At 40.9% G+C, this 70,171-nt stretch overlaps 5 protein-coding genes across 7 annotated transcripts; 3 read left to right on the forward strand and 2 right to left on the reverse strand.

Annotated features, from left to right (window-relative positions):
- Nucleotides 1–906: 906 nt before the first annotated feature.
- LOC145456863 (uncharacterized) lies at nt 907–9,645 on the forward strand. Of its 3 annotated transcripts, none has more exons than XM_080334999.1 (3): nt 907–1,802; nt 3,393–4,079; nt 6,750–9,645. In XM_080334999.1, the coding sequence occupies exons 2-3, from the start codon at nt 3,404–3,406 to the stop codon at nt 7,343–7,345; spliced, it is 1,272 nt and encodes a 423-aa protein (XP_080191125.1). In that variant the 5' UTR covers nt 907–1,802; nt 3,393–3,403; the 3' UTR covers nt 7,346–9,645. The 3 variants fall into 3 exon arrangements, with proteins under 3 accessions (XP_080191125.1, XP_080191126.1, XP_080191124.1); XM_080335000.1 differs by lacking the exon at nt 907–1,802 and adding an exon at nt 1,822–2,590; XM_080334998.1 differs by lacking the exon at nt 907–1,802 and adding an exon at nt 1,823–2,613.
- Nucleotides 9,365–25,847, reverse strand: LOC145456859 (kinesin-like protein KIF28). The gene is made up of 29 exons (XM_080334995.1): nt 25,691–25,847; nt 25,584–25,622; nt 25,425–25,504; nt 24,808–24,824; nt 23,631–23,653; nt 22,952–23,070; nt 22,802–22,880; nt 22,194–22,257; nt 21,944–22,130; nt 20,845–20,997; nt 19,990–20,087; nt 19,758–19,924; nt 18,478–18,632; nt 18,099–18,202; nt 17,539–17,735; nt 16,998–17,140; nt 16,414–16,557; nt 15,992–16,127; nt 15,820–15,907; nt 15,576–15,749; nt 14,426–14,551; nt 14,252–14,359; nt 13,343–13,504; nt 13,121–13,279; nt 12,327–12,455; nt 11,608–11,643; nt 10,398–10,535; nt 9,681–9,737; nt 9,365–9,621 (listed from the first exon to the last, which is right to left on the reverse strand). The coding sequence occupies exons 1-29, from the start codon at nt 25,708–25,710 to the stop codon at nt 9,544–9,546; spliced, it is 3,180 nt and encodes a 1,059-aa protein (XP_080191121.1). The 5' UTR covers nt 25,711–25,847; the 3' UTR covers nt 9,365–9,543.
- Nucleotides 25,848–34,621: 8,774 nt separating this feature from the next.
- LOC145456864 (uncharacterized) lies at nt 34,622–38,885 on the reverse strand. The gene is made up of 7 exons (XM_080335001.1): nt 38,421–38,885; nt 37,722–37,766; nt 37,272–37,323; nt 36,947–37,021; nt 36,520–36,641; nt 36,319–36,422; nt 34,622–36,262 (listed from the first exon to the last, which is right to left on the reverse strand). Exons 1-7 carry the CDS (start codon nt 38,544–38,546, stop codon nt 36,079–36,081), a joined length of 708 nt encoding a protein of 235 aa, XP_080191127.1. The 5' UTR covers nt 38,547–38,885; the 3' UTR covers nt 34,622–36,078.
- A 659-nt stretch (nt 38,886–39,544) lies between these two features.
- On the forward strand, nt 39,545–45,539 carry LOC145457157 (uncharacterized). The gene is made up of 4 exons (XM_080335325.1): nt 39,545–39,843; nt 40,128–40,279; nt 45,059–45,219; nt 45,294–45,539. The coding sequence occupies exons 1-4, from the start codon at nt 39,590–39,592 to the stop codon at nt 45,438–45,440; spliced, it is 714 nt and encodes a 237-aa protein (XP_080191451.1). The 5' UTR covers nt 39,545–39,589; the 3' UTR covers nt 45,441–45,539.
- LOC145457156 (cilia- and flagella-associated protein 221-like) lies at nt 40,757–43,636 on the forward strand. The gene has a single exon (XM_080335324.1). The coding sequence runs from the start codon at nt 40,896–40,898 to the stop codon at nt 43,542–43,544; it is 2,649 nt and encodes an 882-aa protein (XP_080191450.1). The 5' UTR covers nt 40,757–40,895; the 3' UTR covers nt 43,545–43,636.
- Nucleotides 45,540–70,171: the final 24,632 nt, after the last annotated feature.

Raw genomic sequence — 70,171 nt, forward strand, 5'->3', positions numbered from 1 at the left:
TATTCCAGTCCAACAGTGATAGCTGATTGCCATGTTAGAAAAACGGTGGTATGTTCTAAAAAAATAATATGTCACTCCTATACCTAGCGCCACGTGACCACGGCATCACTGTATCCAGTTGAATATCATGATCATATCGCCATAATTATGTCTGTGTTACAAAACTTACAATGTCGTGTATACTTTTGTGTATATACTGGTCGAAGTTTCACAAACTTATTTTTCACACCACGCAGCGCCGTTACAGTATACGGTATGTACTCGATACATTTATGCATGACACACGGTTGTCAAAATGTTCCTAAAAGCATGTACGATATGCTATAGGCTAATTGTGGTACAGCGTAACTCAGATGTCGCCGAATGAATCTTCGTAGGGATCTCTATCTGAGCAGCTTATAATCAGAGTTTCCTTATGATAGCGATAACCCTGTGCGAGCCGTGAGAAACTCGATGCGACAAAGGTAGATCATTGAGCGTTCCATGAAGTGAAATCTACCCCAGCCTAATGGGAATAGTTCGGATAGACTTCCCTCGCCAAAACTTCCTCACATGAAAGACAGCCGCTTGGTTTCTGTGCCATTTATATTGTCGCTGCTTTGTCATTGACCAAGGTAGAGCTTTGATGTCGCGATGTAGTCAAATGCACAATGGCACATTTAAATTTTCACGCTGCCAGACTCCGGTTCGTGTAGGAAATGGCCTAATGCACACCGAAGCCGTTTGACGACTGTCTCCGAGAGAAAGGGGGACGGCGTTTTAAAGCGAAAAGCATCAAGGTCGTAACACGCACTCCATAAATATCTGTAAATTGATGCAAGGCGCATAGTAGGAATTTTTGCCGCAGTGCAGTAACGACCCGTTTGTTTGTACTTGGAGTTTAGCGGCAGTGCAATATGCAAGATGATTGGCCATAAACAACGATCTGCGTTATGTTAATTCATGTGAGTTGACACTGGAAGTTATTTGCGAATGACTGAGAATTCACAGTACTGTCAAAAGACACCGACTGATAAATCATGGGCAGAAGTCGGGCGAGTGTCTAACGTGCAAACAGCGCGCTGTTTCAACTGATGCTCTAGATGCGTAGAAACAAATAGTGCTACAATCGGGGACTTTTTATTCGTTATTGGTGCAAATACTTCGTTAATGAGATATAAAGGTGGAATTGTATCGTGCCGCATGCCGTCATTACTTTTGTCATAACTGCAAACTAACCAACCCCGCCGCGGTGACGAAAGATTAGATATGAGGACATTAGAAGACATTTGACACCAAGATGAAAAAAGTATCCATCCAGTACCCGCCTTGCTACCTCTTTTATCATAAGCATACAAATATTTGTCCTGACGAAGTGATTAGGGATGATTTAAAGAATTCAAACAGGTAAACGAAAATACAGTAGTTGGTTGTGAAACGGTGACGCGCGGGAAGTTTGATCATCGAGACAGTAGTGGGAGAAGAATCAGGCTACCGCGTGACAGTTCCTGTTCAGCTATATCTGCGATTTCTGATAGAAAGGGCCCGCTGGAAAGAAAGAAAACGATTAGCTTCACTAAAACAAAACTCAGACCAGTGAGTTCGCAGTGATGTCACAGACGACCACAGTAACTGCTATTGCTGGAGATGAAAGAATGCAAGAAGGGTACCCAGTAATTAGCATACACGCAAGACCTGGACGCGTAGGGGAAAGTTTGGCATAACAAATTACAACATTTATTACTTCAAAGAGAGTCAACAATGGTATAAACAATATCTGGGCATCGACGATTATCTGCAAATCGAAGATTGCATCTCGCAATGTGCGTTTGTAAGGGATGGTGAGTAGTTGCAAGGGATGGTTTAGATAGGGCGAAGCATAGCTTATATGCAGCTGAACTTAACGAAATAAATTATGATGTTACAGATGTCATGGTCAGTACCAGGGGAACTTCCATATATCATGTATCGGCCTATAATTATAATTACGTCTGTTGTCGCTGGCTTTTGTATATCATTCGCGGTACAAATGACATTCTGCGAACAATAATACTTTCTTTGGTGCAATATGATGGCCATCGCGCTTTCGAAACGTCGTTTATTTGGACTGCAGGCTAATATCTTTGATGTGCCGACATGCCAAGTGAATTCTAGAAATGTGTTTGTATATCTGACATCTATAGATTGGCGCTGATTAGTGCGCAAACAGGCATATATCTATCATGAATATTTATCATTATATATACCGGCTAGTTACTCAAATGTTCGTTACACTTTCCTAAATTTGCGAGCTTCGCAGGTAAACATTTGGTAACCCCGCCATTTGTGGGCTGGCTTACGAATCCAGTAATTCGATATCGCTATTTCTATGGTATAAAATATTATGTTTATCTCTAATTTCTATGGTTAAAGACATGTCATTAGGACCGAGGTGTAGATTTTATGTGAGTGATATATATGTCTTATTTAATAGCAATGATATACATCACGAAGATTTACGAATATTATTTTTGTTACTGTCTTGTCTAATTTCGGAGACTACAATTTGAAAACGGCTGATCGTTTTTGCACGATTCGTGAAGAGCACATGCAGAAGCAAGATTCAAAAAAGGTTCAAGCCCTTTTTTGCCATAGGTACTACTAAGGAATATTATAGTTTTGATAAAAAATGGGCCTGATGAATCAGCGAATTTTATACGCGATTGGTTATTTTATTTGATTCATTCGTAAGTTTTTCGAATACGCGCGACTAGTTATTAGATTTACTAGTGACAGAACGCAATCACTTTCAATAACGCTATCGTGCAGCTGAACAGATACCCCACAACCTATTCTGAAACGGGCAAGATATCCGTCTTCGTAGTATCTTATCTGTCGTATTCAGGCGGGCATATTCTCCTAATGATGTAGATCTAATGAATCATTGTTACAGTAGTAACTATGTGTTTGCTTGACAACTTATCATGAAATGTCCGTCAGAATGAAGCAGGCTACACATTTAGTGGTATCGCTATAGTCCAAGTGTAACTATTTTCTCGTCGCATAGACCGAGCTCCGTTGCAGGCGCATCCGTTGGTATGCGCTAAAGCCCCGTACACGGTGTACGTACGTGTTGTACACCTTTGGCATTTTCAATTTTTAATATGCTGTGGATCATCCGAACTGTAACTGCCAGTGCAATTGAGAGGCCATCTTTATAGTTTTTGATTGTGATGCGTTCCTGTGTCGTATCCGTCGACGCAGCCTAGAATACTGAAGCGCTCTCCCACCTCTTGGACATTTTGAGACTTTGAAATGATTGGGACTGTATTTTCATGTCTCAGCTAATCTGAGATATCGATTCATTTCTGTTTACTACACACTTCCGCCAAGCTGCTTCTAACTAACTATTCTTAAAATATTTTTGATCATAGATTCTGCACACATGCGAAGAATGATTTGCTACTCTTATGACAAGTCGGATTCAGTGTCAAGCAGCATCGACAAGCACCCTCAGCACATTCCGGTCACTGCAAACCTATCGGATCTCGACGAGCACAGCCCAGATTCCACTGCTTCGACGAGCTACTCAACAAATTACGAAATGGTGAACGGTCCGACATCGCAACGATTGAATTATCACGTCACAGACGCGTCTACCTCGGTACCGAACGACCACGGTCGTCAGTTATATTTCCCTCAGTCCAATCAAGTTAGTCACGAAGTTACCAGAAATCACAACAATGAATGGAAAGACAGTTCAATGTATACTTATCCTGGGGTTTACAATCGAATTCACAACGACGGGGCAATTATGCCAGGCAGAGGTCGGGGCTGGGATGTCCACGCGGAACTTTTTCAGTACGGCAACCCGAAACAGTTTTACTCTTCGTATCCACCCGAAATGTACGCCCCGTCGCGCCAACAGCATTACGAGACCTCGCGGCGTAATCACGCAAGTGCAACCAATGCAAATGGACAATATTTACAAAGACATCCACTTGGACCTTCAGCGGATCGGAGTTATCCATTGGAATCGTCCACAACAAATTCTGTTACTTCGCAACGTTACCCGTACGACTGGATAAACAAAAACTCTTACGCACCTTGTCCACCACCTGGTAGGTGTTTTTTGACATATCTCCAAATCTCCTTCGCCTGTCTTATTGAAATATAATAGAAAGTTAGTTCGGTTGTAATGATATCGTAATGACTTTTATGTGCTGGAATCAGCCACTCGTGGTCATACTCAAGAGAGGATTGCAAACGGTGGTTCTGTTTACAATGTAATAACACTGATAGCACCGCGAAAGCAATTCATTATGACGACTTGATTCTCGTCAATTCGCAATGAATAACATATCAGCGGTGACAGCTATGCCCTTCCTTTTTGTAATTCCCGATGAGGTTTCGGTTGGTAAAGTTATTGATTCACTTCACAAATATACCAATAAATGTTTAATAAGAAAAACCTATTTGAAAATCATTATAATTTGGCACGATTCATTTGACTGCATAAAAGATGATAGGTACTCCAATGACGCATTTGTAACGTCTCTCACGAACATCTGGCTGGTGCGGGTGGCTAAAAAGTTTGTACCAAAACGAAAATTGATTCGCAAATGAGTAAAAAGACTAAAATGTGCCTAAATTTTGTTGTCACGTACCTATGCGGGGTTGGGTACTAGTATAATTGATGTCTTTTGATTAGGGCGATTTTTTACTCAAAAGACGGAATATTTTGACCTAAAAATGAGAATTTTGACATGTTCTGACGTTCAAAAACTTGATTTTGCCCTCATGTATGTAACTTCGGCGTTTTCGCACGTAATGTTACAATTGTACTATACTTATCTTCATTTCTGGTTGGAACTGTCTGTCCTTACGAAGTAGTTTGGCCTGAAAAAACTTATATACTTGAAAACTGACAAGTTTTTACATGAAAAAACTTTATTTTAACGAAACGTGGACCTATGAAGAATTTTAGTAGTTGCATCACGCTTTATGGCAGAAATAGTTCGTTGTAGTACAATGAAAGATAATTTCGTAGATTCTCGGGTAAAAAGAGTCTGTCCTAAGAATGGAGAAAGAACGTTCAATAGCAGCAGTTGTTCGCTGGAAACACTGAAGTTATGCGTGCGTTCCTGGTGACACACCGTGTTCCTTCATCCTGACAATGTTGTCTACATCACAATTTTTCATCATGTGCTTCTTGATATAAGAACTAATGTCTTGCTTCAGTTAGGATATTGCGGTACGTTGAACATACCACCATGTCAACCTTTTTGTTTAATTTGACCGTTTATGATTCACAATAAGACAATGGGCCGTCTTCAACGGTGCGCCTATAAAGTAGGCTACAAGATGTAACATGTAAAATGATAAGTTCGCCGACAGAGCAAACATCTACGATACGAACGAAACACAGGTTGCAACAAAATTTTTATTTTGTAAACAATTTTGACAATTTTTTGAACAAACTACAGTTTTTACAACATTTCAACTTGTTTTGCAATGTCAAAAAAAATCGCTCTAGCTATGATGCATAATAGCTCGTACAATGTGCATGTAGTTCAATTTCCCTTATCCCTAGAAAAAACTAATATACTTAATACACTGTTTATACGCCATTTTACTCAACGATGGCAGTGTTGGTACAACATCAAGTAGATGAGAACGTATCTAGTGGGAAAATCACAACCGGGCTGCGGTTATTAACCCTTGCTATATATATATCGTTATTGTTTCCATTGAAAGCCACAATTACAGTATTTTACTGAATTTGCTGAGAGCTAGAATGCCTAAAGGGTCATAGTCCTGGTATAAGTTGAGTATAAGTGAAATCTGAATTACATAAAACCAGCCAGTTCGGCATAACGCAGACCAGTTTTTAAGTGCGAGTCATACGACACGGGGTACATGGTACACGCGTGTTGTAGTGTTACTTACTATTACAATATTTCAACCGCAACATTTGTTTACATCAAAATTAAGATCATCCAATCCCTTCCTGTTCTATCGACATACAATGATTAAGCCGCTTGATACATCTGTGAATACTACTGCTATGATAGGAATATATTTCAGGCAGCATGTATAATTTGTTTCCTCAAAATGTAAACAATAATCATCGACACTAGCAATTTCGTTGGCCGTTGACAGTTGTTCTTAAATGAATTGTGTTGGGCATGATAATTTGATTATTGCGGTGAGATGGTTCTTTGACACGGTTCTTACTTTCGGACTATATCGAGCAAAATATAGAGACCGCAATCGAACGATTTCATAGTCGCGTTTTTGTGTGACGATTCCGACCCGGAATAGACCACGCCAGCTCGTGATTCAGCATAAATCAAATGAGTTTATAATTATTCGCTGAACTTACGATGAACGGCATCCGCCATTTTGATACACACGTCGAAATCGATGGGAATTCATAAAGCTAATGGTCAAGGTTTTATGACAGCTCTGGCGACTCGCAACGCCTCGTAAAAGACCCGCATCTTGCGTGTGACGACCTAAAACTATTTTCGCACACGTGACATTTATGGCCGTCGCCTATCACCAGTTAATGATGCGTGCGTTCGAATGTATTAGTTGTACCGAGCAATTATCGGGTTTATGACCTCATACTTTTATGACCTCGGGTTTTGCGACACGAAATTGATTGTGTGAATTCAATCAAGTGAGCCGGCTCTCCGCTGTCAAACGGACAGCGGGGTGCGTCGATTGAGCTTCAAGAAATATCGCAACGCAATTACATATTCATTGTTGCAATTTTACGCTTGCAGCGGGAAAAACGCGCACGAAAGACAAATATCGAGTGGTCTACTCTGATCACCAGCGGCTCGAATTGGAGAAAGAATTCCGTTACAGTAAATACATCACCATCCGCCGGAAATCGGAATTAGCCATGCAGCTGAGTTTGAGCGAGCGGCAAATCAAAATATGGTTTCAAAATCGGCGGGCGAAAGAGAGGAAGATCACGAAAAAAAGAGGGGACGGCACTAGCTCGGACGAGATCAGACTAAATTCCACTCCGGAGCTGACAGAGTGCGTGAAGTCGCCCCTCGACTCAAACCACAGTCGTGTTAGCAAAGACACGAAAGATAATGCCATATCTCTCGCGAAATATGAGCATAATCACTATTCCATGGGTGCTGTGGAACGACATCCCACAGCCACAGAAGTTTTTTCGTCCCTTTCCCAAATCAGTGAACTATCCCTCGATAGAGATTTCAGTAAGACTACGGACGTCGAAATGTGTGGTGTTACATCGCGACCTGTGGCGGTGCCGGTATGCGCGTCCTTTACTGAACATTCTAATGACGGCGTGTCTTTTGAAAATGCGTCTTCGGAAGACCTTTCCTTATCGGGTGAATCATGATCTTTGTGACAATTTGGCGTTACCTAATGACGCAATAAGTCGGAGATATACAGGTGTCAACCGCTAGCGAATTGGTCAAGTTTGGTGCGTGCTTGTCCCAGTGAAGAGACTGGCGGGCTGGTGGCGTTGTGAAGGCAGTATAACGTAGATGCCACGTACATTGTTTGTGAACGCAAGCTTGGTTAAAACCAATTTGCGATTCGATTATGATCGAAAAATGGCGAATCTCGCGCGACAAACGAATCCTAGCAACCACCTGATTGACATCCCCATTCTCTACCTCTAGAAAAATAATGACAACCTCCAAGCCCTAATGCGATATATTTACATTTAATACATATTTGTGCAAATAATATTCGGCACGTTATATAAATCCCACGCCTTCAATACACATTGGCTTTTTCGAATTTTGGTGGCGTGTAATGTAATCGAATCGGGCAAACAGAGCTTGTGCTTGTGCAGTAAGCTTACTCTTCAGCAGCATGATTACGATTTTTATTTGTTTTACCTAACTTCAAACTGTCTCGTGCGCTCGTCTAAGTATGTGTTTTTATATATTTATGTGTGTCGTTTTGTACATATATATATTATTTTGCAGAAACGGCCAAGTTGTTACTTTTATACGGTAATTCTCAAGTCGCAACGCTATACAAAATAATGCTGTCGTAATCGAGCATTCCTCTATTAACCGCACATTCATCCTGGAGGGCTGGGAGTAAGTACCAGCGTCAAGGCACATAGTAAAGTCATGGCGTCCTGTATAGGACACTATGGTATAATGCACTCAATCTACCCCAAACTCCAAGTCCTTTCTACTAAGTACATCGTACCTGCGCAATGGGTATCGTGGTGTTGAAAAATTGTGACTCAAAAGTGTTATAACTGGTCCATCGACAATGTACTTGTACAATGTGCATTGTACAATTGTAAATGTTAACATGCTACGACGCTAGAGCATGTGGGCTAAAGTCACGGTTAGTTTTAGGATTACAGATTGCCTCGTGCTCACTGTCGTTTTTCATTGTCTCTCATGCTCTACTCTCTGGTAACCGTTGTTACTATTCCTTATGTAATAAAATATAGGTCTCGCATCATATCTATCGTAGCTCCCTGCAGCACAATTACCATCGCCAGAAGCATTCTGGATACATCTGGAGGCTACAAACATACCTATTATACCCCCCTGTACTTTTAAATAGATTTGGTCAGCTGGTGCAGTGTCATGCTGTTCATATTAAAATATTTGGATCGTGTTCTATGATGTTTGTAATGATTACTATTTCACGGCTGAATATTTCGAATATTGCAGTATTCAGAAATCGACTGTCACTTGTCGACTCCATTCATTACGGTGATACTCGGATTCGAGAACTGGAATCGTCGTGGCCATGAGTAACTCCGCGCTGAGCATGCTGGCATCAACAGGGACAACGACGTAACAAATGTTGCAACCGTTCATTATAAAAGTGTCACTAGTTATTAAATGTGTTACTGTGGTACAAATAAGAAACCCAGCTGCATTTCGAAAAGTGTGAATTCATTCGAGAAATTGCGTGTTACTGGTGTAGCAGAAGGCAATGAAAAGAATCATATTCCTACAAAGAAACTTACGATCTATATATATATATATGTCGACTACTTCGCACTGCAATTACGATTCCGATCTTTATCACTGCCGACATGACGATATAGTTTGATACAAGGCTTTTCGCCGTGAACGCAAGTGCGATAAATCAACGACATACGGCTCTGCGAGATACGGGACTTGTGATTGCGAGGGTTCACAGTCATTACTGACCATAAACTTTGCCTCGCTTGATGCATTAGGTGCTTGAACTCCACGTTTGTACCGTCAGAGAGGATTAACTGCAGAATAAATGAGTGGCTGCTTTCAGCAACAGCGATTCATTTCGTCCTGATATTGTATGTATGGTTCTAACTGAACGACTTGACCATCAATGTTGCTGAATAGCAACCCGACTATCACTGCATCTGCCTTGCCCTAGAATGTACCTCACATCGTGCAAAGCTATGTATTCAACGTGAGAAAGCTCCACAAAGGATAAATATAGAGAAATTATAACGTTTTGCATTTGTTTGAATGAGATAATTGCTAATGGTTCAACGTCGTAACGTAAGTGCATACTGTGCCAAATGAATAGAAATGAATCTAGCAAGTGAAAACGTGAACGCAAAATTCACATAACGATGCACGTCTTCGAACTTTTCTGTGAGCCCGCGCTTCCCTTCGACGGCGACGAAAGCGATTTGGATACCTGAAATACAGGAATTGAAATTACTGTTTGGTGTAATCGACTGCGTTACGTTGATTTACCCCGTTATTGGTAGCTGACGGCGCCGCGTGAGATGAAGTGAGTGCTCTTTGAGCCGCCTGTGGTTTGTGACAATGAAATGGATGGTTAATGAACATGAACAATGATATGACAATGCAATGGAAATTATCAGTAAGTATCATGAGTGAAGCAATTGGCATGGTATGTGTCTAAAGATTAGAATCACAAACATCGCTATCGAATTATCGAACTGAACTGGGCACATCCATGCGATATATTGGGGCTGTTTGTCGTGAACGGAATGCGTGCATTTCCTATTGCGTTCTGTGATAGATTGAGTGACTGAGTGTGTGGGTAGAGTTGAATATCATCGCTAACGTAGATGATAAGTACCCACCAATTCAATGTCGTTCAGCACAGACACACGGTGCAGGCATGTGAATCTACGTTAGCCACGCTTGTTAATCGCGATGTTGCGACCACAATCACGTCACAAACGTTATCAACAAAAAAATTGAAGACAAGCCCATTTTGTCAAATTAACAAAGGAATTAATCACCAATAAAGACTTGCACAAGCCTTCACATCTCTACGATGGAGCTCTAGTTATCTATTGTGTTATTTTATTGTGACAGAATTATAACTATCGTTGTTCCGTGAAACTGGTCTCGTTTTAGGTTTGATACTAGGAAGGACTTAGTTGCTTTCGAGTTTGTAAATATAACAGTTCGTCCGCTGCTAACTGCAACACGCTCTACCTTCTTGGATTGTTCATAGGGCGTTTCATCTTCTTCGCGTATCGTAGTTGTAATCCGCTTAGTCGGAGATCCCATTGAGCTCCTATGGTCGGGCTGAACTTCGAAACTGTACACGCTAAAACCGTCTCCGTCTTCGGGCTGTGAGAGTATTCCGTTACATCCACTCTTGCCATATCAATTTAGCGATATAATTCAATTAATCACCCAGGCACTAGCTGCTAACGCCTTACTACAGGAGCTTTTCAACAATTACGTCACCCAGCCGTCGATTGAAACCTATATTTCAAGGTTTCCTTGGCCGACTTCTAAAATCTAAACTACACAGGAATATAAACTATATGAAGTAATTTCGGAAATGCATTTTCACGCTTTCAAATGAGTATCCGCACGAGAAATTACTTGCGGATTATGTTAAATAAAACGCGACGAATCATTGCAAAAGAGATGATGTGATTCCTTCATTCGTCAACTGGATGCATCAATTCTGCAACTAAACCTCGTCAATTTGATCGCAATACGTTTCATCAAGAAATGCGAATGGAATGTCAAAGGTTTATCAACTAAACTGATGTATTTCTATCTCATGCTAGTATCCTCCTTCGTCTTATATAAGGCTATAACGTGTTTTTGCCTTGACTAACTCCGTTCCATAAACCGATCAATGCTGCCTATATAAGGTGCGTACCGACCGGATATAGAATTCCGTGCTATAATTCACGAAAGCCTTCATCCGGTTAGGTCAGGTTAGATTTTCCTTGTGGAAAGGGTCACGAAATCCATTATCGAGAGAAATTGAAATTAGGTACGCGGAATTGTCTGCGAATGCAACGATACACAAATTTCATAATTTGGCCTAATTTATGCTATTCATTACTCTACAATATCCTCTAATCAAATTACATTCGTGCAATTATGGACCACCGTAAGTTATGGGTGACTAAATTACACAGACGACGATTGTAAAAAGGGAAATTTGCTTTTGTCCCTACGCTATCTCAACACTCCAGGTGTTAGTTCTTTGCTTTTTTTATGCTTAAAGACTAAGCACTAAGCAGTCGTTTGTTATTTCGGCGGAGCACAAAGATCAACACACTGAATTATTTCCAAATAATCGCCGTAGCAAGCACACGAGCAACAAGGATCTATCTACAACATCCGCTATCAAGTCCATGCATCATCGACCCAAAAATTAAAGGAAATCTAATCTCACGTTTCTCTCTCGAATGAATTTCTGAGCTTGGAGCATCTGTTCAATTTCAATCACCACAATTAGAAAAGCACTCTCGTGAAGTGTGCGCGGCACGCTTGTGCTCGTTCAACGCGTTGGGAAATCCAGAATAAACCGCGTTGAGCGACAAATTACAGTTCGCAAGCGCCGTTCAGCTTTGTACGGGGAAGAGGTACGCGATATGATCATTACAGTTCCGAAATCGACAGACAATGCGCGAACAATTGCGTCCCTGCTGCAGATCTGGACAACTAGATAATTCTAGTAATTTAATTAGACTATAATTAGAGCGAAATGCCGGTAATCTAATTATAATATAATTTGTGAAATAGATTCTGATTCGATATGAATGCATTTCTTTCTGATGTAATGTGAATTTAGGAATTATACATCTATTCAAGTTTGGATGTATAAAGTGTGTAATTCTTACTCTAATCTAATTTTCGAAAGCCGAAAATTTTCTAGTTGTCCAAGTCTGCCCTACTGAAGCAACCAACATTCAATAATTTTATTGATGAACGCGCGATAATATTCAAATCTAAATAATCAACACCGCGATGCGTTTCACGCTCGTGTAAAATCGGACGGATGTTCGTATCCCAATCCAACGCCCGAACCTCGAGATACGCAGCAGCGCGACGCTGCCAATTCTCTTTGACGACGTCTGTCAGCTCCCGTCAAATAAAGGCGTAACAACCTACCTGGGTGACGAGTCTAACCTTACTCTTCAGCTTCGTACCGCTGCTGAACGCCACAGCGTGGACCGCGCGCATGAAAGGTTCAAACTGCTGCTCGGAAGATGGCTTCTTGGCCCATTCGTCGCAGATCTCCTGTAGATTGAGAGCAATGAAATGATATTAACAGTTTTTAAATGTATGTTCACCTGTATGAACTAAGATGGCCAGTAATCAAGTACTTCTACGATTCCGAAATACTAGAAATAGGTTTTTCCTTCTTTCACAATTTTTTCAAGTTCCTATGTTTTGCACTATTTCCACTTTTACTTTACATTTTTTTAGATAAAACTATATACTTTTCAGACTTCCTATTTTGTAGCAAGTATTGCATCCTTTTATCACTGAAATCGTCGTAACAACTTGGCAAAATAACCCTTTTATCTAGGGTTGCATCTAAAACTAATGGTGCTTTAAAATACTTTTAATAAATGCCTTTAATTTTTTTAATGCTGTATATTATGCCAAAACTGTGTAAATACTTTCGAAAAACATGTAGTATGAGCCTGCAGTCGATTTGCACCCGATATGGTCGACATATACTAAATTTCAACCCTCGAAATTGTCGCCTGTTCAACAGTAATAGCCTGTTGTATAATTGTAGATCATTGGTGTACGGAAAGGATGGTCTGATGATGATGATGAGAGCCGGCGGTAAAAATGCTGCATAACGATGTAGACCTGGTCAATGATATTTTTGGGCCCGTTTAAGCATCAACTCTTTGACAAAAATGACCAGCCAGTGAATCAAGCCGTTTCACCTGTATCCTCTTTTCCTTCCGCTCCAGACGCAGAAACTTGGTCTGCAATGTATGCAGTTCCGCACGCTGCTGCGTATCGGCGAGGGATATGATGGTCCCTCTCCGCCCTCCGGGCGGCATGCTGGTGGCGTGCATCTGCGTGTCCATCTCTTTGAGTTGCTGTGTACATTGACGTTATGAAGGTATATTTGCGAATCCACGACTTTGAACTGTATGCAATACCTTCGTATTCAGTTTCTTAAGGCTGGGATCAGGTGCCACGTCGACTTGAACGCCGTACGCTTTGAACGTGATGCTTTGCGTCTCGAAGAAATCCAAGTATTCCTCGGTCATTTTCGGGATTGATATGATTCGACTGTGCTTGAACTCTGGCCTCAACGTCCCCTGGAAATAGTCATCAACAGAGGTGGTCACTGGTCAGTAACGAAGTACTTCTACTTTTACGGCGCATTCAAGAAGATTTCACCTATCATTTCACTGTACTTACTCAGTGCGATTATGGTTAAAAACTGATTCCGATTATTCTTAAACGTTTTTAGTTTTATAGGAAAAACTAGGCATAAAATACGACCTTGAGCACCTCTGTTCATCAGTCACGAGACGGGCCGGCGATGAATTCTCTTGCCTATAGTTCACATTTTACAATATGCAGATTGATGATTTTAGAAATAACATGTCTTCGTTTATATGGCGTCACAATGTAAGGCTTAAATGCGTATTTTTGTCTGTGATCCTCTCAGGTTCTCGACTAACACGCATTTCTGCTACCACCTTTTTCATAAGTGATAGCAAATTCGTACGCAGGCCATACAGTTGTTGGAATGCATGTTGATAATTCCCATCTATATTGTGTAATTCTATTGTCACGCGGTTTCTTCGTTATGACTACGCATAGTTACCGGTACAGCCGACTTCATCTGTCATTGTTTTAAAAATCCCATTGTTACGTCATAAGTTGCCAAATTTGTTGTCACTTCAATCTCTGTATATACTTTATATACTTATTATTGTGCCGTTAACTCTTTGATAAAGGGCACGCGAAAAATGTTCGGGTTAAATAAACCATACTGCTGCAAGGAATGGAGTCTTGAAAGTAATATTCAACATCAATATTGCATTTCGCCAAATTACCTTTATGACTTCTGTCGTTGTGGGTTCCTGATCATTCAGGAACTTGTACTTCACGTATATTCCGTTTGTAAATCTGGAGTTGTCAATAGATGTGGAACGAACAGACACCTGCGTGCGGATAAAATGATCGGATCAGATATCTCATCAATTGTATTGTCGAATCGCTATACAGACCTTGAAATAATACGGCGATCCAAGTAACTCATGGGGGTCTTCAACAAAGTTTTCCTCCTCGAGAAGGGGTTTTCCTTTGGGGTTGCATGGCGATATTACTATATTCATTTTCCCTTCCTCTTCACCCTAAATAGGAAATCAATGGAAATGAATATTAGAAAATGGAAGGTTAGAATGAGTTGTGTAATTTCGCTATATAGCTTAAGCGGCAATGGCGGCTTACTGGAAAGAGGTTCGGTTCGTGACTAATCTGCATTTGTAACGCATAGGTAAAGCTAAAACATGGCAGAGTCACGACAACATTTTTGTCTTATTTGTAACATACGGCGAAGCCTCGCATTTCTGAACTGGTCTCTAAAATGCAACAGCAGAAGTGATTTCCAATAAAAAAATATGTTCATTATGTTTTCGTTCTTTTATCCTTCTTTTGATACGCACTTCATATTGTGCACCAGTAATCTATAGTAATGCATAAGGTGTGTAGAGAGATGTGTGATATGATGGATTTTAGTTTTTGTCACTCAAGCGAAAATTTGGGGTTACCCAAGAGCTTGGAGATTTTCGTAAGAGTACCTCAGGTTGTTAAAGATGAAGAGCCACTTATATAGATTATATGATATGTTGGCACCCAGTGGTGGCTATTGGGGTGGGCGAGGTGGGCGGTCGCCCGGGGTCCCCCCTGGTCGAAGGGCCCCCCTCTTTGGTTCATGCGCTTTTTTCAGGGATTATAGCAAAAAAAAACATGGAAATCCGTGTACCAAGCAAGAATATGATTCCGTACAGATGTGTCAATCATCATCAAATCTCTGCATTTGTTAGAAAAGTCCCGTATCCCTATAATCAGCACGTCTCTGCATGCGGTAGAATTACTTAGTTTTGATGTAGTCTATCCTTGCACACATGCAATAATAGATATATCCGAATCCAGCATCTGGGCAAACCTTGACGCGGTGAAAGATAGCTAATTATAACATATGCGGGAGGGGGGTCTGGGGGGCGGAGACCCCCAGAAGTTACGGTTAGATACTTATAGCCCCCCCCCCCCCCCCGGTAAGTCTCGCCCGGGGCCCCCCCGTTTACAGGGCCACCACTGTTGGCACCCAACAGTATACCACTGGGAACATACATGGACGAAATGGTAACTGCTTACTTTGTAGTCAGTGATAGGCAATCTATCATCAAAATCCAGCGCGTACGATAGTGATTGCAAGAATGTGTTTGACGACCCAATCAAGTAATCCTGAGGGGGATCAAAGAACGGGTCCTCTTCTTTCTTCATTGTTTTGTAAGAATCATCGCCGTCGACGAACTTTTGGTAAAGTTCCTAAATCATATTACGGTAGATGTCAGCATGCTATGCGATCGACGGTTAGCGACTACTAAATCTGTTGTACTTGTATCATGTATCTTCTGTTGATAAACTGTCCTCTTTCCCACATCCACACGTTCTTGTTGAGGAGATTAGTAACACGGACCATCACCCTGAAACCAAACCACAAAGTGAACTCGAATGCAACATAGAATTCGCGTATAATAACAACAAATCTTTTATTGACAACAACATACCTCGTTTCCTTGTCGTCCGGGTCAGATATCAGTACCAACTCGAACTGCCGGTATTTGTTCAATTCTTCCGAAACCGCATTGACCTCTCCTATCATGGGAAGGAGTTCGAGGACTTGCTCCTGTGCTTTTTGTTGATCTGTAATAAATTCTCTCGAAATGTCATTCTGATTAATAGTCATCGGCCATCGCTCACCGATGAGCCATAGACGGAAAATTGTTTGTTTTGGACGCTCCGAATTATGTCTCGAATTGCACCGCCAATCAAAGTCATATCTAATAATTGTAACTTTGTTGTTGTTACGTGTTAAGGAATTATGCGGCGGTTGTATACCGCAATAAACTGTGGTGATTTAAACATCATGGAGTTGCGTAAGTAAGCTGTATAACGTCAAACATCAAACTGTAGTGAAAACGCTTCATACCTTTCGAAAGCCCACTCTGCAGAGTCGAAAAACCGCTGTTCTCGGCCAATTCCTTCTGGGCGAAGTCCCAGTCGATCGTTTCCGGGACACCCTCGGCCAATTTTTTGTTGAGCGGATTCACGAAAACGTAGAGGTGATTTGAGCCTACACAAGGAAAAAGTATTGGTTAATCATCACAGTATATGTTTCATGGGTAAATGGTTGAAATTTGAAGTAAGAACTGGCTACAATCAGTATGCCTGACTTGAAATGACAAAATTGTTTGAAATCATCGACCAGAGCTATCTATGCATGAGACATCCATAGGCCTATACAAAGGACCTAGTATTGATGAAGCTTTCACTGGAATGATTTGAGCTCCGAAGCTTCAATTCGTAACATGACATTCGAAAAGAGGGTGCAAAGTATACTATCTAAAAATATTTCATTGATAGGAGAGGTTATTATGGTCTGTATCATCAAGGTGTCTTGAAAACAAAGACATATATGGAGTTAGAACCATCATTTTTCATCATCGTGCAATCCCAGAGTATATACCCCACTCCACCTGATCGTAAACTTGAAGTAAGCCATGATGCCCTTACCGAAAATAATTCTGTCGTTGTGATCCAATTTTCTTTCGCCGGTGAGAGGAGTGCCATTCACTTTCGTTTTTGCGCCTGGACTGCCAGGTTTGATCACAAGTCCATCGTCCTCGTATGACAACGTCGCGTGTTCTTTTTGGATGCTATGAACGAAGGATGGCTTGCATTTCATTTCAAGGCCGATAGATATAATTTCAGATAACAATGTGTCCCCAGAGAATTGTCTTTATGATGCATGGCATCAAGCGGGGTTTCTTTCGCGTGCTGCTGTCCATCATTTCAATTTTTAGCACGACTTCCTGACAGTACCCTTTACGCATATTTCTCACGAAAAGTCATATTATCGGTGTCCACATGGCATACGCAATCACCAAATTAAACCGCTTTCTAAAATAAATAAGAACTTTAGAAACTGACATTATGTATGGTAAGGTATCTCCAAGTGAACATCATAATTCTTAAAATATAATCAATGTCGTATTGAGGAGTTGAGCGAATGCTTAGGCTACTTGATCCGTCCGAATTATGAATTATTAGTTACCTTAACCCTGTTAGAATAATATCGGGTTTGGGATCCGCGTCTTTACGTCCTACGAGAGTGGGCTTCTGTTGCGAGAGTCCGTGAATTATGACTCCCGAAAGCATCGGGTCCTCGTTCAAGTTAACGAGATGGGGAACCGCCCTTCGCTTCTCTTTTTGCTTTTGTTCTTGTATAGCTCCCTGTTCTTCTTGTCGCGCCTGTAAAATTAGCGGTTGTGGTGGGTCGGGATATAGTTGCGTGCGTACTATTCAATTCACTTGCTTTGCAAACGCGAAAATAAACATTTTCAATTTCCAATCCAGGTAGTATTACTTATTGTAAAACACATCTCATTTGCAACACGCCAGCTTTTTGTTTTAAAGGGGGAAGGGAAGTGTGCTACTTGTTCTAAGTATTTACTTGATGTCTATGTTTATCATGGTATGTTTACGAAGAAGCAGGAGATAGCAGGAGACATAGTATAATCTACGAAGTGACTCAGCTTATTTGAATACAAAGTCATTGCATTGTGCGAATATATGGAAATGAATGCATTAGCGAGCCATGGCATTTTAACTAACCTCCGCCAGTTTTTGATCCCAGTTCATGCCTTCCAAATCAGCTTGGTTAGCTACGAGCTGAGCTCGGATTTCTTCTTCCATCTGTTTCTTCATCTTTTCAATCTCTAAATAACACAAATCAGATGCTGGGTAATTCATATTTAGGCAGCGATTTCTGGGCTAAGACAAGCGTGCTCTTAAAATAGCCCACGGGCCATCATATCTAAATAAGTATGTAGCCGAGTCTGGCCATGGTGTGTCAGCCGCCCTAAAAATTCTGGAAAAGAACATAGCATACCGCAGAAGCTGCAACGAAAATAACACCCGGAAATGCCAGTGTTCGTCATTGATGCCACCAGGCCAGTAACCAGCACTGGGGAATTCGTAATGTTTGTCTTACCTTCTGGGCTCATTCCTTTCTGACTGACCACTACCCCTGTCGTCAAGGACTTTTTCAATCTTTCATTCTCATCACGGAGTTCGCGAATCAACTTATCGATCGGGTTTTCGTTGATGACGGCCTTGTTCTTGATCTTTTTCGCGCGGTCCGCGTATCTGCATCATATAACTTCAGTAAGCTCAATAACGTGAACATATTTGATCCCACATCCAGGGGATTATGTAATATCGCTAATATAACTTTTTCGCCCTGAAAATTTATCTTTCTACGCGTATTCATGCCTAGAAAACTTTTGAGTCAACTTGTGATTATTGACTTCATTTAGGCCTACCATATTTGCACTACCAAGAAGAGGACATTTTTGTTGGCCAGAAAAAATAGAATTGTTACGTTCGTTTCGGTTTATTAGCAATTTTATCAGTTCAATATACCACAAAAATTGCGATACAATGAAAAGATAGGAAGGTGTCGCAACGACTTGTAGTAGTCTTTGAAATCAGACACCCACCTTGGCCTAAGCATTGTAAAGAGGAGGCATGCACACTGAATGAAAAGTAAAAGAAGATAATATAGAAAAGCAAGCGACAAAAATTAGGTGGCATGTCACAGAAGGCGAGAACGATAGGTCAGGTCGTAGTACGTTTAAGATTGATGATGTTTTGTATTACCTTTGCATAGTTGCAGGCAACAGTTACAAAAACAGACACAAAAACAACATATCAAACATATTTTTCAGATTGAGCTTTCCAATACTTTGCGGCTCAATGATCATTTTTAAAGAGTTCGTGAAATTGATTACACGAAATATCATCGAAATTATGTATAGCCACCAGGATGCTCGAAACTGATCCAACTGATGGGTCTGTTAAGTTCGAACTTGTTGCATAACAATCGCGAAAGATCCTCGAATGTAAAAAAGGGCAGATGTTACAAAGGACGTCGAATAACGCTAGCAATAACTATCATCAAGAAGGTACGGTTAGTGGGGAAATTTGTTGGAAAACCTTCTTTAAACCAGCAATTCAGAAGGTTTCATGACTACAGTAAATTTTTGGAAATAAATAAAGCGTCTCGCCTAAAATTACTGTTGAAAGTATAAGGAATTAACTCGAAATGCGAAAGAAGCGAACATTTGAGCGTTCTCGGGACCATTCACTTTTCTTGCAAAAAGAGGACAAATCCTCCTAAAAGAGGACATAAGGTAGGCTTACTTCATTGCTCAGTGGGGTATTTCGCAACTATACTACTAGAGAGCTAGAAAGATTGACATAAATAATTACCTCAAAGTGCTCAATGTCTCGTCATAGTTGATGTCTGCCGGAGACAATGCCGCAATCATAATCGTCTTCGAGTTACCTCCCAGCGCGTTCATCAGCAATTTTGTCAGTACCGAATCTCGATACGGCACCAAAACCTTCTTTTTACCCATAGACTGGTCTGCTAAAGCCTGGATGAGATATCTTCTTGTGACGGGTGTACCGGATTACGCAGATTGCAGATGATCATACTTACCGATATGACATTACCAAGCGCTGATAGAGACTTGTTAATATTTGCGCCTTCTTTCAGACGATCGCCGGTGGCTCCAGTACTGTCAGCTCTTTCGGAACCTGGAATGTTTGGTCAAGTTGGTTTGTCAAAAGACATGAAATATTTTTCCGATAAGATGTATGTATGTATGTATTAATGCGCACAACACAGTGGAGCTTATCGCCTTTTTAGGCCTTGTGCTCCACGACACGAGTTCTTTGGTTTTTGTAATCTTGGGAACGTCCTTCAATTTCTCTCGCAGTCATTCTTCATTCACTGTCGCTCCCATGCGTCCCCATCGTGGTCATTGCTGCCGACTTGTAGCACGGCTCACTTTCCTTCTGAGCTTTTCAGTGCACTACCGTAGCAGTGAGGTCGGCGATGAGGAGCCCAGAGAAACCTCCGACACATAGAAGTTGGTCAGAACCGAGATTCGAACCAACGTCCATTGGTGTCGTGACCCTAGTGTTTAACCAACTGCGCCACTCGCAGTTCCGATAAGATATTACTTTCATCAACTCGATTCTGTTTTGTTATGAGTGCGTAGAAGTTGAAAGCCAAGTGCAGTATTACATCCGTTTTCCGGAGTAAACTTAAATGTGGATACACCATATTTTCAGTTAACTTTATAGTCACATTCACACGCAAACCGTTGGTGCAGTGTTAGATAGATGGTAAGTATGTCGTCACCCACGACATCAGATCATGAATGCCACAATCATCCATGTGGAAATGACTTGAAAGTGAGACCCGGATCCGCATATTGAAGCCGCAACAGCATATGTCACCACTTCACGCCAGGCTTGTCACTGGCCGTCACAGTCTCGACGGACTCACCTGCTAGATCGACCAGGTTGATGCTGGAGCTTTTCTTTGTTTCTTGACCCGATTCATTCTTTGTGATTTGATCGAAAGTGATTGTGACTACAGTGTGAGCGCGCGAACTGGTCGCGTTCATGTTCGTGGAAGCCACAGTTCGGTTATTGGTACCTGGATACAGTACAGGAGTTTAACATATAACTGTGGATGTCAATGCAGAATCAATAGAAGGCAGTAATAGTAACCAGTTGTCAGAGTTAAACAGAAGAAATCCGTATACTTAGATATGCACCAGTAAACTCAGGTTAGTGGAAGTCTATACCCGGGGCGTGTAGAGGTCGATTCAAAGTAGAATTTTCACACACAACGATATTGGAGATTTATATACGATTCCACATCTGGAATTCATTTCGTATCATGCCCGAATCCCAGTCGATAATCGACAATGACAGAAATCACGCCAAAGTTATGAGAAAATTGTAAATTATTACAAAATCCAAGTTCAAGTCTTGATCCTGTTCCGACTGTAAGCCGACCAAAATCTTCAAATCGTTTTTTAAAATTCAAATCCATTTTCAGTTGCTCAAAACATCGGATGCCTCATGCCTCACGTCTCTGGTTGTTGTTAGTGACTTAAGTGGGACATCTAGTGATAGTCGAAGAGCTTCTTGGTTGGAGGTACAGAACGTCAATATACAATTGAATAGTATATTCATATTGAAATGAACCCGAATATTCTCGGTGACACACTTCAGGGGTAATCGTCAGCAACTAGTAGAGAATAATATGGGAGAACATTGTCTATGAACAATCGTATCACAAAATAGGACGTCACCGGCATGAAATTTCGAATAATCGGGGCGGAGAGAGCGCTTGCTCAATGCAATGTTCTTAGATGGTACACAAACTCCTTCTGTAGGCACAGACTTGGTTGGCGTATTTTGATAAAAGTCGACTCCAAGGCACCCAAATGAAAGTGTGAACGGCCTCTCAAACACGGAATGTGTCGTCCCGATGATTTTTCGCACAAACAGGATTATCCAAAAAGTGTTTGCCAATGGCAAAATTTATTCCATTAGTGAGATTCGTGAATTGTGGGAATGGGAGAGTGACTTGCCTTCTTCCATTCTCCGTTCAATTTCCTTATAACTCCCGACAGCGACCTTCTTCTGTCCATCTGCGTAAAACAGGCCCAGTTTCGGATTCTGTCGGACCGGCAATCCGCCCTTCGGATTATCCTTGGTCAAAAGATCTCGGACTTGTTCGTTGTAGATTTCCAACATGGAAAAGGTCACTTCGTGTTTCTGAGAATTCGTAGCATAAACATCAGTGGTGCGTGTCTATCAAAATGGCACAACGGCACTCACGACATTGTCCGGCGCTCTGTCGATGGCTTTGAATAATTCATCGCACGTTATCGGGACAATACCTCTGGAAAACACGACGCATAGTAACAAATGTTTGTATGCTACTGTTATGGTAACCCAGGGAATTCCCCGATTAGGTGTGTTGTGTACGGTACACGGCACATAAACTTTGACGTACGCATCGAAGGTCACTGACTAATGTCTTTGATGCCGATGGAGGATGTGTGGTTCGTGCGAATGGCGATGCAAATACGGCTTTCTCGTAAATTATTCGCGACACCCGGTGTTTTTCATTCTAGGTCAGTCGTGACTGCCAACTTTTATAATTTACGTAACAATTGAACATACACATCACAGGTAGTATCCTACATCTCGGTAATGGGATATTATCCCATAGCGTAGATTTATTTGAAGGCATGGGTATTGGGCATTGGACATTGGACAATCAAGCGATCTTCATCTTGTCCCAGTGTACTTGACCTACGAGTTAAGGGAGTCACATATATTTCTTGTATGGACTAGTCATTAAGGAATCTAATGCATTTTCTTGAAAATGTAATTGTATTTGCTTCAAAATGAGCATGAGCAACCATCGAAAATTTCTTTACCTGTTCTTGCCATATCCCACCATGGAATAAGATTTACCAGATCCCGTCTGCCCGTACGCAAACAAGGAGCAGTTATATCCTGGAATTATACGAAAAACAATGGTGTTTGTTGATGCAACAGAAAAGCGTCAAAATGCAAGCGATATTTACCTTCAAAGGCGTTGTCGAGGACTCCTTGTCCAAGATCGTCAAACACACGTCTCTGCGTCGCATACTTGTCGTTGTCGGCCACTAAGACACCGTCATCATCGTGGAAGCCGTCGTGTGACCTGAATCAACAGAAAAATTAATATTATCGATTTCAATAGTGTGAATCGTGTCAATCTAGTCGCGGACGAAATATGGGTGAAAAACCATGACATTCATTTGAACTGCGAAATGGTACGCCATATGTTTTTGATTATCCAATCGTAGACGCGACAGGAGACGCGATTGAAAGGGGGTTGTAATGTGAACTGTTATGCCTCTATTTCTTTTCATATAATTCATAGGTTCGCGTTCAACAATTAACAATACACTGTGGAGGATCTTGGGAAATATTATAATTCCGCACTATTTTCCGCCGGATTTAGCTCAAAATATCACGCAACTGTGGTTGTAAATAAGAAATTGGCTACGTCCTCAGCCCCGAAACGTGCGAGAGCGAGTTCATAAGCCTGTCTTCCTGCTTAATAGCAGAATGCGCTAGGCCTGATACAAACGCAAATGATATTTGGGTCCAGTGGTTCAAAAGCAGTGTAATATTTATAGACTTACAGTGATACATATTTTACCATTACGTAAGCATCCTAGATTTTGAGATATAACAAAGTGACATAAAGCAACTCACCAGTAGGAATAATCGAATGCAAACTGCAAAAAAAAAACAGTTTAAGATTTTATGTCCCGCAACTATACATCATTACTGCCATCTAACCAACGGCTCATCGGTATAATCGTTTAAAACTCTGGTTCTTTTATTGCACGATGTACACCAGGGGTGTCAAACCCAACTTGGGTCGCCGTTGGATTCAAACATTTTGATTGCTCGGGGTTCGGAGTCGGAGCAGTCATATGATTCCAAAATATTACTTCCAAATCCACACCTTAGTGTCTCACTGGAGCGCTGTATCATCGAAGCTATACATAATAGTCTTGTACATTATATTACCGATCACGCTAGCAACACCGTTATTCGCAATCGACGGGATTGGCAAAAAAAGAGATGATTGGCCAATTGAATACGTTTGTAAGCCAATAAAACATTGGCTCTAACGACGATATAAGTTGGCATATTGCTATGCTCTCTTTGTTTCCCTGCGTATTCGTTTTGAGGAATACAAGAGATTTAACTGTAAACACGAGTGTTGGAATTAAGTGCATTATTTTTAAATCTCTCAACACTCTTTTGTCATCACATTGTCAATGTCACTGACGTATTCATAATTTGAGTCAAACCAAACACTGTCGTCCGATGGCTGTAATGAGGTCTATGACCATGACCATTGAACATTCTACTTGATCGACATTTGCTGTCTTGTATGATTATTTGCGTCGGAGCATTTTTTGTTAGAAATGTGCTAGATAGTACAAGCATTTTCCTATTTACTCAGAATTGCTTCGCGAACCGGACTAAATCGTCTGGCGGGCCGTATGTCTGACACCCCTAATGCACACACTTAACCCTAATTACAATATACATTAACTATAACTAAGCATAAAATACCGGGCCCTGTAATGCACACTGTCCATTGTCCTGTGGTCAAATCGTGGCGACGAAAAAAGATATCGAATATCGATGAAAATTCTAATGCTATTGTGTTTGACTTGGGGGCGATTTCAAACAACTCTGTTCAGATTTCTCTTTCATTGATTAGACCGCGGAAGATATAGATATGTATCTCAGGTCGACCGCGTGGACAATGGACATTGTGTGAATTTATTTGTATACGTTATACAAGCAAACTATAGATTTCAGTTGAGTCATAGTTATTGGTGGTTTTCTACAGCATAAAACAAGTACTCACTGTTTTAGGCTCTTCACCTAAAATATAATGCGTAAGTGTTGAGAACCCTTATGAAATGTGACATTACATTTGATCAGAAGCAACTAATTCCTGATCAGACATTGATACATTTGACAGCCGTTGATTGCGTCAGAAACAGCGAATTGTTGTCGAATTGGGATTGAAAGTGGTGATTGCGATTAATGCTTGGACGCCAATAATACATTCACAACTGATTGTCATGTTAGAATCACTGCACGATATAGTGCTAGAGATGACACAGGCTTTCGTTCGCTATTATGACTCACGGTCACTGACCCCGTATCAAATCTTTAGATCGTCTTATACCATACGTTATTCATAAATATGCGATTTCGGGTATCATGAATGTACTGGATTAGTACATATTCATAGAACTTGTCGATTGCATGACGATAAAAATCGTTGAAACAGTTAAACATATAGTAATTACAAACGCCTCATAATTAACATTCGTCTCAACCGGGAGGATATTGGCCTCTCTTTACGAGTACCGCATTTTTCGCCTACTTAGAATGGTATACGAAAAACAGAATCCACTCCACCACAGGGATGTATATCTGCATAGGAATTGGTTCGTTTTGATTTTGTGAACATACCTTTCGGTGCTTCTGGATTAATGATAGACGTTTGACTGCCCTTCATTTGAATAATGGCCTTGGCATTTCGATCCTTTTCTCTGAACAAAACGTAAGGCATTCAATCCAACTGCTATTATTATTATTATAACAGTATGCGTATTTATATATGACACAAACCTTTGGTTGAATGGGCGAACTCGCACCGCTACCTTAACTCTGGATATAAATAAAACAGGTTAACTCCGGATGGTATCATAGTCGGGTGACGTAAATGACAGACTCACCCCTCGCCGTCTGTCGACATGTTTCTGGTGTAGTGATGTGACACTACTCGTATTGTTAGAAAAATATATGTATATTATAAAATATATTAGATATACTAAAAATGCATCCCTGAAAAGGAACACTACTACATTACTTGGATACTTTTCTAGTTCTTGATATGCGTGTAAGTCGCAAGACTGATTTCAAAATACATGCAATAAGCACACAAACATCGGAGCGATAGCGGATTGTCACTGTTTGAGCGCATCGTATTGTAGCCAGTTATAGAACAGCTGTAAAATTCATCAATTGTGAAGTCGTTGAGCCCATTATCGGCATCTCAAATGGTGATGTAATTCGGAAAATAGTATACTTGAGTATCGATGACAATAGGATTCCAGCTGAGATCATCTCTCGCGCGCACAACTCGCCGACGTAATTCACAATGGCTCAACTGTCCTGCGTACCAGTTACTAAACCAAAACTCCATAAAGTCATGACAGCCACAAATCCTATGTCTATTCGCATTGCGCGAGTTGATATATGCCTAAAATGCGAAGTCAAATATTCGGCAAGGACAGATTCCTCATTTTTCTCAGAAGAAATTCCCCGCATCGTATTTGTTGTTACAAACCAATTCATTATAAGCGGTTAATCTCATGTAGTTTTTCTTTCCGCCATGTATACAAAATCAAGGATATATTGATATCTATGCACGAAATATTTGCTCTTAAAGCTACAGTTTAGTATGGCCGTAACTGAGGGAACGTTATGGACAGTCGAGTCGGGCACTTCAACCATCCTGAAGCACACGTTTGGAATCCCTACGTCGAATGACATGGTTATCAAGTTCTAAATATCACCCGTATACCAATCGAGAGTTCTAGGGTCACTCTTTGTTTATCATTATTTTCGAATTATAATATTTGTACACACAGGCACACATTGTATCTGATATCGCCAGTAAGATCATCAGCGGGATATAATGAGCAGACTCGTCCATTCAGAGTAAAGTCTAACAACAATCCGCAGTATAGCATTTTTTCAAGTCCTCTCTAGGTGGGATTTCAAGTAAGATAATTTGAAATTATGCCGGAAATCACTGGGAAAAAAGAAATATTGTGGTCGTAATCGTCATTTTTTTCATTTTCGATATACGTCTGCTTTCACTTTGGGGTTTATTTGTGCAATGGCGTTTCGTTGACGTTTGCACTGGGCATGGTATACGTCATGGTCGAGTTCAAATAGGTTTGTACAGATTTTAACTGGTAATATACAATTCCTAACAAGCGTGAGAAGACTTAATCCACGGGTATGAGAGGTATATAAAATACGACTGATGAACACTCAAACTCAGGCTCGTAAAGCAGGCATCGATGCACTGCAGCTGCTTCCAGCTGCTTCCAAGATAATTTTCCGTTATGACTACCTGCATGTCTAACTGCTAGCGCCTGCTCCGATACAGCTTATCTAACGGGAACCTAGTCCTTGCTCAGCTTTTGTTCCATATAGTCCGAACTCCTTGTTCCTAATTTTAGATCATGCGATTCGGCGTGAATCAACCTTGCCTGTTTGCTCAGGCAGCGGGCATGACGCCGATTCGTTAACAAACGGTTAATTTGAAGAGGTTTATCGAAAATACGTTGTCCTACTTTGCCGCTTATTCAATTCCTATACCTATTCCACCTCGTATTCGAGAATCCGCGCCACGTGCTTGGGGTTGCGTTGCATACAAAAGTCGCAGTGGTCCTCACAGTCATGCGATTATTAATCAGAACGGAAACGATACCTCGAACTTACGCTGACCATTTTCGTAAAATCAGAAGGTTTACCGCCGTCTTACACGACGTGAAAGTTCGTAGACTTCGTAACTTTGGTTATAGAATGCTATCATACTTATACACAAAGTAAATTTGAAATACCTCGAAATTTAGGCGATAATTGATTGCTGAGCCCTACAGTAAATAAAGGCATGTCTACTTATGTACAATGTACATTATACATGGTGTTCATAACAACATTAAACACTTGGATTGTATCGTTGAATAAATTCTGATATCGCATAATACAGGGGTGGGCAAACTGCGGCGCTTCAGCTTTTGATTGAGGCTCTTTAATGATTGCACAATGCAAATGGGTTTCGCCATTTTGCTAGAGAGGTTTTACCTGATTATATATTGATGCATTTTGTGCGTATTGTTACTTGCCTTATAGTTTACGCAAGACTTGTAAAATTTAGGGGACGGTGACACTACAAGGTTAGAAATTTGCAATTGAACTCTCGAATCGAGTTCGCATAAACGTTTCACCGGCAACAACGGATGCATGGTCATTGGTCATCAATCGACGATAAATCATTGTGTTCAACAATGAACTTGATAATTAATTAAGCCAGCGCAAGTCTTCAACTCAGTCATATTCGGGCTAACAATGGTGAACATGAACGCTAGGGCTCTTCAAAAATGACTTTTTTTCTCAAATCGTACTGGCTACTTGATAAAATTGTTAGGTTACCTAATTTAAGCCTACACACAAAATTTGGTTCAATTCCAGCCAGTAACCGCTTTGCTACACAAGAAAGTTTCTATTTAATATATAAAAATAAATAATAAAAAATTTGAAAATTTTCTGTTCACCCCATGAAAGTGTTAGGCTGTCTAGAGAAACGATGCTCACCAAATTTGGTTCAATTCCAACCAGTGAAAGCGGAGTTATTGCCGTCGAAAAATTGGGATTTTAATAAAATAGTATTTACGGTGAGCACAACTATAATAAATAAACAAAGAATCGGTCACCGTAAATACTATTTTATTCAAATCAAAATTTTTCGACGGCAATAACTCCGCTTCCACTGGTTGGAATTGAACCAAATTTGGTGAGCATCGTTTCTATAGACAGCCTAACACTTTCATGGGGTGAACAGAAAATTTTCAAATTTTTTGTTATTTATTTTTATATAATAAATAGAAACTTTATTCTCGTGTAGCAAAGCGGTTACTGGCTGGAATTGAATCCAATTTTTTGTGTAGGCTTAAATTAGGTAACCTAACAATTTTATCAAGTAGCCAGTACGATTTGAGAAAAAAAGTCATTTTTGAAGAGCCCTAATGAACACGTCTCTTCCATTTGTATTGAGAAGGCTAGCAATAACTGCAGAGTGTGGCCAAGAAAATGTCGTCGATATTATACCGAGCTGCATGAAATTTTCCTTGAATTGTCATCAGCACTTGAAGGAACTGCTCAGCACTGCTTAGACGTGATATCAGCCCGATTTCAGATCAATGTTCCCTCTAGTTTTGACGAGTCTGCGCACACTCACCAACTTACTGCGCAGGCCCTTGGAAAACAGTGCGTTACGACTAAAAATAAGGCCATGATTTCGGATATTTTGAGCGCAACTTAGATTTTCTGTGCTCAGAGACCGTGTCAGCACTGCGCATTTGCGCACGTGCTCAGCTTGGAGGAAACATTGTTTAAGACGCCTTGCAGCCCAGGTGGAGACACATCGTATCACCACAAAACAACAAACTTCATTCGATAGCCTGCATTTCCTTGTGACATCGTAAATTCGTATTTTTGAATCTTTGAGTTGTGGCTCTGTCAAAGCTAAGATTTTTGATATGCGGCTCCCTCATGAACCAGGTCTGCCCACCCCTGGCATAATACATCAAGAATTACACGGAGGTTTCCATACATATCTCAATACTCTCAAGCATGGATGAAACATGTTGCAGTCCAATTTCTTTCTTCCTATTTCTAGCTTCTATGGACATGTAACTCCTGCATAATGGGTCATATTCCGAAGTTATGTCTAAATATGATTTCATGAAATTTCATATGTTGACCGACAACATACGATGTGGCATTAGTTAGAATCTGTGCAAATACGAGGACAAAAGTAACGATGGTCAAAAGGTGTGGTGGACAATTACGCGAATGTCATCTATTGCGTCGAGTGAGAATTGTGCGTCTTTGAATGTCCCGCAAAAATTCTATGAGGTCAGTTCATATGTTATGATCGAATAAGCGTAATAGCCAGTCCTGGCACTTTTCGTACATGGAATAAAGTAAAGACCAAGACTATACTTACTGACTGAAAACACTTCATAGGGTATGGCAATCAAAACACAATCACGAAAGTTCATACAAAAGCAAATACTGCCTAGGAGGATAATACACAAGATTCAATCGATTCCTGACTTTGTATTCTCCCAATATCTTGTTACGGTTAGGCTACATATCTTTCGATACGCCATGGCGCAATGAATATACAAACTGATGTAGTGAACTAAATCTTGGTTCATAAAAAGTCAGGCTTGGGTTCTTGCGTTTTTGAAGTCTACCATATCATATAAAAAGCTGCGCTCTATCGTTATCCTTGTGCAATACGACCCATAGCCCTATACAGGGCACAGTACACTGCAGTGTACATCTGTGCAAGTGTTATATTGTCCAAGTATCGATGAATGACCGTCACCCTTATACATTTATACAAAGAAAATATATATACAATGACAACAAAGAAAAGACGAACTTTATTGGATTTACAAGAATTAGCAGTTACGAAATTCAGAAAATGCAGTAAAATTTTAGTGGCGATTCGCACTCTCTTTAAATGCAAGCTTCAAAAGGAAAGATCTGGAACTGATCTAATTGAAAACAATATATCAACCGTCAAACATTTTTACTTTCTATTGTGGGAGGGGGTGCATATCAGAGGCTTTGAGAGTGGAATTGGTCCCGTTTGTCCATCTCACCCCGATACAGCATCCTTGCGATTGAACACGCAATCCATTGCTGATCTACAGCAAACCATAACTCATATATGTAATTCAAGTAATAGTCAGTTCGGCGAGGTCTGTCTGGTACGCTGGTAACGTCGTCTGCCTGTCGCGCAATGAATCACTATACGCCTCTCGCTTCATTAACGTGCGGTTGTAATTCCCAACTATAGTTTGCTTTGCAATAACTTTTATCTTACTTCGAGAAGCATTATTACCTTCGACGCTCGTTATATTCCCTACCCCGGCTCTACGGATACCCATTCATTGCCCTCTGATACAACCGATATGAGTCCTCATGTACCACGTCTACATTACAACGTATACATGTTGGAATAATCTGGTGAGCAGGTAGCCTACCTTGTGAAAATCGTTCGGTACAGCTAACGCCATGCAGTTATTCCGTATATTGGTGGGTAAAACAAAATTTAGTGAGCATCAGATCGCTACCAGTGATGTAAATATACCTAAACTTTTAGATAATAACTCATGATCATAACTGACAAAGGCTATCATTTACAACTCCGCATTTTAACTGTCGGGCTATTGTAATTCCAAGCGCGACTGTACGTTAGGACACAAGCTAAATTAATTGTTTGTACTATCGATTAAGAGATATTAACTGCACCTTCATCTGTTAACTGCAGGCTGTTGGCAATTGTCATAATACTAACACTAAACGCGAGCGAGACCTTTCATCGGGCATCGGATTGCCTTATTAAGGTAACCAATTCTATGTAAACAATTGCTCGGCTTTCGCTTGTTGTAACAATGGGAAATGAGCAGACCGCAGTTCGGCGTTTAGAAGCGTCAGTGCTTTACTTCACCCTCAACTGATAGTTGATACCGTATAAGACTGAATATACTCACTATAGCATGGAAGGGTACATTCTTAAATCTATAATTTTATAACACAGCATCAACAAGTGCCTAAAGTTTTACAGTGCTGTTATCGTTTGTTTATTCTTGATACGCCCAGTCGCAAGTACAACTCTCCGTCCTTCTTGTCGATTCACGACTTCTGGAAACGTCTCCCACAATGATATGGAATTTCATAATACGATGCGTTGTCAACTGACTATCCATATCTACCCGAAGTCCAATCCCCGGACCATGGAAATGTAGCACGTAGGTAGAGTCTAGCTAACATGTAGGTATAGTCTCAAAGGTTTCTAGCACGCAAAGGTACATTTTCCATCAGACTGGTCACTGGGGCAATTTCAGAAAATCTGCCTGCTGGTATGTCTTGTGAAACCGTAACAAAGGCGGTTACGGCAGAGATGTATTGTTTGTTCCGCCGTTGACGCAAAGGACAATAACTTATCCATTTAGGATAAGCGTCCTCGGAGGAGCCATCGGCATTAAGCAAACGCTATGCTATTTGTTGAACGTTTCTGTGCTACTTGGTTTACACGTGATAGATCGGCGCCATATTTGCACAATTCCGAAATCCAGCCGTTGCCTCGGACACCGTCAGCTAGCTCCTTTTATTTGTTGATCTGAATATTACGATTACGCCGACGCCGCCAACGACAACTATTTTTATGGTTGTCTCACAAAGGCGGTGTGACGGCGTGATTGTCGATCTTTTGGCGTGTTTTGTCTTCGTAATACCAAACGGATATACGATCTATATTTGCATATAAACACATGGTTATGTTGTGTCTGAATAAGACAATGGTAATAAATCTGTTTACCTGTTATCCGAACTACTGACTAGACGGGTATATAATATCAGTCATGAAGGTATTTGGGCTGTGTGCAACCGTTGAAACCCTGGTTGCTTCCTTGATCTTACAGCCCAGAATATTGTTATAGTGCGCGTTGTGTAGGTGGAGCATAACTTGCTAAACGCTAACCACAAAAGGAGTATCCACTGGTGTGGGTCATGACTCCTGAATGAAATAAATTCCCCAGTCGTGTAATTTGGTCGTAGTAGTTGAAATAGTCTATCCCGTGTCACGTATACTAAATAGGTTTGTTTGACTCAATTCCTACTTTCCATTTTCTGGCACCACGGTGACAGCTACACTACAGGGAATCCCTGTCAGGGACACCAAGTTTGAAACAGTAAAATCCCGGACAAATGAGTAATAATATTGAATAAATATCACAAGTTCCAGAGAATTATAATATACTTTAATTAGAGTTGGCTTCGGATTAAATGACATCAAAGTCACGTTAGTAATAAGCTTTTCACTTGAAGAGCTACCATATTTGAAAATACCATGCTGTACTCGCGATTGACGATTATTATTCACGCATCGTGGCGACTGGCCGTCATGAGTGAAGTAACGACGAAGTTGAAGCAGACAGTGAATGGGCTGATAATGTTAGTGATCTTCAAAAGGTTCAGGAAAAGTGGCAACCTATAAAAGGATCTGCCAAACTACTCCCTGGCGCAGGGAGGTAATTATTATTATTATTAATTGTGAAAATGAGCCAATGTCGCGCTTATCACCTAATCGGTCTGGTGCGCCACGGCAAAAATTTCGTGACACAAGTCGCAACTCATTTACATATAAATGGCTTAAATCATTACATTGGGACGAAATCAACGAGAGGCGATAGAAATTCTGGCCGTACGAGAAGGTTATATGTGGTGAATTTCTACGTTCAAGTTAGAGCAAAAATCAAGTAAATATGCTCGGTGCCAATCGTATTTCGAAAATGCGAGGGGGAAGTGATCCTCAGTCTCGGGTACAACGCACAAGTCGCACAAAGGCGTGCCGATGCAGCCTATTTTACATAAAAGCCTTTTTATGCAGCAATGGTGAAAGGTCGGAGCGGAGACGAAATATTATCGTTTCGTACAAGCGAGATCTGTGCACTGAAGGAAACGTCTGTTGTGGTTTCTCGTTTCTGTATCTCGGTACTCGGCCATCCACTGACACACAGTCCGAGCGTATTTGCGTACTTCGTTCTTGACATCAGTATAAATGTAATACCGAGTGCTTCATGACTATCAAGAGCGAAAGCGGCGGTGAAACGTGCAAGTTCGTCTGCAATCTCATTGCCGGGAATTCCACTATGTCCTGGAACCCAGGTGAAGGCAACGTCCCTGACGCAGATTATAACACCAAAATCTCTGAATTGTTCGGGTAAATCCTAAAGTATGGCAACCTAAGCTATAGTGAAACCTATACTATAGTATAGCTGTCACGAAATATTTATGAAGCCTGGATCTAAATGTTCTTCCAATTCATGCACCCTAAACGACAATCGTGTATTTCACGGTATTTCGCAGATTTCCAGTTTCGACCATGGTGTCTGATGCAAATCAATCAAATATATAAGCCCACTTGCCGGTACCAAATTGTACTTTTACATGCACCCATTCCAATTGGTGAAAACTACACCAAATCGTATGGAAATATACCCGAGTGGCGGAGTCGGTTCTGTTTAATAAATCCAAGAAGGCCAAAATGATTGTAACCAGTACACGCTAAACATTCGTAGGATGTATTTCCATAATTAATGGTGTACTTGACTCGTTTTCATGCATTGGAACAAGTGTGAAAGCAAATTTTCGTACTAGCAAGTGCTGTTGGCACGATTTCCACCTTACACCATGGCGAAAATTTGGTTGTTTTATACGGGCTGTTCCCTGAACCTATAGTTAGAGCGTTGGGTGCGTCAAAACTTCAGTCTAAATTCGGCGAAGATTGTTCATATTGGTGTGATGACAACGCTCAGTAAATAACAGAGCATGCGTAATAAAGCGCTGAACAAATGAATTGCTATTACGCCATAAATCTATGGAGGCCTAACCAAAGACCAAGAAGTTTACACAGCCAAGTTTACTGTTGTCTAACGATGTTTCCTACCGCAGTTACGTCAACAGCGAAGACTCTGCCGAAATCGTGTTTGCAAACATTTATGAATTATTTCCATTCCAATGGGTTACCACGGGGCCTACGATATTGAATATATGAATATCGTAGACCCTGGTTACCATAATTTCAACTTGGCCATATTTACATTACCGAAACACCAAAACAAAAGCATCTGTAACAGGATTTCAGCATCTCAGATTTGCGTAGTTGATGCTAGTTTTATGACGTATCCTTAACGAGACTTCACCACTAAACCTAAGTACAATAAACTAAACAATACTCTCACTCAGTATTACTAACGCCTGGATGTCTGTAACGGGGTAAGCTCACACCGTTTGTCGGTTACTTGAATAGATATCAATGTAGGCTATATGCCAATGGTAAATTATCAGCAATGAATACGAAAACAACACGAGAGGTACAGATAATTGAAAGAGTAAAGTCAAGCTTCCAAATCAATATTGAGATATTATTAGTATGGGCTAATTTCGCAGTATCATCAAAATGTAATTATGAAACATCTCACCAAGGGAATGGAACCATTTCCTATTCGGAGTCAGGACAATGTACAGGACATAGGTCCCGTGATCGGTTGGGGTCATAAGGTCATTTATTAAGGATGATACATTGTAGATTCGGATACAAAATTGAGTGAAAAGGAGGAATTGTTATGACTAGGACGATTTTTTTACTTGAAAAACTAAATATTTTGACTAAAAATGAAAATTCGCACATTCGCCTTTGGATACTTATCTTCATTTCAGGTTGGAACTGTCTTTCCTTACGAAGTAGTTTTGTAGTTTTTAAAACTTTCGTCTTAAAAACGGACAAAATTTGACACGAAAAAACTTTATTTTAACGAAATCTGGCCCTATGAAGAATTCCAGTAGTTACATCACGCATTATGGTAGAAATAATCAAAATTTGTTGTAGTACAACCAGGGCTTTGGAGCTGGCGTCAATTTTAAACAATTTGAATAGGCCTCGTTAAAAAAAGGTAGCGCCAACGAGGCAACTATGCTTAATTTTGTGAACGATTAACGTAAAATTTTGTGATTACAGCAAAAAGTATTAGCATAGCATTTTATAAAATACATCGGAGCCGGAGCTACTTTTCAAATAACTGGCTCCAGCTCTGGCTCCAGCTCCGGCTACGTTGAAAGTACACGGCTCCGGGCTCCGGCTTCAAAGCCCTGAGTACAAGGAAATATACTTTCCTACATCCTCAGATTGAAAGTGTCAGTCTCTAGTAAGTAGCTTATCAAGAATGGAGAAAGAACGCTTAACAGCAGCCGTTGTTGTCTGGCAACACTGAGGTTGCGCGCACACCCATGGTGACACACTGTGTTGCTTCATTCTGGCAATGTTGTCTACATCACAATTTTTTATCATACGCTTCTTAATATAAGAATCAATGCCCACGCAGTTTTGCGTTAGTTAGGATATTGCGGTACGTAGAGCACCATGTCATCCTATTTCTTTCATTTGACCGTTTATGATTCACAATGACCAGACAATGGACCTTCTACAACGGTAGGCCCATAACGTAGGCTACAAGACGTAAATGTCAAATGATATGTTCACTGACAGTACAAACATCTACGATACAAACGAAATGCAGGTTGCAAAATTTCTTTGACTTTGTAAACAATTTTGACAAGATTTTGACTTTTTGACATGTCAAAAAACCGCCCTAATTATGACCGATGTACGCCGTGTTTCAAATATGACGTCACACGGTGGTTAACGTGGCACGTTAGTCGCGACAGTCCCAACTCATAACGCACACGGTCATACGTGAAGGAAATGCAGCCCAAAAAATGAGGCTCCCTCCCCGACGGTGTAAAATGCACCCTTTTGATAAAATATCGGTTTTACGGCGATTTTGTCGCCCGTGCTGAGATAGAATATGCCTGCTTGGTATCCGGAATCGGTAGACTGCGTGGCTTCTTCATGATCGTTACCAGCGGATGCACTGAAATGCGGCAAATGTTAGACGTTTTACCCGAAGAAGTAGTCGGCTTAACTCACAGCTGTTGAGTAGTTAACGACGTCATCAGGTTTCTTTCCTGTTCGTTGGATATTTTAATCGTTCGATGACCAGCGGGGAAGAGTCCGTTTCCGTTGTATCGAATCTGGAAATATATTACTGTCGTTAGGTGGTGTGCTGCGGGCAAACCTGATAAATGAATTTGCAGTTACAGATCGCAGTAAGCTATATGAAGTAAGTACCTGTGAATAGATGAAGTAAAATCCAGCCTTGTGTATGCGTGCGGTCGTTCCGAGTCTTTCCTGTCGGATATCGATAGTCGCAAATGAGTCCGGTCCACTAGATTCCCAGCGGAAATAATGACCTGCCGTGGCGACAGAAAACTGGTGATGGCGGATTGCTTATTTCGTACAGTACAATGATTCCACAGAAATTGTTCAAAAAATTACTGCGCATAAGCAAACTGTTGTCTTCTTGGACAAATTGAAAACTCTGGTATTCACGAGCATTATATCTGCCATGTTTGAGTGCCTATGTGTCTATTATAGACTATACGAGCTCACATCTACCGGCCGATTCGGAGAAAATGAAACTCCTTCAATTATATTCTAGCTAAAATAATAGATATTCGTATTATTTCGGAATTAGAGAACAAAACAATACGCTTACCTAGAAGCGGCGCTTGAGAAGCTCCATATCTCACATTTCGTCCTCGCGCAGCAGTGAGATGGGCAGCGATGAATTCTAAGATGATAGAAAATCACTTGGTCACTGCAGAGTGTGGCTAATAAGCTGTACCCCACATATTTATAGAGAGATGCAAAGTACGAATTATACGTATGCTGACCACTGGAAAATAGGGAAACAGGGGTCTACAACATTTTCGATAATCGATAACGCCACACTATATATATATATTGGAGCTAGGAGGAATTCAAGCCTATTTGCGCGCCTATTTTCCGAAAACTTTCAAGCAGTAGATTAGAAGCATCACCTTCTTCAGCCCAGTCAAGCATTGCTTCGTCTTCGCCAAGATTTGCTTGTCGCTGAAACAACAAAATTCGGTTTCAAATATTACATTCACGAATCAGATGGAGATAATTTATGCGATTCGTGGTCACATGAACATGCAACACTTGAGCATGTGGGTTGAAGTTAATGTGAGGGGGATCAAATTGAGTTCGTATCGAAGCTGGGGTTAGGGTTAGTTTTGTGGTTAGAAATTCACATGGTTAAATGTCGCATGTATTGCTGATGTGTCCCACTGGCTACTAAACCGTCATATTTTATTGTGTCGCATGCTTAATTTTCAGTCCACCAGTTTATGCTTCCTGACAACGCCACTTGTCTGAAGCAACAATTTGTAATAACTCATCGTAGACTTGGATAGTTTCAGCTCATATGTAAATGCAAACATTCGGGACATTCCAAATATATACCGTACTTTTTGTCGCGTCCTTTCTGGTCGCTGAAGATCCATCGTAGAAATCTGTATACACGAATGATAGCTGAATGATGATATGTGAGCTAAATCAATCTTACAAAAATGGATAGGCCATAACAGGTCTAATTCTGGAACGTGACAAAAATCATTGCGTCTCCACTAGACCTACACCAACCGATAATCCCAATACCGCGGTGCACTTATCAATAGAAATAATAACATTATATATCTCAAAGCGCAAGAGCGAGACTGTGTAATCGTTGTGCGTCCGGCTTCTCGATCGGTAGGTCGTGGGTTCGATCCCCGGACGGGTCATACCAAAGACTCGAAAATTGGTATCCGCAGCTATCCTGCTAGGCGCTCAGCAATCACGGATAGCATGGAGGAGAAAAAAACGAGGGCGCAGACTAGATGACCTCATGGCCGTATCGCAACTCTGTCGTAAAAGCATCTCGGTGGTGCAGGCGAAAAAGTAATATCATCTCTCTCTCTCAAGAAATAAGTCATTTCCAGTCAATACTGAATGTTACTTATTGACACCAGCAGTAGTAAAAGATTATATATATATCTGATATTGCGGTACTATAGTACCCTAGCGCACACAGACGCGTTCTAGTTCCGTACCTCATAGATCTTATAAGTAGACTTGCGAAAATTTCATATGCTCGATAATTCAGTATAGATAGTTAATCGAATTACCTCTCGCCTGATTTCTATCTTCGTGTAAACTACCATGAGACCAAATCCAATCACGATAATCGCAAAATTGCAAGCAATCTGCCTTTCCTTCGAAAAATTCCATTTCTTCCTGCGGCCTGTATCCATTATTCGTCTTCTCTGTTCCACAAAGTTTACCGATTGAGGTGCAAATTGTCCGAAAAGCAATGCACTATTCCTCGTAGTATCGCACACTTGTAGCTGTCGCAGTGACGATTGGGCAGGTATTACATCAGGAGTAATTCCAATCGCCTTTGATTAGTGCTATGACTTCCGATTACGTTTGGAAGTATCATCTATCCATGCTGGGCAATGGTTTCACGTTTTCCTGTCCTGACCTCAAAATGTTGTTTGCTGACTTTCAAATAAGCTTTTTATTGTGATGAATGATCATTCTCTCTCTTTTCTGTAAATTGTTGCCGATATGGATTTGATTGAATAACTTAAACGAAGATTTGCTAAGACAACTTGAAATGCGGTTGTCCTATTGCTGATTTGCTGCAGCAAGGGCCACCTAAAATCATGTGCATGTTTTGCGCGCAAGAGCAAGTCTTGAATGAAATAAAAGTAGGCTTGCAGTATATAGTTTATTATCGATGATGAATTGGCGCAGGACCCAGACTACTAAACAATAATATGCTCGCATAATGAATTGAAATTATAGATCCAATGAACACTTGAAACTACGCAGCAATTAAATTAAATAAAAGACACGAAGTGATTGGTATACCGATAAATTGATATATTGAGACCATATACTCCGGATTTGAGCTACATATGCAAGTCCAAGTTCAAATCCTGTATTACTTTTGTGCCGTAGCATGCCCGAATATAAGTCATCCAGATCTCCGGATACGAATCCAGATATTCGTCCGCCTGCATTCCGAAGTGTAACTCCAATTTTACCGCGAACTCCATGTTTCCTGCAAAAATGGGAGAAAAAAGGTTGAATGTCTCAAACAATATTGCAAGTTTGCAAAATCGACTTTCTCGTGGTTCCTATTGGTATTGCACTACTGGTAAATGATAAATGCTCTTCGCGCATCTTTATTGTTTCATTATGACGTCATAGTGGACGTGCTAAATGTAAAAATTCATGAAATATCTACAATGCATCAACATATTCCAATACCGCGAACTCGAAAGCAAGTATGCCTCGATACTGTCGAGTAAAATCTGAAGCGTTTTCTTCAAATGAAGGGCTACAAGGAACGTATCGAGGTGTATGCGAGTCTGTAATACCCCTTTTGGGAATCGACCCCGGGAGCGACGAAAGTGAAGAATCATGGATAGCATGGATTTCGGATATGCTAGTGGCCTTTCTTGACCCCAACTCGTGCTTCTTCCAAATATTTGTTTTATTCTTAGTAGCAGGAGTCTCCTTCATGCTGGGGGTATACTTAAGGTAGGGAGTGGTTGGCAAATATTTTGCGATTATGAATGTAGCTTCTATTTTGATCTGTGATGTGAAGGAAATCAGATAGGCTAATACTTCACTAATCCAGACTACTTCTCTTTCTGTGTAGGCTTACATATAAATTATAATGTGTGCGAATCTTCATTTCCCATAATAACAATAATGATGATAATTGCACTATATTAGCAGGGAGATATGTCACTCAGAATTTTTTCCTTTCGTGTTTGACGTGATCTGACAGGATGCCAAATTAACACGGCTACAAATTACAGGCGTCATACAATTCTGGGACTACTCCGTCAGAAAGAAGAATGGATAGATAAAGAGAAAATGCTCTTGAACCAGCTTTGGGCAGCGCTCGAAGAGAAACTGGAGGCAAAATCGATGATGCAGGAATCAAGAACGTCTTTAGATAAGGTCAAAGGTCAGTGTTTCGTTCCATGTCACTTCACTGACTCATCATCTGTATAAGGCTCTTCACACGAAAGTCAAGTAACTTTCTTGACACATAGGCTAAAATCGTGCACTGCTACTATTTTCCTCCGGATAAAGTATTTATTATACAAGCGACAACATTTCAATAAAAGGGATCTTGAATCATGAGCAGTTGAGCACAATCCTAATGAAACATAAGCCACCATCGGCGCTATGTGCTATTGTTTCCATAGTAACTATTGTTCTTTGCCGTGCTTATACTAGAGTCGTTTTTTTCTGAGAATGAGCTCTGAGATTGTCAAAGGCACGAGAAAAATATATGAGATGGATGAAAAATTCAATTTATTAGAGACTTATACTTCCAGGAACTGGAATAATTCAGATAATAATCTATATAGTCATCGACAGTACTTGGTTTAGCAGAATATTGTTGACAAAATGATTAAAATCTGGCGCATTTCTTACCGTACCGTAGATTTCCAGATAAATTCGGGTCTTCCACGTTCATAGCACTAAGATATACGGTAGAATAGCAATGTGAAATTCGATTTTACGTGGAAATTCAAGCGGAGGCTTCGAATCTGTGATTATCCGTACTGGTGACCATGGAAGTGCTACTCGACTCTCCTCGATTCGGGGAAGGATGGCCCAAAGATTTTACCTTGGACGAATTCATAAGTACTACACCCGTTCAACGGAAACCGGTTCCGAACCACCTCACCGACACGAAGATTTTCAACAGCGCTATAAAGAAAAATGCACTTATCAAATGCGATCCCACGGTTATCCACTTTCCCGGGTTCAGTTTGGGCAAAACGCAGAAAAAAAAGTTCAAGATATGTAACTCATCGTCGGAAAGACAAAATATGCACATCATCAGTCCATCTACCAAGTATTTCACTATAAAGTATACAAAGCCAAGAAGATTCGTACCGGGATTTACAATGGATGTTACTGTTCTATTTACTCCCGACGAATGGAGATACTATTACGATTGCATCAGATTACATTGCGAAGGAGAAGAAAACATTATGATACCGCTTCACGCTTATCCTATCATGGACCTATCCGGTTTTCCTGATAAAGTAATTTTTGATACTGCCAACTCGAGACTCGGCAAAACGCGCAGAAAGGTTCTATCTTTAAAATCCCCGCATCCGGTTGATTTCGAGTTTAAAATCAACCTCATTCAACCCCATCCGTCATTTACTGTGAGCCCGTTATCAGGGACTGTACCAGGCGAAGGTGAAACGATCGTATCAGTCGTGTACACCCCTACCGAGTATGTTACTTCACACATGACAATGCAGCTGAAAGTATCTGAATTTAATTCAAAACCACTCACAACTTCAGTGATAGCCTGTTGTGTTCCGAATCCGCGTGTTAAGTCTGTTAAAGAGGGCGATGAGATGTTCAAAAAAACAAAAATTTTAGACCCACACTCGCTATCATTAGTGCAAATGTCACGTCGTAGAAAAACAGCCACCCCTCAACCGCCTACCAGAGACGGTATTGAACACGAAGGACTGTATTTCCCAACACAGATCCATTCGCAACACGCAGTCAACAGCGTGTTAATACAGAAAGCCGGTAAGTTACGCGCAAAAGACATGAGAGCGGCGTCGACCGCGAGACTTGCGAGCGTAGCAGGCCGCGAGTCCACGACTGGCGTCGGCCAAATGCAGTCTTCCAGACAAATGAAAGAAGCCGCTTTCAAGCAAGAGCTGACGAAAGACGAAATCGAAGAGCGTGCTAATCATTTGAGATGGCAAGTGCGTCGTGGAAGCCCCGCGATCACGCAGGAGCAGCAATTGGACGCGTTACGTGAACGCGAAAGAGCAGAGATGGACTACAAGTATCGGCGACGATGTGAGCCTGATGCTGACGCTGAAATTCGGCGCTACATGACGTTCAAAGCAATGCGAAGGACTTTCCGTAAAACACACAGCATCCCAAACACCCCGCCCAGTTTTGACTTGTACAACGACAACCCGTGGTTAAGCAGGCATCGTGCTCTGGAGAGATTTCAGCAAGCGGCACGAACGGTGTTAATTCGAAAGAGGGCGGATAGGAAAGTGAAACTGTTACGTACCATGATCGAAAACTTCAGCAACGGAAAGCTAGAACAACAACTCTCTGCTGAAAGCTCGGCACAGCTACACCTTGACGTCCGTCCCACGTCCACACCTAGCGCGTCAAATCGCAATGTCGGAGTGCGATTCTCGATATCAGCTGCTAAAGTGAAGCCGTTCACGTTTCCTGTTTATGTCGAGTCGGAGACAAAAGGTAACGTCACCGCTACTGAAATCGCGGAAGTCGAGTCGATACCTTCCGCTATCGCATTACGACAAGATATTCCGTTCCACCACCTCAAAGTACCAAAACAGTACACTATGTTGGGATACGGAAATAGCGATGTGGATCAGGCAGCTCGCAGTTACGTAGGCACCGGTATCTCTTGTACTCTAAGAGGAGGCGCTGACGATGAAATAATAGAAGTTTCCGTTCCGATGCATCTTTTGCCTGTCCAGGAACAGAAGGCTCCCGGATTAAGGAATGAGCAAGACAGCAGACCCGAAAGTAAAGAGTCGATGGTAGCAGACTTTGAAAACGACACCCATCTGGCTACGTCCGGGGTTAACATGCCTCCAGAATTATTATCAAACCCACCACATCACCCGTTGCGAATCTTTAATCCATTCCCTGGCATGCAGACTGTATATTTGCCGTTTAATCAAAGCGAAGTCGACCCGGACTATCACCTGTGCCCCATACCAAGGTATACAGTGCTGCCGGACAGCGAACCGTATTATGACAAGGACGACGTCATCAAGGGATTGATGGCGTGGAAAAAATTCCCATCACAAGGTATCGTAGCGCTTTCTAAAAATAACGGTACCGTGTCGAGTAATTGTCTGCCGCGGTGGTCTGATTGCTTCGGAGAAAGCATGCTGCCGACTGTCACCCCTAGTTTGCTATCGCCACCCACAGTGCCTCATGAAGACCCACCAGATTTTGGCACTTCTGCCGATCCACTGGAGTTAACTCCGGAAATGGTGAGAGAAGAATTTAAGGTTGTGGAATATGAGATTGCGATAGCGGCCAGAGAGGAGGAGGATGAAAAGGAATACAAAATTCCAGAAGCGCCGAGGCAGACTGATAACCATGACAACGCGCTCCAATCCAAGATTGCAGAGACGCTGGAGAAGTTTGAAGATTTGGACAAGAATCAGCCCAAACTGTATTACTCTTAAGAATTATTCCATATTTGAATACATGTTTTATGTAGAGAACTATTCTATTTCGCATTTTCGCTGCAAGTAAATGTTTGAAATGCCTTCACAAAGCTTTACTCAAAACGTCGAAGTAACAACGGGAAAGCTGAGCCTTTATTATGATTATTGTCAGTTCGCGAGCTACATAATTGGAGATAATTTTAGATTGGTATTCATTGTAGTGGTGCGGAAGAATATAGAATGACTGCCACAGGCGTAGCGGCGCGCTGAGGTATTTTTCAATTTGATATCTAGATCGTTCGAAGTGTCGCATAAATACGTCGGTGTGTATGTTGAATACAGCGGGACCAAGGATATTTGTTATTAGTTTGTAGGGGTTCCGTCTAGTTTATGATTATGTAAAGTCGGTCACATTAATTTGGTGTGTTTCAATTCAAAGCATAATTCGTTTTACGAAAGGATACTCGCTGTACTTTAGATTATGAGTTGTGATGGGTCATTCCACGATAATTCTGAAGAAGTTATAAATCTCGGATGTGCATTGATGTCACATGGCAAAGTTGTTTATGACAAAGTTGTTGGGTGAAAATTGATACGGGAACACAATTACGTCACATTGTTTAAAGCCAAAATCGTAGCAAGGATTCCCTCAATATCCCCGTCGGAATTATGACTTTCTCGTTCTAAGTATAGAGTGTTTTCATTATTTTTTTTCAGATTCGTAAATATTACATTACATATTAACATTACATAACATTACATTATTAACATTTGTGGTCAGAAGTTATTCCGGGAAGGAAGTGTCAGATTCATGAACAGCACTCACTAGACAGCCAGTACCGGTGCTAAAGCTACCTTTCTAAAAATGCGCAGATTGTTTACGCTACATCTTGCGACTCGACAAGTACACAAGGCGTTGCCTACGCCAGGACTGAGGAAACGGTTATCGTTACCTCCGACTCCGGACAGTTTCAACATACCGACTCAAACTCCGCAAACACCGCGACTCCCAATATTTTATTCACAGAACCCCAACATTCTAGTAAAAGTACTCAAAAGACGATAAGTTTTTCACATTTTCATTTTTTTATATTGACCAAGCGAAGCGACCTCCAGCATTCCGGTAAATTCGCTCATAAAATTATACGTTTACTACATTTTAGTCACTAGTATTACCATTAGAACCGACGAATTTTTTGGATTCAAAAATTGTGCTCGCCGAAAGAAATGAAAGTTGCGAAGGTCCCTTATTCATGCACAAAACTTTAAAACTTCTGTAACTGCAACAGCACTTTATAGTAACATTTGAGAGCACTGGGTCCTAATTCGAAGTAGCTGGACTCGGAGTCAGAGAACTTCAACAAACAAATGTGCTCCCCCGAATTCGACTTATTATTACAAAGTTCATGTGACTCCGACTCATCATGAAAAAATTTAAGGAAACTTCGACACCACGACTCTGAATCTAAATCCCGAACTAAAATGAACTCTTATTAGCATCACTGGCAACTTCATCGATGTTTTGTTTACAGTTGAGTTGGATTCGGAGCGATCCGAGAAAGAATCGCTACAGGCCCGCTTGTGGGGAATGGAGCGAAATGTCAAAATTATTCAATCGGAAAGGGACGTGATGGAAGAAAAATTGCGAGACTGCATCAGCTCGTTTGCGGATCTGAGGAAAACTATTGGAAAGGTAGACTGTCTGCGCCCTACATGAAGGGGTAGACCTTATTTCGCCCATGACCACCTAATTTTGTTTATTTTTAGAACACCGCCGGTGGCGAAAACACAGACGTGTCCTCTTGTATGGAGAAAATAAAAGGCCTGCAAGTACTGCTCCAGAAACTCATCGAAGCACACAAACAAGAGCATCTGAATTTTATATCTATGCTAGAAAAGCAACCGTCCGTATAGTAGCCTATCGTGAGCAATTAATATAGGAATAAATCCATCGCCATTGAAATTCCGACACAATATACTCGAATATAATTCCCGCAAAGTTGCAGCAAACGAGCAGTGATGTCTTATCGAGTGGATATCGATATAGCATAGTTGTTCCGTTCTGACGGATCAACGTAGGAGCAATCGGACATATACAGGGGATAGTATGAGCCGTATACAGACATACGGCAGGCCTATATTTCACGTTGGACAATATCTGGCGGCTTCCGTTAAGCTCGTCAGAGACCAGAGAAACAAATCGAAAGTTTATGATCACTAAATGCAATCATTTAATTACTTTCCCGTGATCGCTTGCTTGCTACGAGTTAGAAACCTCCACCGAGAGAGAGCAAACTAAGTGATGTAGATCTGAACCCAGACTGTTGATCTCAGTCACGAAATATTAGCATATTCAAGTTGTGTGATCACGATCAGCAAGGCAGCATATCCTTATAGGCTATTCGTTCCAACGATCCGTTAGGCCCGGGTTAGGGTAAGCAAACAAGCTCAAGTTGATGACCGTCTTCTTGTATTTAAAAGGACTGGGTATTATTGCATTGGTTATCAGTCACTTATCTGTGCTCGCTTGACGGGCAGGATCTGGTAACGATGAAATTGTGCAGCCGACAAAGGCCACGGGCGACATTCATTGGATTTCGGTACTGTTCTGTAGATGCGACGGGAATTGGAATAATGTATATATCACTTTTGCGTTCCTTTGATCACTTCATCAGCACCGCTCGATTCCTTGATTGGTGGATAATCCGAGAATTATCAACGAAGAACTCAAATAACTCCGCTTTTACTACTTGGAATTGAGTCAAATTTGTTTTGCGTCGTTTTTGAAAACAGCTCAACAATTTCATGGGGTTGACAGAAAAATTTGATTTTTTTAATTTTCCATAATAAATTAAAATTTTTAGTTGGATCTGCGGAGCCTGATACTTGTTGGAATTGAACCAAATTTTATGTGCAGCGTTTTTTAGGGTAACCTGACAATTTAATCACTGAATGGCTGGAATCCAGGAAAAAAGCTATTTTTGAACAGCCCTACCGTACAGTATACAAAGACAACCGAAAAATGTCATAATAGACGTGAAAACTGGTTTACGATGGAATTGAATGAAATTTACATAGCAGTAGACAACGTTCGTCGGTAGGTTGGCTGGAAAAAGGCGAACTGCACCCAATTATACGTCGGGGAAAAAAAAGAAAAATTGACCCTCGTATTCTCTTTAGTCAACCCAACCAAAATTGGACGTGGAAAAGAGTCTTTAGGTGTCGAATCGGAAATATTACCTATTCCTTCAAACCCAATAAAATTAGTCGTCAAAATTGCCGAACCACTCGTTTTCTCTCCCGCTATTGTAACTTTTATAACTTTTAATAAGTGTCCTCTTTTCGGATCTCAAAATATGGTAACCTTTCAATTTCTTGGCAGTACCGGTAACACAGACGTGAAAACTGGCGACAGAAAACTAGATGATCCTTGATAATGTAAATCCGCGTATTCATTCCGACTGAACGAATACGCGATGTACTAACAATATTTTAAATGGGGCAAGGCTGCAATGCGGTAAACCACAGAGCATTACCGTATTGTCGGAATGGGGGATGAATCACTCGATTTAAATGTCACGGCTGTGTATGGTGTATCACACTACAATAAATATTTGAGTGTTCGGCGTCGGGCACATATACAACAGCGAGCGCGTATTGCGTAGTCGCCTAACGCAGATTATTGTTATTTTTTGGTACTTAAGTATATTAGAATTATCACTGACATACGTCATAGTGTGACAGACACCGTGTATGCGTATTGCGTAAAATACATAGCCTTGAAATCTTCAAACCTAATATCCGCTGCAAATATAGAAAATAGATGTAGTGTCTGCGCTGCAATTCAGATCCACTGTGGCAACTAGAAAGGCAAGAGTAGAAATGGGCGGTTGGGTAGTTCAACAGTAACACAAATAAAAAAGAGTTCAATGTATTTTCATTTGAGAGAAACGACGACACGTTGCTATTGCATCTAATTCACGTAATTACATGCTACATTCTAGCTGTAGTTATGAGTAACCAGTATTTCGATTGAGTGTAATCATAATCTGTAATCGATCACTGTCAGCGGTTCTATGTCTTATTTTCGTCCGCTAACGACAAAATAATGTAATTCGATGAACAAATTGATGGATGGTGAAACGACAAAGGGCGGTCTATATCTGACGTCAACCGCGGCCTGTTGGTTTTACTGGTATCAATGCCCGATGTAACAATGTAACGCTTAGAGTTGCATTTAAAAAAATCAACTTAAAACAAACAAGTTTAAAACATGGCTATTGTTTGAAACATGTTTTTTTTTTGTTTTCATTGTTTTGTTTTTAACCAATACATCACGAATAGTGAATTGACATGGACAATTGAAAATATAGGGTAAATATGGCCAGTGATGGCCCTACCAACGGGGGGGGGGCTATAAGTATCTATCCGTAACTTCTGGGGGGCGGAGCCCCCCAGACCCCCTTCCGCATCGGTTATTATTATCTATCTTTCGCCACCGCAGAAGGTTTGCCCAAGTCCTGGATTCGGCCATGTCTGTTTTGCATGTGTGCAAGGATAGACTACATCAAAGCTAAGTAATTCTACCTCATGCAGAGACGTGATGATTATCGGGATACGGGACTTTTCTAACAAATGCAGTGATTTGATGATGATTGACACATTTGTACGGAATCATATTCTTGCTTGGTACACGGATTTCCATGTTTATTTGTCATTCTCCTTGAAAAAAGCGCAAAATCCAAATAGGGGGGGGGCTTCGACCAGGGGGGCCCCGGGCGACCGCCCACCTCGCCCACCCCAAAAGCCATCACTGAATATGGCGCTTTTGAGGAAAAAGGCTATCGACCCCTGTCATAAACGGACAAGAAATATAGTTAACGACGACTGCATCGTTATACAGCATTTTTATTGCCGTCGGTCATCATCATCATCAGAACATCCATTCCATTCCGTAACAATGATCTCTATCTACGTGCTATAACTGTTGAGCCGGCGACGGTTTCGAGGGTTTCAAGCAGTCCATATCGTATACTTCGACTATATCGGATGACAATCGTCCACTGGGGCACGCCATTTGTTTCAAATGCAACCTTTTAGTTATTCGTACTTCATCAATTCTTTATCTATAGACTTTTGGGAAAGACGCTGCCATAGGGGAGGAGTAGCCCGGAGAAACCCCGGACAAATCGAAATGTTATCCCGATGAGACTCAATAACGTCAGTCCTGGCAGCAAACCAATTGCATACAACTCCCCCACTGCGACAAAATGACAACTAAAAAGTGATAGCACCAATATCTTTTCATCATCCTTGCAGCCCACGTATACGACAGGCCTAGCGATAACTACCACTAATGCTCACAGAATGAGCAACCCAACGCCAAGAGTCCATTGCCCGTTGACATCTTAAAGAGTCAAACCGAGCACGATCAACGTGTTTTCGGGTGTGCGCAAATCATTTACCCAAAACTGGACCAAAATCGATGGTAAGATAATGGATATACTATATTTCACACATGATTCCTACTTTTGCGTGTCACTCCACTCGCTATTGTCGTCTGCCGTTACGGCAAGCATACATAGTTCATAAACCCGTCGATAGAACTCGATTAGTCACTAACGAAGAAATTCCCAAACGTATGGCATGTGTCATGGAAGCACTAATATTTTTCTTCCGTCATCACGTACTTTGTATCAATTAGAATTACGACAGTCGTTGTACATCGTCAGTTAGCGTTGTCGATATCCTTGTTTTATCTCGCATTTGTGCTTGTGATAATATTAGTGATTCATATTCCATTACCCATACTCGAAGTGCCTTCTTGGGCATTTCGTGGGTATTGAGCTCTACTTGATCTTGAATGAGGTCAGCGGTCATCTCGTTTACCCGTTGGCGTAACTTATAATTACGCTTCACCGGTAAATATAAATGTAACGATTGTTGCCGTTTCAAATTGTTTCCCTAATTTTAATCGTTCATCCGTTTATTAATTTTAATGGTTCAGTATATCTTTAGATTGCGACATATGAATAAGTCGAAATGGATTTTCAGGCGTCTCTCATCAAGAGCTATCGGTACTCTAACGGGATTCGAACAGATTCAAAATTAAAACCAATATGGCAAAGTATGACGTAACTAACAGAATTACGGACTGGAAATTGCATCAATGTAAGAATTAGCAACAATTTGTAACAATTTCAGCAAAAAAACCTTGAAGTATGTGCGGTATAATAGTATCGCAACAAACTGCATATTCATATTGCCAAGATTTCCGACTGACTCTAATCATGAGCAAACGTCTGTATATGCGGAATTCAAAATAAGCAATCAATTGTGTGCCTGTGACGTCATAACTAATAATAACTGACTTGCTAACGGCATAACAAAACACCGTGCGGTGGACTTGAATGAAACCAAAAATTCTGAGTAGCCCGACCGCAAAATTTGAGATGCTGATGATTAAAAAAAAGATCATCATTAATCTTGCCTATATCCTTTGTAACGGCATCAGTAGCTTTGGAAATGCAATTAATATTAGTGATCGTATAGTCCATGTGACTATTGCGGGAGCATATTGGTTCTTAACCAGAGGTTCATGGACGCCATTGGGGGTACAGAGCACCGAAATCGGGGGGTACGAGATGCATCATGAAATTATACCTATACATTATCCAGAGTACAAAATTATTTTGCAAACCCCCAAAAGTGGAATCTTTCCGGGAAGATTTTTGTCGCACTGCGCGCGACTTCATGTCATTGGTCTCTTTGATCTTAGTATAGCTAGCTACCATCAGAAGCTGCGTGTTGAAAATGGAAAGCGGGCACGATAGATTTTATTGAGAGCTCAAGGGGTGCGAACACTGCAAAGGTTAAGAAACACTGTGAGAGAAAAAGACAAAATAAGGACAAACCACGTAAATAAGGACAATAACGTTTTTTAAGGCAATGCGCTACAAACAACAAACAAGGACAGTGTGAAAACCCTGGGTATAGCAGAGACAAATTTGGCAGTAAAAGTAACCGAATACTAACACAACACTACTGAAATATTCCCATCTCAAACGCAGTTGTTTATAAACGTCACGATTGAATACCAATAATATCAATTAGCACCACATGGGAGTAACAAACTGGCGCTTCGAACTTCTAGAAATATAATTCGTCGAAATGATCTGGGTTATTCCATGGGTATATATCGGATATTTACGAGACTGTAGTTTACTGTACATGACTGTACTGGGCAGTGTGCAAGTTTCAATACATTACAATATGATGGTACCGTCAAACGAGTAGATCATAGGTCTTAGTGATAGTGTCGGAATATAATCTTAATATAATAATCTTGATATTAGGGATTAGAAATTCGATTCAAATCACTGGTCAATTTGCTTGGTTCCGTTTGCGACTGTTCTGATTGTAGATATAGGTATACAACAGTTTCTCAGTCCAGTGACTTATCCGCAACGTTGCCGCTTTGATATCGCTGGCAGTCATGAGGGTCTGAATTCCTGAGGAGTGCCGATGTCGATGATGACGTGATCGAGCTCGTGTGAGTAAAGTAGCCAGATGTTGCGCGATTCTTCCTGCTCTGTTGTTGCCTCGCATCCATTAGACCCTTATCGCAGATCGGAAGATAAGGGAGGCATGTCGACTGTGTGGATCTATTCTAGCGTCAATTTAGGCTGGGATTTAAAATGCGGTTATCTGCGAGAAGCAAATGAAAATTTCCCAAATACCAGCTTTAAAAGGAAATGTAAAGATTTTTTGATTATTTGAAGGACTCGTGTCGCATTGCTGTTGTATGTTATTGCGCATGCTAGCTACCATTAATTCTAACGATGGCAGCTAATGGCGTATTAGTCTTGGACCAATTTTGACAAGAAATGGCATTCAACTGAAACGCGTATTCTATCTTCCGGGAGTTTTGTTTTTATATCGACATAGTATAGGCCTACGAATGTCGTCAGAAGTCTGGATTTAGCGACTGAGCTGACAATAAAACCACGTATTATTTCTAGCATACCCATTTAATACCGATCATTCCGTCGTCACCAGGACGGCCATCTTGAACTTATTGTTTGGAATTGATTCGCAAGAATAATAATAAAAAGAATACATTCCACCTGGCAAACAGAGACTTAGTGCTCTCTAGTATCAAATAAAGTAGGTCTAATGGTAAATTAGTTGGATGATTCATACGTCACTGCCATGAAGATTGCCCGCGGATTGTCGAAAGTTTGAAACGCAGGTCAGTTTGATGGTTGCATGTGATTTTTCTGTAGTTCGATCGTATACAGTATACACATTATACATTGTCTTACAACTGTGGCGTACAGCGTTGATCCAACCTATACTCTGTACGGTGTACTGTACAGTCAGTTTTAGTATCGTCGAATTTTAGAGAGTATGCTGCAGTTATCCGAGAAGTCACCCTAACCAAATTTTGGTTACCCGATTTGGATTGAATCTACTTGCAGTTCTAGGTCAAATAATTTTGACGGAATACTTCCTTAGTAAGGCGCAAAATTAAGATTCATAACAGCATCGCGTAGTGATCCTCTTTTAAAAACCATTGGAGAAACTCCTTAGCATATAGTCGCAATTTTTGGTATTTTCAATTTCAAATACAGTTCGATCGATACGATAACGAATATCCATGTCTGGCTCTACCTTCCCGAGAAAGTACAAGCGGCAATATGGCTTGTATTATAGCTATCAACGCGTACAGTGGCAGGCACAATCGCCGACACGGTGTTTTAACAGGCGTCGCGGAAACAAATGGTGTACGGTGCCATAGCTATAAATTACGGAGCTCTGTTTCCGGCGATATCGAGATAGTGTTGTAATATCGTATAATCCTTTGTTGGCATGGAACGATGTTTGCGACACGGGTCAAATTCATCTGCACTTTGCTATCATCAGTTAGGGTTACCATATTTAGGAAATATGAAAAGAGGACACTTTTTCAAAATTTTCAGACTTACAATACTGGAGTAAAATTCGGAAAAATGGTTGATTGTTTCCGACTTTACGGTTGGTTGACTATAAAAAAAGGTAATTTTTCCGACTCGGCTCTAGAAATTGACACTTTTCTTGAATTCTCCGTTGGTTGACTTAGAAAAGGTCAACTTTCCAGCCCAGCTCCTGAAATAGCCGCCGGAGCGTCACTTCAGTGATGATTTACTGTATCTCAGTCGAATTTTACCCTATATTAAACCGCAATCATCAAAAAAAAGGACATTTGGGCGTCCTCCGAGGACACTTTCAAAAAATTAAAAAAAGGGACAAATCCTCTTAAAAGAGCACGTATGGTAATTCTATCATCAGTATAATGGATAATAAAATTGGATGACCCCAGTCCTTGGATATGCCTGCTGTCACGCCGTGGACATCGACAAAATGATAATGATAACTAAATGAACTTCTGCCCAATATTTTATTTTGTTTCTGACGCTGTGCCGCCAGTACTTTTTATTATGTTTCGCCTACACCGCTGGATATATATTCAATACATTAAATTTAATATATATGCAATATATAGTATTTAGCATCGGCAATGTGTTGTCATAGGATTGCTTTCGTGTTCACAACGGAACTTCTATAAATTTCGCAACACCTACAAATGTGTACCCCTGCTCTACTTATCACTTATTGTTTTTTCATTCTGTCCATAGAAGTAGAATGGTTCGAGGGTTCATCATATATGATAATGTGGGGCTACTACATGTCCTCTTTAAGAGGATTTTTCCTCTTTTTTTCAATAAATTGAAAGTGTCCTCGGAGGACGCCTTAATGTCCTCGTTTTGGGGAATTTTTCCCAAAGTATTAAAATGGGATCAAAAACTCGACTCCAACGCAGCGAACGCCAGAGTTGGCAAGACAAAAGACGGAAAATACGGCGCGACGGGTATTGCGGGTGTAGAGATGGGAATGATGACCTGTTTGTTTTAGTCAACACCATAGAAGCAACGTAAAAAGCGGTGATTCGTGAGTCGAGTAAAAGTGACGATTATTTTTTAGTCAACACGGTACTATTGGTCGAAAAACGTTCAAAATCCCAGGTTTTCCCACTAGAGCAGTGGTTCCCAACGTGGGCGATATCGCCCCCCAGGGGGCGATTTGGCGGTCTAGGGGGGCGAAAATAACGAAGGGGGCGATAGGGGGGCGATGGTGCGTTAAAACGGCTATATTGGAGTTGGGACCGTAACTATCGCATCCCAAACCCCCTAATTGGGGGTGGGGGCCCGAAATCGAAGGAAGCCCAAAATTATTTCGTGAATTAACATGAATGACAGAGTAATATTTTAGAATTTCATGCGACTTTGTCAAAAATTTTAATATTTTCATGTATCTTGATGTTGGCGTCCTCGTCACCCAACAAAAATACGCATGATTTATGGAAATGGGAGACTTCGGCGTCGGCCATTACTGCGCCACGACGCACCAAGACGTATGCAGTTAGAGGCCATGAAACATGCGCATCCGAGAAGTGTGCCAGAACGATCAGCAGCGACAAGACCTTGGCCGAAAAGGAATGCTCTTGTGCTGACCGAAAACTTCGATATATATACATATATGTTTAATTGTCCATAGGCGCCTTGATGGCTGGCTTCGAATGTTCCTGTCCTGGCGACCTTAACCCTATATGACAAATGCCATCCCGTAAGGTAAAAATTATTTGCCAGTAAAGAAATACCAATATGAAATCATGTGCGTCTTTTAGTTTGGTACGTTTTGACGATTTCTATGTCTTCTGACATAGCAGATATAGGAGGTCACGAATAGCATCATGAAAAGAAGTCAATATAATAACGATTCCGCCCGAAGATGTTCAATTATTATTTAGGGGTCCTACCTTTTCCAACATACCACATCGACCACATTGACCGATTCAAACATGAATTATATGAATTAGTCGCGCTTCGCGCGTTTAGGCGAAATACGGTGACTCACCAAACAGTACATGAAATAAGGTATAGCTGATATGTAGCGACAAAAAGAACACTGGCTGAGGGGGTCTGGGGATTGGTTTATCACGCTATGGAGCCAAAGACCAACGTATTTTTTCAGGGGGGGGGGGGCTGACTGACGAAGTGCTGTTTTTCGGTTCCCAATATTTGGGGGGCGATGATCGGTGTGGAACTTCAAAAGGGGGCGATGCGTCGAAAAAGGTTGGGAACCACTGCACTAGAGGATTCAAAATTTCTGAATTATCCTCTTCGTCGGGTCTCAAAATACGGTAACCCATGTATAGACCTATACTTTCCTGGTTGCCTTTGCTTAATTTACTCTAAGCAGAGTGCGTTTTCTGTTTGTAATTGTTGGACCCATTCTCATTATAAAAATTCGAATTGTATTTACTTTGGTCGAGACCACTACGGGCGTCCCATCGCTAACCGTGCCTATACATTCCACTAGATGATGCCTATGAGTCGGATATTTGTGGTCGTAACACGTTGCGCAATTGTGACGACATATTGAGGTCAGGTCAGTCAACTTGGATTTCGGAATTGATGACCGTTTCAAGTAATTACTTTTCGAACGCGGTATTGTATATACTTCGGGAAAGTTATTCTTAACCACGTCGAATAAATGACTCCGGGAGGCGTGACGTCATAAACCTTGTTTTGACGCGACAAAGCGCATTACTGTTCACATCACTGAGGCGCGGATTTTCTAAGCGTTGAGCTTATTTAGTTTAGGACAGTGGCACTTAACTCAGCTCATACACATATTCTTTGATGGCACGTCCATCATTGGTTGCGGGGCATTAAGGGGTGACCAGTAGTCGAAATATGACTGTTTTGGTGTTACGTCGTGTTTGGTGGCGTACGTAGGGGAGTTGAGGTTCGAAACCGAAAACCTGTCCTTCTGAAGAGCCAATGCTGTCTCCGATATGTAAAAGCTCACTAGCAAATAAGGTAAGCAATTAGTATCCCGCAATTGCGTTTCGACCAAACAATACGATGACACTTTCCAGAGTGAAATCTCGCATTTCTGTACGGATATCTAGTTTTGTTCTTTTAACGCTCTGTTGATGCACGCTGCACAGTTATTCATCATGATCATCATTGGTTTATTAGCAATTTTATCAGTTCAATACACCACAAAAAATGCGATACAATGAAAAGAAAGGAGGATGTCGAAGCGACTAGGAGTTGTCTATGGAATCGGACACCCACCTTGGCCTAGGCCAGGGGTTCTCAGCCCTTTCTTGGACGTGGCCCATTTTCCGGTTTGAAAATGTGCTGTGGCCCACCTCTTATCTTAGAGTTATAATCCCGTTCAATGCGTGGTAATCGACGGCGCCGATATGCCTACTTATCTAAAATATGCTCATTGTTCTCTTAATTTACTGATGATATTTAAATGTAGCTAGACCTCCTGCGACATGAAATCGCGCGAAGCGCGACGAAAATTTTCGAGTTGAATAAATGTCATCCAACAAACGACCAACGAAATAATCTTGCGCCCCTTCGAGCTCCCCCATTGGGGGTTTGGGTGTGGCAGTTACGACCCAGGTAGATCATTAGACTAAACTCCTGTGTATATTATGATCGTCCGCTGCTCCATTCGCGTTGCGAAACACAATGATCAAATCCCCGTATCCACTGTGTGATAGGGGTTTTATCGTTCCACTATTGTGGGGAATAATATAATCATTTTGGGCCAGCTTCAAACAATTCATTAATAAATGGAGTGCTAGTACTACAGAGAAGTGGAGGAAGAGTTTTTAATATGCAAGCTGTAGAATGTATGCCTTGTACCAAACCAACTCTGAAGTTGCGATGTCAAAATATTCAATCCAATGATACAACCAGTTCATGTAACTCTTACATTCTGTTCAATGATTTTCATGCCGGACATTTTAAACCGACTCCAAAGATTAGTGCGTCCCGCTATATCCTCAATCCATTATGATTCGTTGCAGTGGTGCAGTATACCGTCATCAGAAGTTGCTAATAATTTTCAATTATGGCTATTTTTCTCTTACAATAATACGACCTGCCCTGCCGAAGTACAGTAAGTCCATACATCAATGACACTTCATTCCGAGTTTATTGCACATCCTTTCAACGGAATACGACATATGAACCTGCCGGAATACTTGGTTACTCCAGCATTACCTTCCAGTTATCATATACTCGAAATTACTTTTGTTGCTGTTAGCCGTAGGCTGTCATAGCCTGTGGGAAAAGCCGCCGTTTTTCCCTCCCGTTTTCGACTTGTACGTGCTGACTCCATACGAGTCGGATGAAAAGTTTATCAATCTATTTCTAGCGTTTAACATAAAAAATATAACTAAACTTACGTTAATTCTAAAATTTTCTAAATAGCTCTGTGGCCCACCTCAAAATGCTCTGTGGCCCACCCTTTGAGAACCCCTGGCCTAGGCGATGTAAAGAGGAGGCATGCACACTGAATGAAAGTAAAGAAGATAGTATAGAAAAAGGAAGCGACAAGAAATAGGGCGGCGTGTCAGGGGAAGCCCGATCGATAGGTCAGTCGTGGTCCGGTAATCTTGAGGATGGACTGTATTTATTTAGTAGTAATTGCTTGTATTTCGACTTGAATGTGGACATGCTCGTCGACTGCCTGATGGCCGGCGGGATACTGTTCCACACATCAGGTCCGGCATATTTGATAGAGCGATGATCTTTTCGGTCGATCATATGATATTTGGACGACGTGGACGCGCGTGTGTTGTACTTGTGCGCTTTTGATTCAGAGGTAAAGAAGTCATTGAAGTATTCGGGGCAACGACCGCAGTGAAACTGATACACAAACTCCGCGATTTCTAGTTTCCGCATATCTTCTATGTTTAGGACGCCGAATCTCTTCAGCAGCGACTTATTGGATCTTGTACACCGACTATCTATAGCTGTGATTCCCAACCGCGGCTCTCAGAGCCGCATGCAGCTGAAAGCTAGCCTTCTTGCAGCTCCGTTTGACCTCTAAACATGTCACAAAAATATAATAGACAGTTGTTGTTTGTTTTATGAATAGTTATAGTCTATTTCTGTAAATGAATGCTAAAATAAGGTATATTAGTTTTGTTCAAAGCCGACCAAGGTCGCTTCTGAAAACAGGGAAAGAGAATTCTTGCAGACTGTTTGCAGACTTGTTTGCGCTTGCGCATTTCATCTGTCGATCTTCATTTTAGTAATTATTTGTAATCAAGCCTTTTCAGATAGGCTGTTCTTACCGCTATATAAAGCGTCTGCGAACCACCATTTGTTGGTTACTTACGTTGACGCAAAATTAATTGTAAATCTTACATTAGTTACGTTTATCTTGATTCTGTTACGTTCGCTGGCTGTATGTTGCTGTTGCTGTTGCTGTGCTAAGTGTCAGCTATCATCATCAAGTTGGGCGTGCTATTGTGTTATTAAAGTCATGGATCACGTGTATGAATTACAACGATTAGCATCCGTAGATAACCCCATAGACAGGCTTCTGTGCCGATAATCGGCAGCGCAAGATTCGGACTGCCGCGCAGAAACAATTTACAATTAATTTGCAATTTGCAATCAATTCGCCGGTGGAAGATTTCCGTCGAATATTCTCTACATTGAAGAGGGCGTTTCCTCTTGGACGAAGCGGACGATTGCGATGCTTCCACAGTCTATGTTCACCGTTTCGAGAATCAAGAGCTCCGTTTCATTCCGTCAGTTCAGTCCGTCCAACAACGCGTTAATCTTGTCTGCAGCATTCTCCGTTTGTCTGAAAGTCGCATCGATTGCATGGCTGCCACATTCAGGATCACTGCAAAGATGGCAGCGCAACTGCATGGAGAGTATATTCTTCTCTCTCCAGATGATATCACCCGGGACCATATTCACTCAGGGGCTTGAGTCACAGTTGCCGACAGATGCCCAAACGTTGGATGCGGAAGATTGAAACGGCCTCTTGGAGATGATCGAGAACGGAACCTGACGATGAAGCGGGTTGGCATTCAAGGCATCAGAGGGTCGAGACGGTACAATTTCTCTGCACATACATTCATTCCTCTGCGCAGTCCCTTCAGTTTCGCCCCTGCTACCGTTCCCTCATTGTATTGACGCTCATCATCTGTTAGATTTGTGTCGGGCACCTCGCATCGAAAGGAGAATTCGGCTAGAATTTCTACCGAGCAATGCCGGAAATATTGTTCTGATTCCGAAATTTTCATTGCGAGCTATTGCACGTTGCGGGGACGCCTCTAAAGATTATTTCGACTTCTCCGATGGTGACGAATTTTCCAGATTGTGATACGATTCGTCCGACATCGAGAGTCGTCATCACGCGCCTAAGTGAAACTGTCCAAGTTGGAGTTGCGTTCGATTTAGGGATGGTGTGAACCTCTGAAAGGTTCAGGTCAGACTTGTACAAACTACTGAATTTTCAAAAAGCGCAACTAGAACTAGAACTAAAACTACTCAATTTTTAAGACTCGCAACTATAACTATAACTAGAACTACCCAATTTTCAAATCCTGCAACTAGAACTAGAACTACTCAATTTTCAAAACTTGCAACTATAACTAGAACTAGAACTAACGAAATTTAAATAACTAAAACACAACTAACTAAATTTAATTCTCAATCAACTCATTCAATTTTTTTATTCGAATTCGGCGTTCCAGCCTTCCACATGAGCGTCGGTACAGCGAAATTACTGAAAAATCAGACAGACAGAACTATTCTGTAATCAGTACAGGATAAACTAAACCATTTTCTGCAGCTGTTGCTGATTGCAGCGAATCAACATGAGTCGCGAAAATGTTTTTTCGTTGAGTTTTGCTATCTTTGGGGAATACAAAATCCCAGCATACGAGAAAGCCCTTTCACTGGGCGCAGATGTCGCAGTCATCCCAAGAAAATCTTTCACCAAGTTTCGTAATTCTGGCAAGTCGGTCATATTCCGCCAACAGTTTAGCACATTCTGACCCAGGGGTAGTCGCTGTTCCCTGGCATACTTTTTCACCTCAGACGGGCCTGATGTAACTTCAAGCGGACGACACTGACTTTGAGGTAGAAAGTTGAAGAATGAGAGTCTCGGTTTCTTGTGCGTTGGAGAGCCAGTAGGAGACGATCCACGCAATTTATGCAATTTCCTTTGTAAAGATCTTGGGCGAATCCAGATTGTCTTCTCGTCTGGGCAGGCGTGGTCGGCATCATCATCATCATCATCACGAATCAAATCTCGTAAGTTTAACAGATGCGACAGCTTAGTTCCGAGATAATACCTTAGAACACTATGATAATATTCGCCAGCGCACAGCAGTAGATCGCTAGTTCACATTCCAATTAGTAAACAACCTCAGCGGGAGATCGCGTGTCGCTGCGGACTGTCGATTGTTGTAAATTTGCCGAGTTATCAGTGAACTCGGCATAATCAACGTATTAACTATGATCCAACAATGAGCATTTGATCCTTTGTCATGATCACATCAGTAACCCGCAGTAACCTCACTTGTCACGCGAGGAGAGTTCTCATCACGCAGGACAAACGAGTGTTTTCTAGTTGTTCGGCAACTAATATTTTTTTGAAATGCGCAACTAAAACTAGAACTAGAACTACTGAATTTTCAAAATCTGCAACTACAACTAGAACTAGAACTACGCAATTTTCAAAATCCGCAACTACAACTAGAACTAGAACTACGCAATTTTCAAAATCCGCAACTACAACTAGAACTAGAACTACTCAAAAAACTGTTAGTTAGTTGACCGTCAACTAACTAAATGTTTAGTTTGTACAAGTCTGGTTCAGGTTCTTGTGAACGCGAACCTTTTTGAAAGGTTCTGTGTGAACACGAACGTGAACCTCGTGACGTCACGTGACGTCATATTGCTAATTCCAACCCTATCTTCCAATGAAGTGATAGCCTATATTAATGTACACGATACCTAGCGAAGACTCGGTCCACATAATGCCACAATGCTGAAGTACATATTGGCGTTTTATGTATCAATGTATCAACCGCGGTAATCAAAGGATATAATAATTGCATAAAATCAATACATTCCGTCGCTTTGCCAACAATTTCGATAAGAACTTACCAAGGAATATAAGCTTACGCCTTCACGGTCTTAGCCAGACCGGACAATGTGTTCGGAGTCTGAGTATTGCTACATTTATATTGAGCAGAGTGTACAACGGGTCTCTATAATCGCTACCGATACCAATAACAACAACAAGTTATGCAGCAGTAGCAAGGACCTTAATCGCACGGATTTGGTTTAAATGATAGGCTACAGTAAAAATATGAAGTCAAGATTGACTCCGTACGCCCGTTCAATTTTTTACATCAGAAGACGATATCAATGTCATTGATTGGTTGAATAAGCATCATTCGCTGATTACGTATTCATCGCTCGTGATGTTGTGTGATTGCGGGTCAAGCTCGCAGCAGAGAGTCACTAAATCAGTGGTCACCAACCTTTTTGCAACCGAGGGCTACTTTTGCGTAATGATTGACGCGGCGGGCTACTATTTACTCCTGCCGTTTACCCGTGTCACACTGAATTTCCGCTTTGATATTCATGGCACTGGGCAGGACTGGACATCATGTTATATGTTTCTATAGCAGTCAGTGGGAAGCCTGGCATTGTATGATATCAACTAGTGCGCTGTACTTAGGTATTCAACTTGACACTGCAATTCTTAGTGAGTGTTCCAGATGTGCATTAAATTAAGCGTGTTTTGTGTTTGTTTTTGATGAAGCTCATGTCCGAAAAGGCTGATTCACAACGATAAGTTGAAACATAGACGCTTGCAACCTTCATAGCTGCTGCGCATACACCACTGTACTTTTCCGTATCAACAATGCACCAAAGTTTGCTGCAGACTGAGGTGGGGTCATTTTGCAGTGTTACAATTTCAATCTCCAACTGTTCAGCATCCAGAAATGACAAGATTTCATTATACCGGACACCAGTAACGATTACAGAAAGTTAGAAACATGGTATATTAAACTGCGTCGAGTGTAACAGAAACAAGCTCTGTCAAAAGATGCAATACGTAATGGGTATACAAATATTGAAAATCTGCTAGTACTTCACGGCTATCTGACTCCGAATAGTAATATTTTTTACTACTTTGGCATTGTCCTGGTCGTCGAGCTATCGTAACGGAACCCCCCACCATTTCAAGAAGACCGTGAACGGCATTCCGTCAGGTCGCTTTTATAGGCAATGCGCCGTATTTTGAATTTCTGGTGATTCTATCACAAACATCTATATATTACTAATTGTTAGGGCGGTTTTTTTTTGACATGTCAAAATTTGTCAAAATTTTCTCAAAATAGTAGCGTTAGGTCAAAATTTGTCAAAATTGTTCATAAAGTCAAAAAAATTTTGACGTCTTTATTTCGTTTGTATCGTAGATTTTGCACTGTCGGTGAACGTATCATTTGATATTTTACAGCTTGCAGCCTACTTTATAGGCCTACTGTTGTAAACGGCTAATTGTCTGCTCATACTGAATCATCAACGGTCAAATAAAACAAATAGGTGGACATGGTATTATGGTCAACGTACCGCAATATCCTAACTGGAACATCATTCTTATATTGAGTAGCGCATGATGAAAAATTGTAATAGATAACATTGTCAGAATGAAGCAACATGGTGTTTCACCAGTAGTGTATGCACAACTTAGGTGTTGTCAGCCAACAGCTGCTGCTGTTGAACGTCCTTGGCAAGTAAGGACATGCACTTTTTACCCACGAATATAGGAAAGTATCTCTCGTTGTACTAAAAATTTTTGAAAAATTATTTCCACCATAATACGTATTGCAACAACTGGAATTCTTCATAGGGCCAGATTTCGTTAAAATATTGTTTTTTATATGTACAAAGTTGCCTGTTTCTATGCCAAAAACGTTTTTTCAGGCCAAACTACTATATTGGGACAGCCAGTTACAACCGGAAATGTAGATAACTGGTACAATTTTGACATTATATGGGAAAACGCCTAATTTGCATACGTTAAGTCAAAATTTGGTCAAAATTCAGTTTTTTTAGGTCAAAAAAAGTCAAAATTTTGATTTTTTAGGTCAAAATTTACTTTTTTTTAGGTCAAAAAAAAAAACCGCCCTACTAATTGTAATTGAAGATATTTTCAAGTGTTTATATATGTAAGTTACATGTTAGTGTGTTTTAAACAAGAATAGCTGAATCAATCAATCTATATATTTAAAAGCTCACTGGTAATAATCTGACGAATATTGGTAAATGCTGCTATTCCACATATTTGTAGAATGGGCTCGCGGGCTACTCATCTAGTCCTCGCGGGCTACCTGGTGCCCGCGGGCACCGGGTTGGTGACCCCTGCACTAAATATTCACAAACGGAAAGCTGGTTTTACCGAGAAAATTTTTGCAACAAAGCAAGTAAAACTTTTAAGGTTGTCGAGATGCATGCCGCATGCTCGTTTAGCGTTGATTTTTTTTTATGCTGCCAGCACCATGCATGGAGTGGCCCGCAGTTGAAATGCAATAAATTTGAGTCAAAGATCTTATAATGGAGTGAAAATTACAATTTACCAAAAGGTTCACAGTGCAGAACCTACCAAGGTTCTGTTGTGAACGCGAACCTCTAAATTTCCGAGGTTCACACACAGAACGCGAACGTGAACCTCGCGTCCACACCACCCCTAGTTCGATTGTCTGCGCTCATTCATAGTGATTTATTCTCGTCGCTTGTAGAGATGCTGAACGCCTCTGTACCAATTCAAAGTGATATATTCTCATCACTTTGTGTAGAGTTGCTGAACGTTTCCCTATTATTCCAAATGATTTATTCTCCTCGCCTGTAGAGCTGTCGAACGCCACCCTACCATTTAAAAGTGATTCATTCCCGTCGCTTGTAGAGCTGGTGAACGCCTTTCTACTATTTAGGGTGATATATAGAACGTCTGTTGGATCGGAGGTTCAGTAGCTTCTACTATGTTGGTCATTGTACAATTTCACTTTGCCCATGTGAATGGTGATTCGCGTAGTCGACTTATTTTGAACGTGCATTACAGTGATAATTCTGTTGACTGGGATCAGTCAAATGGGGGAGTGTTTGCGCTTGCGCATTTCATCTGTCGATCTTCATTTTAGTAATTATTTGTAATCAAGCCTTTTCAGATAGGCTGTTCTTACCGCTATATAAAGCGTCTGCGAACCACCATTTGTTGGTTATTTACGTTGACGCAAAATTAATTGTAAATCTTACATTAGTTACGTTTATCTTGATTCTGTTACGTTCGCTGGCTGTATGTTGCTGTTGCTGTTGCTGTTGCTGTTGCTGTTGCTGTGCTAAGTGTCAGCTATCATCATCAAGTTGGGCGTGCTATTGTGTTATTAAAGTCATGGATCACGTGTATGAATTACAACGATTAGCATCCGTAGATAACCCCATAGACAGGCTTCTGTGCCGATAATCGGCAGCGCAAGATTCGGACTGCCGCGCAGAAACAAGTGTCAAACGCATGGATGAATAGGCTACCCGTCATATATAAGGACATCTCTCGCGTTCTGCTGGTGATAGACCTTTCTGTATCGTCTCTGTGAAGAACACATTTCGACAAAATTTCACTAACACCAAAACAACGACCCACAGCCAATTATAAATTGCAATAAGTCCAATGTTACTCAGCGTATAACCTCATCAAACTTGTGCATTACATGCAGGAATCTATCAAGAGCTATCACTTAACGACCCATATAGTATGCTGTAGTAACGATATGCATTTTAAGCTTGTTTCAATGTATGGAAATCGACAAGCTGCGTCTACCAAAGCTACAATATAATCGATATAGAATCTATAGAAGTGTATTTGCAATGTGCATGCTTTTGAATTTTCTGGATTTTGGGATCCAGAGGTAGGTTAGCTGGCTTTAAATTTTCGTTATAAGTACTCGAGTGTTTTCATGAGGCTCCATACATATACTCTGAAGTTTGAAATGCGGTATCGACATCCAAAAAGGTTAATAAACTCCGATCTATAGTATTGTATTAGATATGTAGTTAGATGTATGTTGATGGAGCTTTTTGTTCTTACGCTTCAGCGAAAATCTGGGCTTCCCTGAGGCGAAAGTGTTCCCAGGATTAGTAAAGACAAACAAACAAACAAACAAACAAACAAACAAACAAACTGCTTTTGGGTGTAAAGGACGTCTCTAGTTCCTCTAGTCTCTCTCCTATCTCTCATCTCTCCACATCAGTTCATCCGTCTTCAAAGATTTACTGTCGACTCTTGTAGTTAAGTTCATATTTTGTGGTATGTTGGAGACTCCGTATGCACTGAGTAGTTTTCAGTGAGGATCCTAGGTCAAATATGGAGTATAAATCAACATAGGATATATGAGACCCAACATCTCACAATTCTGAGGAATCTCCAGTCCATAATCTCAATTTGGTACGAAGAACGTAGTTAGACGGATGATTTGTCTTCTGCAGTACACTGACGCTATCCACGCGAAAAAATACCAGACGAAATATCTAACATCCGGGAGGAATCCATTCAGATTAAAACAGCAGCAATATTCGTTCGAAGTGACGGGGAAGTACAATTGCGAGGCAGCTATTCCAAGAGAAATTGTACTTTGCACGGACACAAGTTTATGAAGACCGATAGTCGCCCTGGAAACGTCAGTCTCTTGGGACTAGGAAATTATGAAAAGTCGGTGGCATGATTTCAAAGTGTCAGTTGAGCTTACGCGGTAAACTACCATAAACTCAGCGCAGGGAGCTTATACGAACCGCATTGCGTTATTGTACGTACGATTGCAGCAGTGTGGTGGTTGATCACGATGATCTTTCAAGATCTATCATAAGATTAAGGATGGGATTTTGGATCATGCAGAAGGCAGAATTCGTATGTAGAAATCTGTACTATACCGTCCATTATTTTTCCAACAGCATTTTAGAGATTTCCCAGAACCGCCGTGCTCCCGCATTGCATCATTTCGAGATTTTTCGATGTCTGAGTGGAATAGAATAGCGATTCATTAATTAAATTTGATCGACTGTTACTTATTCACAAGGGAACTCGTGATGTCTGTTAAACGTGAGGGATCTAAAAATGCTAACGTAGCATAGATTGGTTTCGATCACTTCGATTTGTATCGGTACGTATATAGTCTTTCTGTATCACTTTGGATTGAGTTGTTTGAAGAGTTGATTCAACCGAATTTCACTTTATGTAGCTTCGTGATATCTGGCGTTGATCTGTTAACAAAAGGCGTCCCATGCATTTGTAGGTAGCTGGAAACCGATCAATACAAATTGAAAGCCTTGGATGTAATCAGTGCGCATCATGCTCACCGTTGCGACACTTTAAACAAAACAGTTTTGCACATAGTAATCTTCCCATGGGATGATTTTCTAATGGTAAGAAGTGGCGGGGACCGTTAAAAAGCTCCACGATTAGGGATGCCTTACCGCGCGGCACTTTCTGCGCACAATGGAGTTGGGTTCGCGAAGATTGTGCGGCGTTGCAAGTAAATCAATATTCCCCCGAAATAGGGTTTTGCTCGCAAATTCCACTGCTTATCGAATGTGCAAAATAGCTTACAATCGATCTTACTGAAAGCTGAGTATGTCGATTAAACACAATGCGCACACGCTCCCATCTCAAACTCTGTAGTTGATAGCGTGATGCGTTTGGTTTTAGATACACAATGTAAGACAGTGCAGTACTAGAGTGATAGGGCAATTTCAGCAGAGAACATGGACATCGTATAAGGAGCTGAACGGTCAAGAGTTTGTTTTTTTAATTTTTCAAGTGTAAATGTCATTATCTTATGAAGTTGGCTACGTCAAATCGATATTTTAGGTAGTCTCAACACAGCTATACCAAAAGTTACATTTTGATTGACACGTCATATTGCGCTACAGCACGCATGAAAACTGGAATGTTTTGTCCTGTAATTTGAATAAAACTCGAATCGCACGTACAAGGTTTTAAAACATTGGTTTTTCGATGGTCATGACTGTATACTGTTTTGAGGAGATTGACAAGAACAATCCGTACGGGGCATCCTCGTAATGATCCTCAATATATAGGTTTACGAACAACGCTGGCGTCAGACCATATGAATATATTGTCAATACCTGTTCACGACTTGCGCATAATTATGAGATCGTCATGCGATTGAAACGGGTCTGGCATGGTTCGAATCTAAGTTATAATAATTTCCATTAAAGAGGTTATACAATAATCGTCTCTGCCAGTGAATAGTATAAGATTCTATAACCGTCTCATTGCATAGAGTTCATCTCGGCATAAAAGTCCGGCATCTATAGATTCGCTCAAATAAACCATGCAGTCAGTTATTGCCTAAGATAAATTCATCCCAGCGACTGCCATCGTAAATGGGCAACTCCGAGAATTTAATATTAAACGGCGACAATCGAATTATTATTTTCCGCTCGCACCCATATGTCGCATCTCGAAGGTGCTTGTTGACTGGTATTGGCTGGAATCTTTTACGCAAATACTGAATTTTCCCTCTTGATGTATTCGAGTCCGAGTCCGTTTGCTTATGCAGAGTTATGCCCATTCTCTCGAATATACGCATTCTCTCGGTTACCCGAAATGTAGTGGCGTAGCTTCCGTATTCGATACAGTTGGGTAAACCTATAGAATGATATGAATGATATGAATTTATAATATCTTGTGTATAAAACTACACCCTTGACTAAAGCTTGTGTACTTTCGCATTTATCACACGTACGTAACATATCACATTGCAATATTTCTGTTCAACAGAGTACCCAACTTGGAATGCTGTATGACCTGTATTAAAAAAACATCTGCTTTTATACTTTTATTCAAGAAATATTTTCACGTGACAAAATTACTCGAGCATGCATATTTATCCTTGAAATATAATCGATACTGACAAAATCTATAAGTTTAGAATGTAAGTATTTATAGCTATAGTTTATGTGCGCTAATTGTTGCAGTAGAAGTATAATAATGATAGAAAACCCTTGATCAAATGTGCGGGCGTACAATGGTGTACTACATACCAGTGATTTTGACCCGTTTTCTAAAAAAACATGATGGCGAGTTTATTTGTGTTTCCGTAGAGGTCGGTAATTCAGGAAGCATAAAAAAGAGATATATGGCCTGGTGCAAATTACGGTCCACGTCGAAACACATTGAATGCCAAAACAACAACAGCATTAGGTTTCTCGAATCGTGATTAATACAGAAGCTTTCGACAAAGTTCATGGCCGCATAAGTAATAAGTGTCCAATGCAGGTACTTCGTAAGTAATCCGTCGTTGATATTGATTTGTGTAGTTCTCGACCACATCGTTTACGACCTTCGTAAATCTAATCGGAGTTATAAAATGCTTAGCGTAGATGACCTGAGGTGATGTGTGCATCATATTGCAAACGTAATAACATTGTCAATTTTGACATTCAATGACATAATTCATTAACTCTGATATATTGAGTTCGAACTACAGTCGCCAGATTAATCCATCTTCAAAATTCCCCCTTATGGTGATCCAGTGCTGGTTATTTTGTACTTGAGCTACGAATCCGATTCTGATTCTGTATACTGGAAATCATGTCGCATATAGCCTATGCTAGATGTAGAATTATATATCACACAATATCAACTATTTACACTGTACTGATGTGAACTGTGTGATTTTAAATAATATCTGGAATCCGACATTTTCGGTTGTAAACTTCACGCTGACACTTTTCGCCAATCAATGAATGGAGGATCAATGGTTTAGAAAAGTGTGAGAAATTCTCGTCCTATGAAGCTGCCTGATATGTTGGTATATGCTTTACTCCGACGCTATACTATACGTGAGACCTCTGTATGGAGAATAGACACTGTGTTTTGCGTCTATCAGCTGTTCTAGCATTAAAGCTGTACTATCGAGTGAACAACTGTACATGAAATGCGTTAATCAGAACAACACCAGTCTTCAAGTGGCTTTAGTTATCACGAGTAGAGACGTTACCTTTAGAAAGTTTGGGTGAGATTTTCTGACAATATCGAGGGTAGATTTTGGAGTAATAGTTGTCAATTCGAGTAGTACTGCTCTTTTTGGGGTCGATGCCTTGAAATAACTAAACTTCGGAGTCGGAGTAAAGAAAATTTTCTTACTAATTTTAGCAACATTTTCGGCACGTCGAATTATTACTTTATTTCTTCAGCTGGGCGAATAAATTTTGTGTCCTTTCATCTTTTTAAGGCTACTGAAAAAAACTCAATGTACCAATCCGTGCACGTCGATAGGAGGTCCTAGCTTACCGCAAATTCAAAATTCGGTTGTCCAAGAACGGAAGCAAGACTGGGGATCCAGCCGAAGTCTACCGGGGTCCGCAATTTAGCCTGTTTGTTCGTTAACAATAATGTAGATTCTAAAAGGAAATGACACCTGTGCTCCTCGGATTTCCGAGCATTACCTCACATTCGTACAATATTCGGCAATTCAGTTTTGATAAGCCCATTCTTACGGAACAAAGATCGTTTCATCAATGTCGCTTCGTTGATAGTCGTCATCTTTACGACGGCGTACCGCGTACCCATTCACGCTAGTGATATTCACCGACGAGAGAAACGCTGGAGAACCGTTCTGCTAATGTGATGGGATCCTTGTCGATATTGTGCGTAGCGCTTGCGTAAAAAATCGGGCCGATAGACATTGACAGATTGAACTAACATGACTGGATATATATGACTTGATATAATGCATAAGTCATTACTAATATGTTAACCTGGGCGATAAATGTCTCGATGGGGAAGTCCAAAAGGAATATGCTTCTTCAAAAAGCCGTGAGCTATGGGCAATTGCGCATACACCATGTTATTCGGCTTGCTGTGGGCAATGGGCCATTAGGCATACAACATGCGTTATTTACGACCACTATCGCCTCATGGCATTGATTGTGTTTCTACAACAATTTCAAAGTTCAATGCGAGAAAGTTTTGTAGTGTCATTGCAGAGGTAGGCCTACAGGCTTATGGTAGTGAGTTAAAATAGTTCCAGTCAGAAATGGAAAAGATTCAGCGAGTGATATGACTGATGAATTAGCTAGCGATATTTATTTCGAGAATATTGAAATTGATTTGTATATTTGTCGACTATGGTATTTAAAATTCGACATTAGTTTTCAACTCACTACCTAATGTAAAAATATGGAAACCCTCGTCCTTTCTTTGAACACGCGGTGTGTCGATGCATTAAGATTGTATTTTCAAATGATTCGAGACTCTTGTTAGGTTGTGTGCAATTCTGTCTCGCGCATGAGAAGGTATTTGAGCGTTTGTGTGTTTCACGTTGAGTTCATAGCTAGGACAATTTTTTTGACATGTCAAAAAAGTCAAAATTTTGTCAAAATTGTAGCGTTCGGGCAAAAAATGTCAAAATTGTTCACAAAATTAAAAATATTTTGCAACCTGCATTTCGTTTTTATCGTAGATGTTTGCTCTGTGGGGGAACTTATCATTGATATTTTACAGCTTGTAACCCAATATATTGCCTACCGTTGTAGATGGTCCATCGTCTGCTCATTGTGAATCATAAACGGTCAAATGAGAAAAATAGGTTGGCATGGTGTTATGCTCAACGTACCGCAATATCCTAACTGAAGCAAGTCTGCGTGGGCATTGGTTTTTATATCAACAAG

This window comes from Botryllus schlosseri, chromosome 15 (assembly GCF_051294905.1).
Source record: "Botryllus schlosseri isolate E-star chromosome 15, Bs_hap1, whole genome shotgun sequence".
In the NCBI taxonomy this organism is placed as follows: Eukaryota; Metazoa; Chordata; class Ascidiacea; order Stolidobranchia; family Styelidae; genus Botryllus; species Botryllus schlosseri.

What these genes read in the sequence shown, in the direction of transcription:
- LOC145456863 (XM_080334999.1), top strand. Translation starts at nt 3,404, where the DNA reads ATGCGAAGAATGATTTGCTACTCTTATGACAAGTCGGATTCAGTGTCA. An exon ending in CGCACCTTGTCCACCACCTG is followed by an intron (nt 4,080 to 6,749) that starts GTAGGTGTTTTT and finishes TTACGCTTGCAG; the next exon opens with CGGGAAAAACGCGCACGAAA.
- LOC145456859 (XM_080334995.1), bottom strand. Translation starts at nt 25,710, where the DNA reads ATGTCGACAGACGGCGAGGG. An exon ending in CAACCTGGTCGATCTAGCAG is followed by an intron (nt 20,088 to 20,844) that starts GTGAGTCCGTCG and finishes CAAACATTCCAG; the next exon opens with GTTCCGAAAGAGCTGACAGT. An exon ending in AGGTTAGACTCGTCACCCAG is followed by an intron (nt 11,644 to 12,326) that starts GTAGGTTGTTAC and finishes GAAATTGAACAG; the next exon opens with ATGCTCCAAGCTCAGAAATT.
- LOC145456864 (XM_080335001.1), bottom strand. Translation starts at nt 38,546, where the DNA reads ATGGATACAGGCCGCAGGAAGAAATGGAATTTTTCGAAGGAAAGGCAG. An exon ending in AGATAGAAATCAGGCGAGAG is followed by an intron (nt 37,767 to 38,420) that starts GTAATTCGATTA and finishes TCGTGTATACAG; the next exon opens with ATTTCTACGATGGATCTTCA. An exon ending in CAGAAAGGACGCGACAAAAA is followed by an intron (nt 37,324 to 37,721) that starts GTACGGTATATA and finishes TTGTTGTTTCAG; the next exon opens with CGACAAGCAAATCTTGGCGA.
- LOC145457157 (XM_080335325.1), top strand. Translation starts at nt 39,590, where the DNA reads ATGCCTCGATACTGTCGAGTAAAATCTGAAGCGTTTTCTTCAAATGAA. An exon ending in ATGCTGGGGGTATACTTAAG is followed by an intron (nt 39,844 to 40,127) that starts GTAGGGAGTGGT and finishes TACAAATTACAG; the next exon opens with GCGTCATACAATTCTGGGAC. An exon ending in TGAGGAAAACTATTGGAAAG is followed by an intron (nt 45,220 to 45,293) that starts GTAGACTGTCTG and finishes GTTTATTTTTAG; the next exon opens with AACACCGCCGGTGGCGAAAA.
- LOC145457156 (XM_080335324.1), top strand. Translation starts at nt 40,896, where the DNA reads ATGGAAGTGCTACTCGACTCTCCTCGATTCGGGGAAGGATGGCCCAAA.